General features: G+C 37.1%; 4 protein-coding genes across 5 annotated transcripts; 3 read left to right on the top strand and 1 right to left on the bottom strand.

The window, feature by feature from the left end:
• Nucleotides 1-827: 827 nt before the first annotated feature.
• Nucleotides 828-20,828, bottom strand: LOC139152486 (uncharacterized). Of its 2 annotated transcripts, XM_070725652.1 has the most exons (25): nt 20,776-20,828; nt 19,867-19,964; nt 18,541-18,660; nt 18,238-18,335; nt 17,292-17,438; nt 16,286-16,395; nt 15,789-16,031; nt 14,418-14,556; nt 13,949-14,174; nt 13,012-13,213; nt 12,508-12,683; nt 11,691-11,930; nt 10,936-11,135; nt 9,685-9,805; nt 8,837-9,028; nt 8,396-8,542; nt 7,761-7,826; nt 7,265-7,571; nt 6,700-6,816; nt 5,927-6,144; nt 5,151-5,270; nt 4,826-4,937; nt 4,319-4,415; nt 3,022-3,121; nt 828-2,416 (listed from the first exon to the last, which is right to left on the bottom strand). In XM_070725652.1, the coding sequence occupies exons 6-25, from the start codon at nt 16,320-16,322 to the stop codon at nt 2,378-2,380; spliced, it is 3,099 nt and encodes a 1,032-aa protein (XP_070581753.1). In that variant the 5' UTR covers nt 16,323-16,395; nt 17,292-17,438; nt 18,238-18,335; nt 18,541-18,660; nt 19,867-19,964; nt 20,776-20,828; the 3' UTR covers nt 828-2,377. The 2 variants fall into 2 exon arrangements, with proteins under 2 accessions (XP_070581753.1, XP_070581745.1); XM_070725644.1 differs by lacking the exon at nt 828-2,416 and having other exon boundaries at nt 2,862-3,121.
• Nucleotides 20,829-25,168: 4,340 nt separating this feature from the next.
• LOC139124116 (uncharacterized) lies at nt 25,169-36,441 on the top strand. The gene is made up of 7 exons (XM_070690264.1): nt 25,169-25,181; nt 27,891-27,906; nt 29,162-29,259; nt 31,230-31,376; nt 31,871-31,981; nt 32,483-32,725; nt 36,275-36,441. The coding sequence occupies exons 1-7, from the start codon at nt 25,169-25,171 to the stop codon at nt 36,439-36,441; spliced, it is 795 nt and encodes a 264-aa protein (XP_070546365.1).
• Nucleotides 36,442-43,169: 6,728 nt separating this feature from the next.
• LOC139124106 (uncharacterized) lies at nt 43,170-48,667 on the top strand. The gene is made up of 6 exons (XM_070690253.1): nt 43,170-43,255; nt 44,008-44,233; nt 44,863-45,061; nt 45,413-45,582; nt 47,496-47,741; nt 48,452-48,667. The coding sequence occupies exons 1-6, from the start codon at nt 43,170-43,172 to the stop codon at nt 48,665-48,667; spliced, it is 1,143 nt and encodes a 380-aa protein (XP_070546354.1).
• Nucleotides 48,668-48,957: 290 nt separating this feature from the next.
• LOC139152401 (tyrosine kinase receptor Cad96Ca-like) lies at nt 48,958-60,357 on the top strand. The gene is made up of 12 exons (XM_070725527.1): nt 48,958-49,105; nt 49,483-49,678; nt 50,967-51,115; nt 51,427-51,483; nt 53,523-53,958; nt 54,374-54,490; nt 55,072-55,247; nt 55,770-55,895; nt 56,413-56,524; nt 57,745-57,841; nt 58,286-58,385; nt 59,095-60,357. The coding sequence occupies exons 1-12, from the start codon at nt 49,067-49,069 to the stop codon at nt 59,143-59,145; spliced, it is 1,656 nt and encodes a 551-aa protein (XP_070581628.1). The 5' UTR covers nt 48,958-49,066; the 3' UTR covers nt 59,146-60,357.
• The last annotated feature ends 591 nt before the right edge of the window (nt 60,358-60,948 follow it).

The following is a 60,948-nucleotide window of genomic DNA, read 5'->3' as shown; positions in this document are numbered from 1 at the left end:
CAAGTTAATGTAGGGTTTATTTGCATATTTAATGAACTTTGTAATAAGTGACATTACTCTAAAATTACAGCATTAAATTAGATAAAACGTGCTACAAATGTTGATCTGATGGATATCTAATTGTCCCTTAAAGCATTCAGCAGTGTCAAGTTAATTGACAGCTCATTCGCATATTAAATAAAGTTTTGTAATTACTGATTAAACTCTGAGAGTACTGTGCGAAGTTTTAAAAAAACCTGCTACATATAGTGATAACATATATCTCATTGTTCTATGAAGCGTACTACTATTAATGAACCTGATGTAAAACACGTGAGCATATTCAGTTCATATCTGGTTCTACTCACGACATTTTGATGAAGAGAAACACAAGAATTTTGCTAGAATGCCGAATCGCAGAGATGTCGATGTACGTTGCATGTAAAACTTGTAAAAGCATATTATTCCTACTACTGTGAACGCCAGATGCTATAGAACAAAAATTAAATTACTAGAAACATAGACATGGGACGACGAGTACAAAACAAACAATTAGTGCCAGACAACCAAACAGAACGATAAATAGTTCATCAAAATTTGTTACATATCCAATTTTGGTGTAGATTCTTACTCTGTCACAAATTAAAAAGCGCCCTCACCGCCGCTGGATTGCATCCGACCAATAATTCGAGTCCTACTCAAGCATCATTTCAGAGTTGCATACATGTTTCTCTATCATAAATTCCAATGTATATAAGCTGAATGCGGCATTCGTTCAACAATTGTCCTGCAATTTTAGTTCAGTATTGATACACTTACATACAACAAGAAACAAACAACCAACGTGATAAGACAGTAAAATGGTGAGCAAACTTTATTTTCGCTTCTGATTTACAATTATTCGAGTACAGTAGTACTGTTTCATCCATGCACTCTAAAAAAATTATTTCTGCAATGCATGAATATTTTTCCAATGACAATTTGTTTGTATTTTTGAATTTGCTTACGTCAGATAAATCGAACCGAACACAGATTGAGCACGTGAACACAGACTGAGCACTACATGAGTTCGATATAAAGCTGTAAATGACATCATATGAGAATAGTATTCGATTTCGTGGTTATATTTACGCAGACGTTGTCACATGATTACCATATTGGATAAACTTACGTAAAACTAAGCAGGAATACTTAGCAATGTCGATGAATTTCTTATTTCCATAAGGTGATTTTTACCTTGTTACAGTTTTTTCATTTTGATGCAGATTTAAATCTGTTGTCATAGCATATTTGTACAGTTTCAATTAAATCGTGGAGGATTTTTTCTAGCCGAACTTTATAGATCGTTTTAGAGAAGTCAACCTTGACCTTCAGATTTCAAGGAATTTTGACCCCAGGAGCATCTTGAATAGAAATATTTTAAGCTATGTCAAAATGAAAATGACAGAATGACATGTCCTGGCTTTCATAAAAGTCAATGAAGTGGCAGATGTTGTACGGTGCTGAATATTCTTAAATCGATAAATAGCATTTTTGGATATTTCTGTCATAAAATTTTATGATATCTTAGCGTTCAAATTTCAAATTGATCTACGGTGAAATACACAATCACTTGGTCACTTTACCGGTCGTGGAGTGATATAAAGTCACCTGCAGGTTACCTTTCAACTGTGGAAGTTTCTAAGAATTTCATTCTAAATAGAGAGTAATCACACCTTTGTAAAAGTTAGACGCCAACAGTGAATTCTTCACTGTTTTTTCTGTATAATTGCACGTCATCCTGATTCTGCACAAACAGACAACGCCGGGCAAATACTCCTCTCTGTTTGGTAAAGTTCAACTTGGCAAAAAATCGATTGATTTTGACTGTAAACGAAAGTCGGAAAAAATATCTGAGTAGTGACAATTCAAGAAATTCAATTCAATCGGCTGGGAACTTTGAAGTACAATATGAGTGGTAGATTTTAAAGTTTTTTCACAATATATCATAGAAATTGATATTTGAAACTTTCAATAGTGTAATAATGTTTATCTTGGTTTTCTTATTCCTTAATTACAACAATTGTTTGTTGAATCTGTGACCATTGTTTAAAACATGATCGAAGTAAATGGTGGATATCTCACGAAACATTACGCTTACGGAATGAGTACTTTACTGAAATTTTGAAAACACTACCTGGGTCTAACTCTGCTGTTACACATAAAGTTCAATACAGATCAGAGCGTTGGGCAAATAATAAAGGACAGTGAGCGTAAAGACCATCATGATACAGCAAGGATTTTATGACATTGTGTCGTTATTTTGCTCCATCTTTTTGTCTGGCAATTAGAAGTATCATTCACTGAGTACTTCGTCAGTGGAGCATATCGACGAGGTGTATTTGCTTCAGTCGATACCTCAATTATGGCTGACCTTGGTCATGTTTTGATTGAAAACCTGAAAGTCAAAAAAAAAAACCAAATGAAATATCATCAATGGATATGTGGAGTTAAAGAGTCTGCTTATGTAAAGGTGTTCTATGGACGTGACAGCATGACGTCTTATATGTAGCCTAGACAACAAATCTACTGGGATTATAAAAAATTATTTCCACCTCCCAAGTATCTAAATTCTCCATAGTTATAATTCATTCATAACAACTGTGAAGCGATTTTGTTATGTATGGCGGTCTTCGCAACCTCATCGAGTCTTTACAAACATTTGCGAGTATTGTACTTGGCTACCTTCTTCTCACTGTGGTATCGTTTCAGTCCATACTAAGGTCTCGCGAGACTTTACAAGCATCATGAAAAAGCAGTCGACTTTTGAATGTTTACGTGGTATCATTATGGATTAATCGGTGTAGAGGAATCGTGCGAGTCTTACGCTGGTTATGAGATTCTGATCGGCCTAGGTGTCGTGAGAAAATATCATTAAATCCCACATCAACACAAGGTCTCGCTCACTTCAGAAAAAAACCCCGCCGCTCAGCTTTTTGATAGAATACTGTACCAAATATCGGGCATATGCTGAAGAAAGAAGGTTAAATGTTCTACACTAACATATCCATTCTTTGTAATGTAACGAAGTTCCCTCAAAGACACTGTCATCGAAGGTCGGTTTTTGGGATTACGGTCCCAGCACAGCAACATCAAGGAGTACCTGTAAGCCATACAAAGAATACAAATGGGTTATGTTTCTCAGAAAATTAGACAAACAAATAAGTTCTACTATCCATCGGGCACGATATACATGACAAGCGGGGGGGGGGGAGTGCGATGTACATATACATCGATAAGAAAGAAGGGATACAGATTTATGGGGATGAAGTTTTTTTCTCAAAACAAGGGGCTTAGTCCCATGCACATTGCGCGGTACATCAGTAACGATTCACGAAATTGGATCAGATGACATTCATCCGATGCGTATGGATGCTTTCTTAGATTCCGGTATAAAATACAATTTGTGAACAGCAGTCCTCGCATAAAATTTGCAAAAGTGTCAGCGGCGTGGAATGCATGTAAATATAAATCATATATGTTGATGTCCAAATTTCCTCCCGGATATCGATTTAGTCATGAAGATATTGAATTATATGTAAAAGAATTGGTGCTCTTAAGTCGACAAAAAGGGTGATTACAAATTCGTAGCTCTCCCAGAAATATCCATTTTGTTGTTAATATTAATCTTCTGTTATCTGATATGATTCAGTTTAAACATCTCTAGAATGTTGCCATGTACGACTAATTGAACACAGCTCTTTTTCCTTGTACTAAGCTGTCAACTTTCTTGTTTAAGACAAATCCTCAGCTTTCTTACTGTCAACACTACACACACTACTTCGAGTGTTTTGCATGTTTGAAAACAAGAAATACAAAACGTATAACATAGAGCATATATCCTTTCTGTTACTAGTCTTACACATGACACACACTTCCAGAACATTATATTTGCAAATGTGAGGTTCTGGGGGTGAGGGGAATGACATTTGAGGTAGTATGCGCCTAGAAAGTGAAAGACTTAAACTTTTCCTCAAATTTTCCTTCATGAAACTTTTAACCATTCTTGTACCAAATCGCCAATAAAGATCATAGGTATCACCGGGCAAATTTTGGTACAATGAAAAAATTACTTAATATTTACCGATATTTGAAATTCAAAATGACCACCATCCCGGTGTTAACGTTATGACGAAAAATATAATTGTCGAAAAAGTAAAACGGTGAAAGTTTTCTTACTCAAAGAGCTTTAAATGGACCCCTGAAAGTTGTAGGTACGAAAACAAACATTTGAGAGTCCCAGTCTAAATATCTGTCCCTAAGCCACTCTCAACCCTAAGTATGGTGCCTTTAGACTTACAATTCTTCAGTACATTGCTGTGGTTTCTCCATACGACGTCCACATATTATCTGATTTGATATGTCTCGATTTGACACACCTGGGTAAGGCGTTTCACCTGGAATCGAAAGAAATGGATATTAGTACAATGGTTATCTATCAGAGGCAAGATCCCCTACTTTTCTAGCCTATACGTATTGTAGTACAAGATATAGAAACCCTACTGCGAGGAAATTTTTCCTAAGTGTTTATTCCTTTTCCCCTTCAAATTATATATAATAAATTAAATAAACCCAAGCAGAAATTGCATTGTAGTCAAAAACGCCAGAAGACCAGTACTCGCTGGCCTAGGTAAACGCAAATGATTATAAGAATATGGTATATTGCGTCATTTAGTTAAGCGAGTTAGTAGTTACGAGAGCAAATGGACAACTCTGTAAGAACAACTTCAACATATTTATGTGATGACTGCACTGTTGCTAAGTACTCAATACATATGGATTTACGATCTTCATAATTATTTCTTACCTAAGGTTATAATCTCCCACAGCATCACTCCAAAAGTCCAAACGTCAGATTTCAAAGAGTACAGTCCTTCTTCCAGTGATTCTGGGGCCATCCAACGAAGAGGCAGACGTCCCTAAAATAAAAACATCTCACTTATTGTAATTTCCCACAATCTTTCTCAATCTCTACACGCATTCCCCGGAACAAGTCAAAAAGAGCGTGCAGCCACGCGCTATTCTAGCACTTAACAATATCTCTCTGACCGTTCATTGGTCATACATGTAATCAGACAACTGTCCGTAATATGTAGCTAAAGCAGCGTGAAACCTCATAATTTTCGTCTCACCTCTAGACTGTCTCTTATTTCTTCTTTATCAGTTCTCACAGCATTGGAGAAAGATCCTATTTTGCAAACTTTCTCTTCGCCGACGAAAATATTCCGAATACCAAGTTTACGATGAATAATCTACATATATTTTAAGGGAAAGGTTAGGAACATGACAACCATCTCTGCAATTACATAATTGTATCCCTTTGCATCGGAACGAACCTCTCTTCTGATGCGAGTAGTGAGTCAAGCGTATTAATAGATTATTTGCAAAGATCAAGTCATTATTTCACACATTTATATGTATCATTTTCCTTTTTTGTAAAGTTCCTCAACGTTCAAAGTTCCAGCGTTGCAACTGTTAGTGAGTTTCTAACTGTTTTTGTGTTTGATATCATTTAAAGTACCTTGTTCTACTCCCCAGACCATATTGAAATACGCATGCAGTTTTCAGTTCATCAACTCAGCCTGAGCACACGTACACCGCATTTTTATTGTTGACAAGTGACTTCTGGTCCGAACTTGATTTCAAACGTACTGAAGAACAGTGTACTTTAGTCAAGACGCTGTGTTGAAAAGCTATAGTGGAAGTTCATACACATGCTCTTTGGGAGTAGAACAAGAAACGGTAGTTGACAACAAAACAATATAAGTGAAAAAGTCATTCAAGGTTACAGCTTCTATATCCATTATGACACGTTTTTCGCTAATTTATGGGAGAGGATGACGAGTCAGCCTCCATCAGCACACTTTGACATGACTGTGACAGGAAAACATAAAACCATTATTAATACCTTGAGAGAAGCTAAGTGCTCCAATCCACAGGCGATTTGATCAGCAAATGACATCAGTTCATCACCAGTCACAGAGTGACGTCTCATGTTAAAATCCAAATAGCTATAATCATCACAATCTTCTTGTTCGTCAGGTTGGCTTCTCTCCGTACCGATGGCACTCAACACGTCTTTAAGACTCCCGTAAGGTGCATACTCCAAGATAATACATGGCCTCGCTATGAATAAACACGTAGTTTTTTCTCATTTAGTTCCCTATGTGCCAATCCTGACATTGTGTGATTGCACACAGCAAAATATCACATCTTTTTAACTATTACAAAATACCCTAGTGATTGAGAATGTGATAGTGGAACTCAGGAGGTATATCATAAAAGTCTGCTTTTCATGGAAATGTCAAATTTAAGCTCCGGTTCTAAGTTTATTTGCATTTTCTCACTCATATCATGAATAATACTTTGCGATGCCAAAAATCTAATATTGTACACAGAAGAAACAAAGTGAGAATCCTTAACTTTCAGTACACATCATTTCTAGAATAAACTCATGAGGTGTAAAGTTGGCGCGTGCGTGTTCAGTCTCATTTTGCTATGGCGCTAAATTTAGCGTAATTTTTATAATATGATTAATCACTGTACATTCATCTATGATGAACCGCTAGTTAAACTAAACGTTTTCTCTCAAAACTTAATCTTCAATTTAAAATAAAATTGTCAAAATTGGTACGCAATCTGCCATCTTTACAGAAAATGTTAAGATAACAGTTCACTCACGTGATCCTGTGCTGATAATACATCCTACCAGCTCGATGACGTTTACATGAGCAGTGATTGACAGCATGACGTCAAGTTCATTCAGCAGATGGTCTTTCTGTGTCCTTGATGAGGAATCTGTACATGTGGTAGATGATGTCATAATATTTAAAACAGATAAAGGAAAATGACACTAATATAGCGGCATAGGTACAGATTAGTGAAAAAAAACCCTTTACTGAAGGTACAATGCACCTTTGGGATATATATTCAGACTCTCAAACATTTATAATATGTTTTTGGTCTACAACTTAGTGGGAACTTATTTTGAAGCTCATGGAGTAAATAAATTTTTCCCGATTTTAGGATGTATAAAATCGGTCAATATTGATAAATTTATATCTCTCGTACCAAATGTTACACGCTAAAACTACTCCTGATTTTTATCCTTGTTTTCAAGCGGAATGTTTTAACGATTCCCAGGGGAGAGGTTTGGACAAACGTTTTATATTTTAAATTTCAAGGATACGGATTAACTTACTGGGTGGTGAAATTTTCTAATGTGAGTAAATATAAAAACCAATACCTTTCAAACATTTCACAACAACTGTTGAATATCCACCAGAGGCGGCTTTCTTTAGCATCTTTGCCTTTTGTATTCCAGGCTTCAGAAGCTCAAGCAGTGTCAGTTCTGTCGAAGAGATCTCTATTTCTTCACGCGTGCGCATTTTTCCGTCAGCGTGCGCAGTCGCTGCCGCAGATGTGGTACGGCTGTTATTCAGAACTTTTGGTGGTAGTTCGGGAGGTAAGTCAACTGTCATAATTCTTCTTTGCGTATCAAAATCAAGATTGCTTTCATACATGACATTATCAACACCAAACCACTGTTGGCTCTACATTTCATGTAAATGAAGAGTTGAAAATAAAAAAATTAAAATTACATCAAATGTAATCGGACCTCCTTTATTCATGATGTACTATAATGTATATATCAAACATCTTCGGTCAATGGACTTATTACAAAGTGTTCTTTCTCACAAATGTCTGCTAATATACTGCTACGAAATGAAAAAGACAGTTACCTGGGAAACAGCATTCAGTCCTGACGCGAGGTTCCTAAGGTTCGATGAGTCAGCACTCCCAGACGTCTATTAGCAAAATATTCACGGGTGAAATATGGCGGTTACTCGGAATGTTTTCGGAATCAATTAACTTTCGACAGCTTTACGATGATGACGGGTTATATATATATATATATATATATATATATATATACTCTGGGGAGTCCATATTTCAATCTTCAAGAATGTGTAACCGTACTCTCTGTGCCCAAGTTCAGAGGTTGCCATAAGAGCCATTATGGTGATAACCGGGAGGGCACATTGTATACATTTTGTGTATATATATATATATATATATATATATATATATATATATATATATATATATATATATATATATATATATATACTGGTATTTCTTGCTAGGTCTAGTTTGATTTGGTACAATGTCTTTTACACTATCAAAAGTGAGAAGACATTTGAAACTACGTTTGATCAACAAAATTGGCATGGAAGAAATTTACTACATATACCATTTTCTGTGTTTCGAAAATTACTGTGGGACACATTAGGCAATGGTTACAGCCTCGACTTTGAACGACATTAAAATTTTGTTTCAAGAAGTTATAATTGGATGATAACCCCTTGCCGTTTACCTGTTTTGCCCGTTGTCTTCTGTACAGAACTACAACAACAATAACAGCAGCAATGCCAAGAAGAAGGAGAACTGCCGTAATTGAACCAGCAACAACTGAGGCGGTGTTTTTTGATGTTTCCGAGATTGGTGTACTACCTATTTCGATCTATTAACGAAAAACAGTCACGTTCATTGCAAAGCCATCTCATTCATTAGATTATATCGCAATAAACATGGTGAATAAATTTTGAAATGATAAGATTCACCGAAACCAAAGAATGCGGTGAAAGCAAAGATATTGGTTTTATTCGGGATGATATGTCCGGAGATTTTACCTGGTTCGAGTTTCCCACTGACCGAATAATTGGACTTATAAGTGACCTGTATTTCTGTGGAAACCGGTGGCGAAAGCGCCGTTGAAATGAATCCATATATAGTATGTATAAGCTTGAAATCTCACCTCCATTTCAATAGTGTTCCCCTGCATAGCGTTGTTCACAACGGTTATAAAAACCGTGCATTCAGTTTTGCCATCTCGAAAGTCATCTAAGGCGCTGATATTAAAGACTACTAGATATTCCAGATAGGAACAAATGTTTAGGTTTGGAATGCAGGCACAAGTCAACGGTGAACATGATCTATCCGATGGATCCTGTGAAAAAAAACCAGTTGTAATATATTAAAATTAACATTCTACATTTAAATTGCAGTATTTATGTATCGCCAAACCCTAAAACTCTTTGAATCAAATTATCACTTTGTAGAAATATCTTTGCGTCATCCGTACATCAATTAAGGAATTTATTGTGTCAGCCAGGGGACTTTCTTAAGCCATAGGCTCCTCAACTGACCTCTAGTGTTTAGCACTCTGGTAAAAGTACCATTTCAGAAACTGTAGCTGTTCACTGACTCAAGAACATGATCACTTGGCTAGTTGGTTGTGGTTTGCGTAAGTGGTATTTCGAAATCTCTACTTGTCTGTATGACTTCATGTATCTTTTGTTCATGTCTCTATCTGGCTTCCTGTCTTTATCTGCCACACTCTACTCGTACCCCACGATTCGTGCACCGTTATGGTAGTTCTTGTGTTATGTCTAGGGGAATATAATTAGTGATTTTTACAAACTCAAGTCGGTGAGATCTTTACTTATTCCATAAGCTTCAAAATGAATTCCAACAAGTGGTAGGTCAAAAGAATGTTGTAAAAAATTTGAGAGTCGGAACATCTGTCCTTAAGGCTCATTAAACAGTAATATTATATAGCGAATTGCATGTTTATTTACATTCAGTACAAATTTCTTTACTCACAGTAGGCGATGTTTTATCAACAGTTCCCTCTCCATACAGCAACGAAGAATCTGTCCGGTCATAAAGCTTCCACCTGATTTCCAAAATACCACTTTCTTCGTCGTGTGTCTTCAGTATCACCCTGATTTAAGTAATCATCAAAAAGAGGCTAAGAAGCTTATTAAACCAGGAAGTTACGTACAACTGTAACTTTTCAAAAGATTATGGCATCTTTCAAGATATACATACAAATAGCTTATTCCCCCAGAAATAGATTCGTCTGGGAATACGGAGTTACATATTTATCGAGTTGGCAATTTTTGTCGTTTTTAAAAAGTGGAATGGTGTGCCCTATAAAGTGATACAATGCAAATTGACATATTATTATGCTTTGAAATAAAATTATGGACACTGCTAAGTTATGACGTTTGTATCGTCCGTGTACACACATAGTGTTGCGAATTGGTAATTTATTTCTCCTATACTTTCTGTATTATTTAGGATACGCAAAACCTAACACGCTTTAACAACCGTTCACTCCACATCGACTGATAATCAAACCGACGGTCAACCCTAGAAGTTAAAACACGAAGCTCTTAACTGGATGTTCAAATCAAACGGAGTGGATGTTTGAATGATATTAGGAACGAAAAGGGTACTTTGTTCCATTTTATTCTATTCATATAATTTTAATAATTAATAATAACATTATCCATATGAAGGCTATGAATAGCTACGTTGATACATGCACATGAACATATCAGTATGTATGTATGTATGTATGTATGTATGTATGTATGTATGTATGTATGTATGTATTATGTATGTATGTATGTATGTATGTATGTATGTATGTATGTATGTATGTATGTATGTATGTATGTATGTATGTATGTATGTATGTATGTATGTATGTATGTACGTACGTACGTATGTATGTATGTATGTATGTATGTATGTATGTATGTATGTATGTATGTATGTATGTATGTACGTACGTACATATTATGTATCTGTGTATCTTGAATGGATGCGTCTGGCAGCTTGTAATGTTGTACATAAAATTAGTTGCAGAGGACGGTTACATAGCTCTGCAAAGGCTAAACGAGTATTGCAAACGGCAAAAGTGAATTCAAACATCTTTCTCTCCTTTAATCAGAACAATGCTTTCGAGGGATTAAATACATAAAATATTTTGAAAACAAAGATTGATTCAGAATTGCTGGGAAAGAACAGTACATAACTAGCTGTTGATGATAGCACCATATTTACCCGGGGTTTGGATTTGACGTTTTGGCCATAGACACCACTTTGCTGTTTTCAACAAACTCCATTTCAGAGATGACAGGGTGTGTGCTATCGAAATAAAACACGACATTGTCGAATTTTGTATGACCCATGACGTCATGTGCCTTCAACCAAACCATCACGAATTTGTCATCTAAGTCCAGTGGAGGGACAGGTACCTCAGTCTGTAAATTCGATAAAAGTCAAAATACTCAGATTTATTTTAGGGGCCTTTAATATAATATTTTTATTGATAACACTTCATATTAGACTGTATTCATAAACTTAAATCATTGTTTGATGGTTTCAGAATAAACTTCATTAGCTGAACTTATAATGTATATTAGAGATTTTTGTTCTTTCTCTAAATACAGAATCGGTTCTCTTACATCCAAAATAATATTGAAATGCCGGGTAATCAATTGTTAAAACATCTATGTAATATCCAATTTTAATTGTGACGACTGAATTTTAGATCTGACAGTAATTCATTTGTCAACAAGAATACTGCATTTTGTACTTAGTACATTACGCTAGGAAAGGTATTATGAAATGAGAACAAAAATGTGTCTTTGCTTATTGAACAAGCTGATAAATAATTAAAAAAATTGTTGTTTAAAATCAACACCAGATGTCAGCTTTAAGAATGGTCACTGGATTTCGATGTGAAGGACTGAAATCAGTTTTAAGGCGATGTATTACAGGCGACAACTTGAAATATCTGAAAAAAATGAATTCACCTTGTCGCCGATATCTGTCCAGTTTTGAGGTTCTGTCCTGCCCGATGATGACATCGCATAGTCTATCTGAAAGAACACAATACCCTCGGAATTGGGTATCGCCTCTCTCGAACGTGAAGTTGGTGGCTGACCAGTAACTTCATCATACAAACGTGGCCACGGTTCGTGTTCTTCTATCCCGTTTAACAGATGTTCGTCTCGATAGAATGAGTTATAGAAATGTCCATCCCAAGATAACGTCTTTGGAGCAAGAAATATTGTAATGACAGGCTATATAAAACCATTAAGTTGATAAACAGACTTGAAGATCTTTCGCTCTTAATATCCCTTGGGCGAAAAACGCCCTCAAGCGACGGATCATCTCGACAGCCTAAACAGTGGTATCAAAGATGTAATGTTCAATACAGTTGCCGCAGGAAACATTGTTCGACCAAAAGTATCTCTCAATTAAAGTCCGATGTTATCAAACAAGTTACAACTAAAGGGTGTAGAGGTGTTAACACCCGCTCATGTATTTTGGGTTTCGCTCATTTAGTTTTTGCTGAGTCATCACAGTCAAAATTCGATTATTAGAGGAAAAGAATAAAAATATATTGCGACACGGGTACACCTACCAATAAGTCAAGTAATTATATCGTTTAAACGTTAATTTTACATTATTAATTCTCTTTTTAATCAAACTTTAATGTTAAATGCCTTAGCAAAACGTAAATGAGATAAACCAAAACTTCATTTTGTTGTATGTCAAACTTAGCACGCTGAAATATGCAAATTTAAGGTGGCTACTAAAAATTGTACATGAGCTTTTATGTCTCACCTGTTGTATCGACGGATTGACCCACAAAACACCCTTGTTATGCACTGCCTGGTCCGATTTGATCGGCTTTGTGACGTCGATAGATATAGCACTGATGTCATCAAACATGACAAAACGTCGAACTTTAGCGGAGTTTTTGGCTGTGTCATACACTCTCATTATTATTGCATACACGCCTGTGTGAGAAAATACGTTAGTGTCGCCATATTGGAGCTGTCAAAAGACTAAATATGGTTTGACCGAGAAGATATTTTGAACTAATTGTGGTTTGTTGTCGATATATCTAACTTTACCACATTGTTTTTAAATAATTTGTCTGAAATTATTAGAAACAATTGATGTAGACCTCTGAAAAATTCCAGTCTCCAACGTTGAGACAGTTGTTCAATACCTGTAAACTGATTAGAGCTGTTTAAATCTGTTTATGTATAGAACACCTCCACTATCATTAGTGCAGTCATTAATGATAATGTCGCATAGTTAAATTGCCTTTATATATAGTACCTGGGTCTGGCAAATGTAGTGTGGTCTCAGTTTCGGATGGATCGATGTTACGTTTTGTAGCATGGGGAGCTCTGGAGCGCATGTCAAGTAGATTGTCCTCACTCGTGTCATGGGTCAACCGGAACGCTTCGCAATCATAATGATCAATGCCAGATGGTTCATCGATCCAATCTTCTACCTGCCATCGTATGGTGATTTCTGCCTGTAAACGTCACGGAAAGTGCACATTGTAATATCCACTGTTTTGAAATTAAAAGTCAATTGAGCCAGCAAAAAGTGAAACAAATCGTGTGATGTTTGAAGGTCAATGCAATACATTTTTAAACTAATTTCAAACGCTCATGTATTCACAATGTATACGAAAGCTTTGTATCAACGACACAAATAACCTAACGTTAACGTTTACCGATGTTGAAATTAAAAATGACCTTTGACGAAGTGTCAAACCAAGGGAAGATTTTTACAAAACAGGACGATTAATGTTAAAGCTTATCTTTCAAATATGACTCAACACAGGCGACAGGCTGGCAAAGTATTGTAAAAATTTGACTGTTCGCAGGGCTGTAGCCTGGGGGAGCGGGGGGGGGGGGCGGGAGGCTATTCCCTGGAATTTTCCCACGCCGTCAATATGCACCGGGCTTCGGCCCTGTTTGAAAGTTTGTCCCCGAAGCGGCTAAGGGAAAACTGACGGTAAAATTGTAATAGATATAAGACACGCCCTCTATTAATTCGGTGCCGTTCGGTACAGTGCACAACTGTCGTCGCATTTCAAAATAGTGACGCTGCAGAATATGAAATTCAGACAACAACCTAAGAGTTTTAGGTATTCTTTGCTGTCTGTTTACTCTTTCGACCATTTTGCTCATAAATAACTTCACTGCCCCGTGAAAATCACGAGAAGGAAAACAGCTGAGGGATGAAAGTGTCATGTACTCACATTAGTTGTGTACGAATCACCAATATCCATGATATTAGTGCTGCAGTCGGTGACGTTTCCACAAACTGTGTGTAATGGAGGCAAGAAGTCAAAGGCAATGACGAGTGTCTTCTCTTCGCTGTTTTCATCATAAAACCTCGGGTCATCGACGGTCACGGAATTTTCTAGATCGAAGTTGTTCAGTTTGATGAAGCCACCATTCCTGACTTGAAACTGCACTGACAGCCTAGCGATAGAAGGATACTTCAGATTTACATACTAGGTCTTCATAACTTAACATTATTCCTTAAAAATATCGCAGTTGTAATGTCTGAAAGCATTCTCCGAACGAAAATAACACAAATCATGCTAAAGTCAGCAGTAAAATTTGTTATTGTATTGATAAATAGTGGGAACGAGTATATGCTAAAAGAGCGATAATCGTGTTCCATCAAACCCCCTTTCCGTGAAAGTGAACCATGGTACTAACCTGTCATTATGCTTGATGTCCCTATGGAGATTGATCACGTGATGGCAAGATCTTACAGGCAAGTCGTCAGCAGTCATGTTCCTGATGTCAGTTTTGTCTGATAGGCATGTACTTGTTCCATTGGCAAGAGAAAGATTGTCTGGAAGGAAAAACGGCGAAAAAAACTCAATAAACTTCAGTGTTTGCAAGCAGCGACATATGCTACAAGCGCTTATTTACATTTGAGACAGGCTAAGGCCTAATAAATACAAGACACTGGGCTCATGCTGGAGTTAAAATTCGTGTAACTTTAGGGGGTTTCCTTTTTATTTTTCAGTCACTGTTAGAGTTACTGTAAGACAAGCATTGGTTCTCTCACAAAGAGAATGTAATCCATTCTGCTTCAGGAGAGTCTCATTTTCCTTATTGAATGTTGACGCCTGAGAGGTGTCCTTACTGCACATTGCAACACGTTCGACTGACCAGTTCATGTCCTTGGCATGTCCACGTACCAAAATGCAATCAGCGTATTTGAGTTGTCAACTAATAGACAATAAAATCTGGTCTGGTCGGCACAGACTTTACAAACAATATCAATTAATCACCATTACTGTCAAAAACTGAGAACAACAAACGTTTTTGTCGCGACGAGAGCAAAGTTATATTCTATTCACGGGTATTTTTAGTGTGTATACGAATAATTCCTAGGAGTTTGGAAAATCGAGAGGGCCATACCCCTTAGTGTGGAAATCAATACTGATTTGAAATAGCTATCCAAAAGAATTGTGTATTAGTAACACTTTTCTACATTAGATGTACAAATTTAAGGTTTTAAACGTTAGGCTGTCCGTTGCGAATTCGTCATTTAACCTTCGTACCTTTCTTTGTAGTGCGAATGAGTGAGACCGACAACCTTATCTCTTAGTCACGTCATGGATATATTCTAATCACCTGCACACTGCCTTTGCGAAATCGGGGGCATTTGTTTAGATTAGGTTTTTTATTTGATCCAGTCAATACATTATCGCGCACACGCTCAATCGCCAGTCTGAAGCATTTGCTCACGTTGTTTTAATGTGTCTGTCATTCGAAACAATGGACCAACTGAAGTTAAGTTTCCTTTTATACCCAAGGAATGGCTTTAATCACCCAGCTAAGCGCAGGCTAGGCGTTGCGCCGCGTAGTAGTGCGCGCTTTGTATCATGCCAGATATTCAGGAATGTTTGATTCTGACTGCCGCAAGCTGTAACCATCCTTTCGTTCGATTCGTTTATATTTTCAGTGTCAAATACTGACTGTTGCCATCAAAATATTTTTCATTGTTTTGCAAAAACCACTCTATAATTTCTTTAGATGGTCAAAGTGATAAAATGTAATGTCTCATTGCCTTACCGTCTGTAAGATTCCATATAACAGCGGCGGATACGACACCAAAGGCTGTGTCGTTGATATAGTATGGTTTGTAGAGCGAGTCAAGTGATGGTTTATAACTTGATGTCCAGTCAACTTGAAATGAGTCCGCATTCAATTGACAATATCCGACTTTGTTACTAACACAGTCCACGGCGCAATTTTCGTCACTTCCAGTCACCTTGAGTTTTCCATAACAATTCTCTATCTTCGGTTTTTCGGTTACTTGTTAATAATAATCCAACCATAAATCATAAGTACGGTCATATGTATACTAGTGATCATAGTTTGTCATATTTACTACATTCACTATCGTTCTGGCAATAATATAAATTATGTGAAAAGAGAAATTGATGTAGACGCGATCTTATCATCAAGATGTTCGTTTGACTCCGGAATTTTGTTCTGAGAATTTACGATTATATAGAGTGGAATTCACAAACCTCAATTGGAGATTCAAAGTCACTTGAAATACCTACTTGAAAGACAGTTGTAACTTGGAAACCGTCCAGACATGAACACGTAGATGGGTGTCCCGGACAAGACCCTGGGTAGCAGAACTTACTATCTGGTCTCCAGGAGCAACGTTCTGTGAATACAATGAAATTAATTATGAATATTCCAAAGATATATTTGACTGACAGAGATCAGAATATTACTTCCTGCAGTTCAATGATCATACACCGCGATTTACTCTTTTAATTAAATACCGCACAAACAGGTGCAAGAATGCAGCACTCCTAGATTGGTAAAAATCCCATGAATTATTACAAAACAGCATTGTTCAAGGAGTCACCGTTTCTCTGTTTCCTTACTGTGATTTTTCAATTATTCACAATTTCGCCCTCGTTACAATGTCTATCTCATCCTATTTCCTGAAAGAATAATTACAAGGAAGTGTATCAAAATTATCCATATCTAAGCTTACTGACCATGCTGACACAAAGTAACTATAGTCGTTGTCAAAACACTCAGAGCGCCAGAAATTCCTAATTTCCCATATTAATTTCTTTGCAAATTATTGATTCTTTAAAAAACTGAATTAGTCTTGAGCGGTCACGCGTTCATAACTGGAGAATCAAACCCTATAGTGTCCTAGATAATGTATTTAAAAGCATATTTGCCTTCAATTTTTTCATACTGATACATTAGTTATACTCGAGATAATAAAACAACTCAATTTAACCCTTAGAGCGCCAAAGTCAAAATTTGTTGCCCTTATAAAATTTAATCCAGACAGTTTTTCAGGTCCAAACATTTTGTTATGATTTTTACAACAAATTTGGTCAAATCTTGAATTTATAATAAGGCACTGTCTACCTGGTCCAAAATTTTTAAAATACTTACAGAAAAAAATCATAAAAATTGGTACCATCCGTGAATATAATTCGGGAGGGAATGACTACAGCACTCAAGGGGTTAAAGAGTCTACATCAAATAATGGAAACGAATGTTACACTAACACGGATTGAATAAATTACTCACGTTCACATTTTCTGTTTTGGATTCCTTGGTCTTGAACCAAATCGTAAGCCTTCTTATATCCTCCTCTGTCAAACTGACACTTCAAGCAGTGTTGGTTACCACTAGAGGTACATCGTGTATCGATACAGTGATCTATATTTCGACAACCTATGACACATGTTGACAGAAAAAGTAACGAATAAATGTCAGAATTTAATCCAAGATTCGCCAGTGCTATGTAATGAAGACGAATCTCCTTGAACTTGAATGTGGAAATGAACTTTAATATAAAGGTGTCACAGAAAGTCAGGATATCCATTATATCATTGTATTTCGTGTTTTCTTTCACACAACAACAGGACTTTTATCTTTTAGCTCTATGATTGGACTAAATGAATGATAAACGAGTGTGAAATCTTTAGAACAGCCATCGGAAAAACATAACGACTTCTTTTAACATGTCTAATATAATATGATATGAAATAAGATTATATTAGATTACTTAATGACTAACAAGCAGAATCATCTGGTTTTGACTAGGTCTTAATTTTTTACTTCACTGCTTGCTGTTTCGTTCTACAGACTCTGATGCACTGTAACATAACCTGTCAGGTAGGTACACCCGGGATGTGGGTACAATGCTCGACGTACACCACGACCCGATTTGCGAGCGTTATATGGAGCGAACTAAGCTCCTTGAGTAAAAGTGAGAATTTTTGCCACTGTCTTAGTTTTATGGAAATCTGAAACTTTATTCCCCTTATAGAGATAACATAAGGGGATGGCCATTTTGAATTTCATATCTGTACATGTTGGGTAATGTGTTTCTGTGGTACCAACCTTTGACCGGTGACGCCTGAATTTTATTCTTTTATTGGTTGGGAGATTCATTGTATGAGGAATGTTTAACGAAAAGTTTAAGCCTTTCACTTTTGAGGTGCATACTACCTTTCGTGCCTGTACCTACCATAACATTGCCAGTTCGAGCAGTATCCAAGACAACTGCTAGTATATTCATTATAATAATATTGCGTGCTGTAGGTCACTTGGGATTTGTATCTCCGTCTGTTAAAAGTAAAAGAAAAAACATATGCTTCGTGATTATCGGGAAGCGCAAATTATACGATAAAAAGATTTTCGTAAATTACGACTAAAGGTTAGCTTGCATACCCATGATACATTTGGCTGTACAATCCTTTATTTTTGTAATATTGCATTTTGAAGCATACGTCAACCATTCATACACGAATTTCCCCATATTTTTACTCACACATATTTGGTACATGTGAAGATGAAAAAACAAGAGGTCGTCGTGCGATAAGAGTACGAAACACTGCGATACGAGGCAACACTTCGACTCCGTAGTGATCGAAATGGACAACTGTTTGGCCTGTAAAGAGAGACAGTAGACATTAGATACATTTTACGGGAGAAAGGTATGAAACCAACTCATGTCTTCAAAATATAATGAATGACAAACATTATTCACTCTTTTCTTTCTTTTTTTTGCCGTTTTGTATCTTGTCGTGCAGAATGGCACTACAACTATCTTCCCCATCCTGTGAGTGTCATCTTTCAGTGTGTGCGCCACCAACTTCTCTGTCTCGTTTCTAATCCCCTGTTCAACAACTCATACTCTGCTTCAAAATTTCCTGCGTCATAAAATGTAACATGCAAATGGCATTTTCAAATATTAAATTAACATGCATGTATTTTTTATCGATGACGTACGCATCATGTGTTAAACTACTTTATACTATTTACAAGTATTTGTGCTTTTCCATATACAAAACCATTTAGATCTTTATCTGTCAGGGATGTCACACATAGACATTTGTTCTATATTGAACAATTACGAATTGTAATGTATTACGCACATTGTTTGTTACAAACGAATACAATGTTTATGGAAGTAAACCCTATTAGTATTTAAATATAACCGCTGACGATAAAGTCTCTAAAGAATCGTCCAACAGTGATGGTTCCCATCCGATGAATAGTTTCTCCTAACCCAGCTTGTATTATGACGTACGCAACTATTAGACCGCGAAGACCGCCTCCCGGGGAAAGATATTCAGACTCTCAAACTTTTACAATTCTTTTCTGATCTACCACTTGTAGGGGTTCATTTTAAAGCTCTTGCTGTAAGAACACTTTTTACTTGCTTAGTTTTACGAAATTCGAAAATTTTATTTTTTCCAATAGACTTAACACAGGGATGGCGGCCATTTGGAATTTTAAATACCGCTAAATCTTGGATTATTTGTTTCTCTAGTACCAAAATTTGTACAGTGACCCTCGATTTTTATTCTTGAGTTTGAATAAGAGTGGATGAAAGATTCCTCAAGGAAAGGTTGAGCAAAATATTTTAAGTATTTCACTTTCGTTTTGCATACTACCTTAAATGTTTCTGAGATTGGCAGAAAAATACAATATTTCCAAAGCAATATAAGTGCCGCTGTAATACGCGTTATATCTGACCAGATGTAAATTATCATTACTGTACATTTCTGTCTGGATATCAAATAATAAGATTTGGTTCAGGTACCATAGTTTCTAGAAGCGCAAGTGATCTGAGTAATAGAAAAGCGCTTACCAGCATTTGACGGTAACAGTTGCTAAAGTACCGATGAGCAACCAGCTGACAACGAATTTCATCTTCGGCACAAGTAACAGCATCAATGAAGTGATAGGCTGAAAATTGATCGACAAAACGAAAGCTGAATAGTTTTCCTTCGTGTCAGTAATTTTACGAGTTTGCAATATATTCTCAATGTATCTAGTTTAAATCAAGGAAAACGATTTCAGTTTTACTATAGACGGTCTCTTGGTTGTGAAATAAACGCATGGGCTGACCTTTCCGGCAAGTTAAAGAGAATATAGTATTTCCGGTTTACCCCTGCCACATAATATTAAACAAACTGGGCATTAGTGTGCTATTTCAAATAATCTTGTTGGAGCGACTGAAATCAAACTCTTGACCTATTCTAAATCAAAGTGCCTGCAAGCTATTATTTATGTTTTAGATACCAAACCCGATTTAACACGCATGAACACGTTGCCATGAAACACTCGACCTATAGCTTGATTTACGGGTGTCCAATAAATTATGTAAACAGTAAACGACGCAATTCAGTCTGATTTGTATTGCAACTGTTTCCTTATAGAATTAAAAATTCTGACATTCTTATTTCGTCACACGAATCTGCAACAACTAAGCGTTTATGTGATTATAAAATGCTCTTAGACTATAGATAATTATATCCTTAACGAAACTAGAAAATTCACAAAATCTACGGACATTAACGTACACACTAATGTCAAGCAATGCGTATTGTCCTAAGCTGACACCCTAATGAATGTTATACATGGAAAAAAGTAAATAGAAACCTTTTTCAAACTACACCCGCCACCGTGAGTGTAACAAGTGAAATGTCGGTTTTTGATCCGACGAAGTGGCGTGATAATATTTCACAGTCGCTTGCTGAAGACAAAGATATTTTACCTGTTTATGTGCGCATTGAGAACCTGCCACTCCTTAAGTGATTAGCGAAGTGTGGCGAAATGTTGCTGGACTAATTGAACTCTGACCCATAGTGCATGGTTTATCGTTGTTAGAGTTATATAAATAGAAAAGGGAACACATCACTGGCGCCACTATGATAGGGGTACCGATGTTACTGGCTTTGTCGTTTGATACTGCTTTCGTAGTTTATCCGAAGTATACTTATATCGTCAGTTTGTAGACAAATGAAAATCGATAGGTTGAAGAAAAATGTATTTGCATATGCAGACATTTTCTCAAGACTAAGAATTTCCAAATATACTTGAGGGATTATTTTATACTTCCTCGATACCTTCTCAGTTGAGGAAAAGTTATTGCTCGACCACAAATATGATCTTTATATATAGGCATCTGGACATACAATTTTTAGCTCACGTGTGTAAACACGTGGGCTAATGTCATAGCGATGTCTGTCTGTCTGTCTGTCTGTCCGTGTGTGTGTGTGTGTGTGTGTGTGGTGTGTGTGTGTGTGTGTGTGTGTCTGTCTGTCTGTCTGTCTGTCTGTCTGTCTGTCTGTCTGTCTGTCTTTTTACACGATAACTCAAAAACGCCTGAACGGATTCAAGTCAGATTTGGTACACAGGTACCATATGCTCCTTGCAAGAACTGATTAGATTTTGGTTAGTGTGGCTTGCATATTAATGAAGTTATGCAATATTGTTTTTTTCCGTACAATGGTTTCCCTATGGAGACGGTAATGACAGTGTAGACATATATCAAGAAATACTGCACAAAATTTCATGAAAATTTTCACAGATGACAATCTAAGAACATTATGATGATACTGTGAGTGTCATGTCAATTATCTTCTCATTTGCATATTTAATGAACTTTTGTTATTAGTGAGATAACTCTGAAATTCCTGCACCAAACTTGATGATACTTGCAACAAATATTGATCTGATATATATCTAATTATACTTTGAAGCATTGGGCAGTGTCAATTTAATAAATAGCTCATTTGCATATTTTATGAAGTTTTGTAATTAGTCATATAACTCCGATATAACTTCACCAAATGTGATGAAATCTGCTGCAGATACTGATCCGACTGATATCTAACTGTAGTGAAAAGCATTTAGTAGTGTTAAATTAATTAAGGGTTCATTTGCATATTTAATGAACTTTGTAATTAGGTATATAACTCTGAAATTACGGCACCCAAGTCAGTGAAATTGGGTACAGATATTGTTTGATAAATATCTAATTGTACTGAGAAGCATTTGGCAGTGTCAAGTTAACAAATAGGTCATTTGCATATTTTATGAAGTTTTGTAATTAGTGATATAACTCAAAAATAACTGCACCAAATGTGATGAAATCTGCTGCAGATACTGATCCGACAGATATCTAATGGTGGTGTAGAGCATTTAGTTGTGTGAAGTTAATTAAGGGTTCATTTGCATATTTAATGAACTTTGTAATTAGTGATATTACTCCAAAATTACAGCATTAAATTTGATGAAACTTGCTACATATGTTGATCTGATAAATATCCAATTGTACTGAGAAGCATTGAGCAGTGTCAAGTTAATAATTAGCTCATTTGCATATTTCATGAAGTTTTATAATTAGTCATATAACTCCGAAAATACTGCATCAAATGTGATGAAAACTGCTGCATATACTGATCCGACAGATATCTAACTGTGTTGTAAAGCATTTAGTAGTGTAAAGTTAATTAAGGGTTCATTTGCATATTTAATAAGCTTTGTAATTAGGTATATAACTCTGAAATTACGGCACCAAATTTTGTGAAACGTGCTACAGATATTGATTTGATAAATATTTAATTGTGCTATGAATCATTGAACCGTGTCAAGTTAATTTAGAGTTTATTTGCATATTTAATGAACTTTCTAATTAGTGACATTACTCTAAAATTACAGCATTAAATTAAATAAAACGTGCTACAAATGTTGATCTGATGGATATCCAATTGTCCCATGAAGCATTGAGCAGTGTCAAGTTAATTAACAGCTAATTTGCATATTAAATAAAGTTTTGTAACTAGTGAAAACTCTGAGAGTACTGTGCGATGTTGAAAAAAACCTGCTACATATAGTGATAACATGTATCTTATTGTTCTGTGAAGTGTACTACTATTAATGAACCTTTTGTAAAACACGTGAGCATATTCAGTTCATATCTGGACATACAATTTTATTCTATCCGTTGGAAGCTTTGACATAGCATTTTCTGCATGTTATCTGTATACACCCCGGGAAAAATCACTTCAGTGATAGAGCTGTGATGGAAGGCTGTGCGTGCGAAGTCTGCAAAGGGCTCTAGCTTTGATGGAGGTATACTGCGTACATTCTGTATAGGGCTCTGTAGAGAACCACTATAGACCGTTCTGTGTATACAGATGTGCAACAGGTCATGAATGAATTTCATATGGGCAAAGCTTTTGAGGAGACATACATGCATGTAAGGTAATCTGAAAATTCCTTTTATTTAATTTTCTTACGCGTATGACTAGACTACTGGTCATCCAATAACATGAAATAAATCCGATCTCAGTAAAAAGGCCCGAAATTCAATGATCAGTATGGATACGGCAAGATATATGTTTTGTTTTTTAAAACAGAACTCCGTGTGTTTAAAATTGTCATAAGTTTTAAAAAACAACTTGACATAGTAGAGATTGAACCTCCTATATCGAGAAATATTTTAAGCAATAAAGCACCCAGCGACGGTATACCACTCGATTTTGACCAGTTCACGACATATATGCACGAGCGATAGCGAGTGCATATATGAAGTGAAATGGTCAAAATCGAGTGGTATACCGTCGCTGGGTTTGATTTATTGCTATTATATCATAACAGTATATTGAAATTCTGGCATGGAACGTCAAAACGGGTTTTTGCTCAAGCTGAGAGCTCGCGCGTATGCCAGCCGTGGTATATCGCCAATATACCACGGTTCTTTTCGCGTCTCGACCAATCAGATCGCTGCATTTATAAGCCATCAATATACCGGTGTGATATAATAAGAAATATAAGCAATGACATAAAAATCCAAATTTGACTTTATACACATATGTGATTGCATTCGAAGATTAAATTTCATATTTTGTCACACAGAGACATTCGGTTGTAAAGTCATAATCATGTGAAAATAATGGGAAATTTCAAACTTTTGTCACAAGTCATGCTTGTGTGCGCATAGTTGTATGATATCATGCATACAACAAGTCTTGATATACTCAGGCCCTGTTATACACGTATGCATACAAGACTGTACACGTCAGCTGTAGCACGATGTTGTTGAAGTCGGGTATTTTTTTTGACACAAATCTTTACAATAGCTCTGGTACAAAAATCTGTTTACTGCAATAATGTTTGCAATATCCTCACCTTCTTGACAAAATATAAAAAAGTGCAAAATGTATTCTTCTTCTGAAATAAATAACTTACGATGGATAATCATGTATTTGAACGGAAAGGTTGACAACATGATAGCTTACTCTGTGATTACATAATTCTATCCCTTCGCATCGAGACGAACCTCTCTTCTGATGTGAGTAGTGAGTCAAGGGAATAAACACATTATTTACAAGCAACTCATTATTTCACATATTTATTTAGATGACATTTTCATTTCTTGTTTAGTTCCTGAATGCTAAAGTGTCCAGTAGCTGTAAATTGCGTCGCGAATATGAGTTGATTTAGAAAACAAGCTGATAAATGATTAAAAATATTCTTTTGTTTTTATTACGAGGACAGCCTTATATTACTTTGAACTTTCTAAAAAAGACATCGTCAACATCTGCCCCAGTTTTGAGGTTCTGCCATGATCGACGATGACTTTGCATAGTCTATCTGAAACAACACAATACCATAGGCATTCTGTATCGCCTTTCTCGAGCGCGCAGTTGGCGGCCAACCAGTAATTCCATTATGCATCCGTCATTATAATTGAATACATGCCTCGTATGGTGATTTCTGCTTGGTAACGTCAGGAAAGTGCACATGTTATTATGCACTGTTTTGAAAGTCGACTGAGCAATCAAAACACGAAAACCAAATCCAAAGCAGAACACTTGGTCAATTAATTTCCAGTCGCGTATTCACACTGCTTGTATATGAAAGTTTTGTATCAGTGAAACAGATAGGCTGACATTTACCAATGTTGAGAAATTCATAATGACAGTTGACCAAGTGTTTAAATTTACAGAGAAGACTAAGTTTTACAGAACAAGATGGTTAATGTTAAAACTTCGCTTTCTCATTTGCTTTCAAGTGGCTTGACACAAGAGGCAGTCTGACAAAGTATATGTCAGAAATTGTTTGGGTGTTTAAAATTTGGTCCTGAAGTGGATTCAACAATGAGGAGAGATGGTAAGTATAATCATAATAAGGCACGCCTTCTGTTTGCACCGTACCATTAAGTAGATAACCGACTGTCGGCCCATTTCAAAAAAGCGACGCTGAAGAATATGAAATTCAGACAACGTGAGACTTCAGGAATTCTCCGCTATTGTTTTAACCTTGCGACCTTTTTGCTTGTAAATAGTCTTCACTTACTGGCTCGAATCAATAAAAGGAACCAAACTTAGAGGTATAATGGTCAATGACATGTACTCTCATATAGTTGTATACGAATCATCACCAATATCAATTTTCTTAGCGCTGACGTTTCTACAAACTGGTGTAATGGACGCAAGAAGTAAAAAAATTACCGAGACCGTTCTTTGCCAATAACTGCAGAGACAAACTTCGATAAAATAACCAAAATACACAAGTCTTCCATATTTACATATTGCACAACCCGTTAAAAGTTATCCCCGAAACATTGCAATAGTCAAGAAATATTATATCAAAGAAATCCACGTGAGGATTAAATGCCAAAAATAAATATCAGTAATTAATTCTCCCAATTAGAAGAATGATGATTAGGACTTATATAATCCCCTTCCTTGAACGTGAACTCTGATAGTTGCCTATCATTATGTTTAATGTCCTGATGAAGGTAAATCACGTGATTACAAGATCTCTCGGCCATCACTCAGTATCTTTATGATTCCTGTTTCTTCCGAGAGCCACGTGCTAAAAGAAGAACTGCCTTGAATTAAAAACTACAGAAAATGTCAATACAACGATCTTATTTTTTACCGTGCAATTGTCTTAGCTTTATGACTTTAATACAATAGGACATTGTTTGAACGTTTGTGCTGAACTCTACCCGATGCTATATGACGATAACAATGGTAACGTTTTATTTTTATGGTTTTTATTGGAGTTCTATAAAAAAAAACTTCCGCGTTCTGATTTCCGAAGAGAGTAATCCATACCTTCGGTCACAAATTCACTCTCAACTGAATTACTGCTGAAATAATTCCATAAAAATTCAGAGAAATATTTGCATTTTGCGGATATCTTAAGCATACTTAAACTTATAAAGTCAGTGGTCGAACGATTTATTCTGGAAACCACAATTACAAATCTTTGAAAGGATCCTTATTATTGGAAACGATCACGCCAAGTGTTTTCGAAAACAACGATACGCAAGGGAAGCTGCAAAGGGATTTTACGTTTGCGTAATAGCGATTGCCAATGCATTTTAAATACAGTCAGAGTAAAGATTTTGAGTTGGTCGACCCGACCAGAAACTGTGTTCAGGCTGCCTCCGTAAAATAAAACACTTTGTGAGGGGCGTAAGAATTCACTGGTACTTTCTCAAACCAAAAAAAGCATACTATCAGTGCAAATCATACGAAACTTCTCAAGCCATTGGCTTGCATTTGACATATTTGCTTACGTCCATACCATGTCCGTGTACTAGTTATTCGTAACTGTATTTGTGATGCCAACTTATGGTAGAACCCACAGAATGTCGGGGTCTGCCAGAGTTATAGACAATATACAATCAGTTATTTGAAATTCATAAAACACTTACGGGAAAATATCGATATGTGTTTCGTTGTCATGATGGAACAAAGGTCACTTTAATACATCATGAGAGCTACCGATCGTTATTAACCTTTCACATGCAATGTAATGACGTAAACAGGTCAGAGATCAACACAGGAGTACTGCAGAACGCAGACCAGCGGCAGATCTACTGCAAGCAAAGGTAGAAATGTTATTTTATGCGATTCGCTATTCATACAATATTTTGTCCTTAGCGCTAAGGAAGTAATGATCGATTAGTGTTCAATACGAATATTGTTTTTACAGAGATGAAAAGGTGGCGTTCTACACTGAAGTATTTTCCGACCTACATTTATATGTCGCCACAATCTTGGGGTGTATTTCCGGAAAACTGCCTCAATATTTCATCGTTGTCGACATTTGTTTTGCACTTGTTGAAGCAAAGGACGGTGAAGTACGGGTAAAAATTGTTTTACTTTTATTTCAGTCGTAACTTTACGATAAACAAAAATAGCCTTGAATCGGAAACAACTTTTCATGTCAATCTTATCAATATCCAGTATTAAAGGAATTCACGCTATTTGTTGACGGTCTAAGCTTTTGAGATAACCTATTATGGTTGGAACTTCAAGAATTCTAGCCAATGAATGTGTAGCGTTAGCGACGCAAAAATGTAGAAATATGTGATGAAGAGTAAATAGTAAATGTGTACAATCTGAATAATCTGAAGCGGGCAAAATAGTAACGGAAATGTACATTTTGTCTGCGTAGCAAACTGTCATTTCAAGTGTATTTATTGAATGTTCATTTCAGGAAGACTACTGTCGGTATTTTTCATTAGCAATGAGGAAGTCTGGTCTTGTCATTTCGTGTTTATTGATGATGTTGGTGTCGATAGGTGAATGCTGGTAAGCCTGTCATATTTCATGAAAAAATAAATAATATCTGAAACAGATCAGTCTCTTTTGAAATGAAAAATGTATAAAATGTCGATTTTAGAGTTAAAACTTCCTTATGCTGTTACAGGTGAGCCTCGTATCAATGTTTACGATACTAAAACTTATTAAAAAATGTGTGTATTTTTTCTGATTTATGCGCGCCCTTGGAAACAAAAGCAACTTGGATTTTGAGAAGAATTATAATCTTTTATGTTTCATTTTTGATTTGACTCTCTAGTGTCAAACTTTGCTAGGTGAGGCTGCCTGATTTTATTCTTGACTTGGTGAGAGACATCCATTGACGAAAGTTTTAGCAGAAGTTTGCGTGTTTCATTTTTGAGGTGCATACTACCTTAATATGCATCATGTTTTAATGCAGCTAAGTTGAAATAAGGAGTTTACGGGAATTGGAGCAACTGTAAGAGGTAAAAAAGTGGAGATATCAGCCAGAGATTTAGGTACGCATCCAAGATATTAAAATCGCATTAACCTCGGGAACTTATTTTCGAGCACTTAGACTGAACATTTTACCAACATTCGCTGGTTTGCTACACGTACCACGATTGGAACTAATCTGGGATAATTGGATGGTGAAGTAATGTCTATTTGATCTGCAAATGTTAGCTCATCTGCTTTCTTTTGAAGTTACACACTTGTTTTTATGAGTAATTTGTAATATTGCAACATTCAGCCATAGGGCTCCTAACATTTTTGATTTATTTGAAAAATATGAAAATCCAATTATCCCAAATTAGTTCCAATCGTGTTACGTGTAGACTTATGTTAAAGCTTTCAGTTCCACTGTGTTGTTTTTATAAAAATCGAAATTTTGATTTTGTTATAAAATCAAGAAGCAGACAATCGTAGTCATTTTCATAAAGAATGTTGACAATTTGCACATTGACACTTGATATTACGGTGAAAAAAATGATTTAAACTCTCCACTGAAAACGGCTGATCAAAACTGCGTTTAATAGCAAACTCCCGATATCGGGGAATATTTTACTTTAACGTGTATTTAGAGCGTGATTTTCCTGCATCCTTCTAGGCCAAATAGATGTACATTTCGCTCGTCGAGGACAAAACTTGTAACGCAAAGTACTATTATAACCTCCACCTATCGAACTTTGACCCGGTGTGCCGGTCCTTGGTGGACGGAGTGTTTAAGATATAGGTGAGTTCACATCACTAAGTTTATGGCATAGCTATTAATTTCGACCTTTATTAACTCACTGAAGGATAAATTAAAGCACATCATTCCAACCAAAGGTAATGTTTTCTCATTTGTATTCACAAACATTTCAATAAATGAAAACTTTCCAGGAGGATTGGTCGTCTGTTATTTTAGCTTCACTTATTTATGCCATTATCTGACGAACATATTTAATTAGACAGATTCAATTTTCCGTTTTCGGTACAGATAATATAACTGCATTGCTACATCTATCTCATTCTAATTTGTAATTGAGAACGGTAACATCATGATAATTTCTTTTATATTGTTTTCAGAGTAACATACAGAACTGTACTGAGATATGTTGTGGTACATGAGTATTACTACTATACAGGTGATTGTAGCGGACACTGCCATGACTACCAGTGCATAGGTACCTTGCTTTATATAATAATAATTACACTTTTAATCGATCTATAAATCGTCGGAAAAATAAAAGGACGAGGAATGCGAAAATAGAGACTATGTTGTCGAATGGTCAGTCCTTTTTTAAACCTGCTGTAAGACGTGGCCTTACTTTATGTTTAAGACAGGTCAACTCAAAGGAGTTTTCTTCTGTCCAATGCATCTGATTGTCAACATGGTAGAAACAACGCCTTCATTTCAAATGCCCATAGCGGAAAAAACTTTTTTTTTGTTCAGACACTTTCAATTTGCTTCAACAAAAATTGCATTGAAAAAGTGCATGAAAATCTTTGTAGCTATGACAATCGTAGTGTTATCATTTTAGCATCTGTCATCATCGTCATCACCATCAGCAGCAGCAGCAGCTGCAACAATATAATCATCATTATCATCATCATTAGCGGTGATACTTTCCACTCAATTGAACGCATACCTACCAGTACATAACAACAATTTGTTTGCTAAGAGTCAGTCTGCCTATAGGGCGGGTTACAGCACAGAAACTGCCCCCCATTAGAGTGCAGAATGACGTACTACGCTCTTTAGATAAACGTAAAGATGTAATTTTGATTTACTCGACCTTTCTTCTGCTTTCGATACGATTGACCATGTCATTCTGTTACACAGGCTGCGTCATCGGTTTGACATCAGAGGTGTTGTTTTTGACTGGTTAAATTTTTACATTACGGGACGTACACAGTCAGTTTGCGTCAAGTCAATCCTATCGGAAGAACAGTCGTTGTTTTGTGGTGTTCCTCAAGGTTCTGTCCTTGGACAATTCTTTTTAGTCTCTATATGTGGCACCCCTGGAGGACATTATTAACAAATATGATTTAGATTCCATGATGTATGCTGACGACACCCAATCCTATATTACATGCGATGGTAACCAGGTTCCCATTGCCACGATCGAGTCGTGTTTAGACGAGATTCGGGGATGTATGAGGGTCAATATGCTTGCACTCAATGACGGTAAGACAGAGGTTGTACATTTTTCCTCCACATTTGGGATTGAGAGAATTGTCCCTCGATGTAATTTTCGAATTGGTGATGTTAGTGTATATCCATCTGAATCAGTTCGCAATCTAGGTGTTACAATGGACTCTGCCTGCACCATGTCAGACCATGTTACAAATATTTGTGGATCAGCATCACATGCGATTTGGAGGTTAGAAAGGATTCGTGATCTTCTTGACCAACGTAAGCTTACCACGGAGAAACTTGTTCATGCCTTCATTACATCACGTTTAGATTACTGCAACAGTCTTCTTTTTGGTCTTCCGAACTTTGAAATACGTAAACTCCAGGCTATTCAAAATTCAGCCGCTCGGCTTGTTAGCAGAAAGAAGAAAAGGGACCACATAAGTCCAGTACTACATATTTACATTGGCTTCCTGTCCAGGAATAAATGATTTCAAAATTCTTTGTTTCACTTACAAATTATTACAGGCCAACCCCCGACTATCTAGCAGAAATGCTTACAGTACGTCATACTGGTCGTACACTTAGGTCCCAGTCTAGTGGTGCGATCATTTTGCATCAGCCTGTTTGCAACACGGCTTTTTATGGCAATAGAGCCCATTTGTGGAATGCTTTACCATTTGAGATAAGGCTTGCTAATTCTTATAACAATTTTAGAAGTCAGTTAAAAACTTATCTTTTTAGATAATGTTATTCCTATACATTTTTAAAATTTTATCTTTTTGCATTTTATCAGTCTTTTCTCGTAATTTTTATTTATAATTTACCTCTTTTTTAGTGTTGTGTAAAGCGCATTGAGATTTTAAAAATGTAATGCGCTCTAAAAGAAATAAATATTATTATCATTATATTATTAGCATCATCATCGTCACTAGTTATCGTCGTCGCCAATATTGTAAGAGACGATTTTTTATGGAGGTAGTTGCTCTTTTTATATTCACGTTTTCTCTTTCCCAGATTGTGAAGGTGTTGAAAACTGTGAAGACACACGCTGTGCTTCGAGTAATGATCAATATTGTGTCAAGTGCGAGTTCGATAGAGGTGGACTTAAGAAAGCTTACGACCTGGTAGAAGATCAAGGAATACAAAATCGAAAATGTGAACGTATGTTGATGCTCCAAAGATCTATGTTTGTCATGTAAAGGTTTATGTGTTTGAGTGTACCGTGGTGTTCGGTATCAACTCGAAGCATATTCTCATTTTTGAATGACCGTGAAATTCATTACACCTTTTTTTATTAATGTTGACAAAGTAAGGTACATTTAACAAAGTAAGAAAAGATGAGATGACAAGAAACCAAGATTGTCGAGTCAAATCAATAAATTCATCATAAAAAAGTCGGGGTCAAAAGTACAATCATTGCGTAAATAATGTTACCTCGTTACAAGTATGCTCAGCAAAGTTAAACATATATATACCGTCACGTGAGAATATCGTGCTCTAAACATTAACAATGAGAAAAAATATAATAACCAGAAATAATTTTAAAGAAACATATTGGATAGCGTATAATTTTCCTATTCCTCTGTTCCTATTTATTCAGTAGTTTTTGTTTTGTTTTGATTTGTTTTTTGTTTTTGTTTTTCTGTCAACGGCAGAACGCTGCTCCTGGAGACTAGACAGCAAGTTTTGTTATCCAGGAACGTGTCCAGGACTGCCGTCGACGTGCTCTTGTCTGCACGGTTTCTATGGCAACAACTGTCTTAAGTGTAGGTCACATTATCCATTATTCTTTAGAGTGTAATGCTGTTCAGGATTATGTTTCGTTTTGTTGTGCTTTAAACTTTGTTGACTATAGTGGTAGACTGAAACATTTAGTCGTATGCAGGCACTCTGGCGAACAGTAAAGGGTCGCGGAACGCGAGAGGGTCCACACACGGCAGAATGATTTCTGTCTACTACACATGTATTAGAAACGTTTAAAATATGAACATACTCATCAGATTCTATCCCAATCCAACTGCTGATAACAAGTTTTAATTGTACAAGCTCCAATGACGAAATAAGATAGATTAAATCAAACTTACGAAACTTTCCCCTCTTCGTTGAAATGGGGGAAAAATTCGCCCGGCCAAAGTGTCGCTTTTATAGAAGTCAAAATTTTATAACTTAAGACCGGTTGGAAGGAAAAAGCAAATTCAACTTCGGATTTGAAATGTGTGTTAGCACGAATAACAGTCGTGCCATGATATTCCTTCTTTATTAACCAGTGACTACAAACCCAGATGTGGAGAACTGTGCAGGAAAACTCAAGGTGATCGGAAGTGACATCACTTGTGACATTGACTGTGGTATTGATAATATTGGATATTGTCAGTCGGGTGCCGATTCAGTTAAGATCGACTGGACTTCAAGTTATAACCCCTCACTTGACTCGATCGTCAAACCATACTACGTCAACGACACAGGTTTTGGTGTGGTGTCTGCCTTTATGCAGTGGACTATTACACGCGGTAAGTGATAATACAAATAACACCTTTCTATCACTTGGGTAGAATGCGTCTCGGTAACAAATATTTTGACTTTCAAACTTTAACAGTACTCTTTAGGTCCACTAAATGAGGGAGCAAATTTTGACGCTTATAGAGTAAATAAAGTCGTCAATGTATGTTTTCCTCATCTTAATAGTCGCGCCAGCGGCTTACTGACTACGCATGCGCAGATTCATAATATACTATGCGAGTAACCGGAAGTGTACCCTACTTTCATGGGCGCCGCCATGTTTTTTGAGTACTCGTAAATAAACAAATACGAAACGTGCAAATTATTATTTTATAACATGCCATTTATAAAATATGTATCTTTTATTAGCCAGTAAGTGTTGTTATCCACCTTGTAGCTGGTACAAAAGATCGTTAATATCACACATAAAAAATAGAAAAAGGGAGAAAACTGTCGTGCATATGAACGGGAGGGGGGGGAGGCTGGTATACGCAAAGAATGCTGGGATTGAATTTTAGGAAAGCGCCCCTTGTGTCAATAACTAGATTCGAAAATTGCCAGTTTTAGACGGAAAGCTATAGTTTTCAGCTTGCAAGTTGAAGGTGGGCAGTGAGGTTACCATTGCAATGATAATGATGGCATAATACGTCCCTTGTTTAACACAATAGGCAGTTATCATGGTAAAAATTGCCAATTGTTGTTCAACATTTTTACCAATAATTATACAGAAAATCTATACCTGCACTGCTGCAAGGTTTGACGTCGTGTATGTACATGAACTGCTTTCATCAGAGGAAAACTGGGCATAGTTGTCATACAAACGTATAAGAAGTAACAATTAATTCTATTTTATCATGAATCAATACAAATAACACTGCCAATCTTAACCCCTGGCGCGACACCAAGGGCAGAGCCTTACATGATATTAGAGATGATGGCCGTTTCGAATTTCAGGTGTCGGTGAACATCTTAGGAATTTGTCTCTCTAGTTTTCAAATTTTGTATGATTACCCTTTATTCTCATTTCCTAAAAGGATTACTTTAAAGTTCCTTACGGAAACTTTTAACAACACCCTTTTTTACCATCAAATAACACATCATCTTTAATAATCCTTTAATATATGTTTCGCTATGATGTCCTTATTCACGTGAGATGGTGAATTGTTTTCAAGAGAAAAATATTCATCCTCGGATATCCAAAATATTGCTTCTTCTGAATGGAATTACATGTAGTCGTCATGTTTTTTTAATTTTGGTTATTCTTGATGCCTGTGAACAACCATTATCTATTGCTCCTCTCGAAAAGACCTTAATTATCAGTTGTCTCATCTCGACTCCCTCCTCCCTCTTTTGTTATATCAATGAATGCCCGGATGCCATAATTTATGGCACGTATATATACCTGAAATTATCTGCAGCATATATGTACTTGTTATGCGAATATAGACAAATGGTCTGAGTACAGTATGCGTAATGGTTGCTAATTCAACATGTTTCAGTAAACAGAACAACATAAATAATTTGTAAGTCTCAATAACCAATGAATTTGAGAAGAGAGAGGCTTATGTCTTAAATGAAAGCTGTTTATTTTGATCAATAAAACACATTAAATTCACGGAGCTTTCTTATAAAGGGGCATGTAGTTTTGTCGATATTCCAACCAGCGGGTATTTCGTCAAGTGGTTTCATTTTGATCAACTAGGGAGTTTCAACATCAGCTTCACTGTACTCGTTTGATCAAAACAATGCGATGGAACCATTTAATGACACGAATTCTCACCTACAATTTTTTTACAGTGCATACTGTATTTCACGCGTCATAAAAATAGGCTGAGCCCATTGTTTCCTCAAAATGTAAAATCGCCTCATTCGTGACTGTGTTAGGTAGCTTCTAAACTCAACAAAACCGAGTGCTTTTATTAAATGTATAATCACTATTAACGCAGAAGTCAGGCACTATACGATGATCCTTCTTTGGTTTCCAAAAGGATCATCGGTAGTGTTTCCAACGAGCTCGAGCAAATATGACTTGCCGATTGCCACTCTGCAGTAAAACGTGCTATTTTACGATGAATTGTCATTTTCTTTACAAACATAACTTCTGCCTTATTCTTGTCTCTACCGTTTTTCTTGGATCGGCAAATAGCTAATATTTGCCAAAACAACCTAATCCTACACAGTGACCAAAATAAACTAGCCAATCCTCTGTCGATAGACATCATACATCGAGGGTCAGGGATTGTAAATATTCGATGTCACCATTACTCTTAAATAATTTTAAAATAGCAACTTCCTTATTCTTTACTTCATCTTTTTGCGTTCTAATCATACATAGCAGCACATAAACAGGACATTCTACTGTTGATAGAGAGCATAAATCCGGGATCAGGGATTGTAAATATACGATGTGCGTCCAGTTCCTTTTTACTGATTATGTGTAAACAATGCAGGACATTATTTTTGTTTCCTCAACAAATCATTTCCGTGAGTGGAAACAAACCTGTTTCAGGCAGGACCATAGCGAGCAAGACAGCTTTGGGAAAGGCGGAGTGAACGAGATAGAAAACAAAAATTAGTGCTGAGCATTCGGACTCTTAGACCACTTTACGGATAGAAGGAGAGGGCGACCTAACTTTGTTCAACAAACCACAAGATTTGTTTTAAGAATCTTGATGGTTTTAAACAAAGGCCGAGATTTCAAGTTCTAGTCAGATGCTTAATGTTTTGATTCTGACGCCAGAAATAGAGAACCGACCCTTCTGAGTTTCGTCTCTGACATAAATGCCGCGGTCAGAATCTCCTAAAGCTTACGTGTAAACATATTGCGAGTCCAGAAAGACATTTCACCTGCAATTGAATAATTTTATTACAAGGTCTGATCACAGATTGATCACCAATAAGGTTCTTTCTATAGGTATGAATTTAAATTTTGATGTGTTATTCAGTAAAATGCACTACGGGAAGCACACCAAGACCTAAGGGGAAGCTGTTTCAAAGGTACGAGAGCTTTACTGAAACTCTCTGGAAAGAGACAAGCGCCCCCAACGACAGTTAATCTTGTTGAAGGTTGTCGGTTTGTTTGTTTTTCTTTCTATGTGATTTGTAACTTTTGTTCTCTGTTTTGTAAATAACCAGCAAAAAGGTTGTAAATTAATAAATAAAGACAGAAAGGGTAATAAATCAGAAAGAAGGAGGGACAAAAATAAAGATCTAGAATTTTAAGAAAGAAAGACATATTTGTCTGGCAAAAGACAATTAAGTGTCGCGATAAATTACTGGAGGGTTGGGAAAGGCAACATATATGGACTTCAATCTTGCATTGCTGTCTCTCCAATCCTGATGCTGTGCGCCTTATTATGCACAGAATATATTTGTTTGTTTTGTATTCGTTATTTCCAAAATATGACTTCAATGTTACATTGTCTGCCTTAAAATTCCAGCAGTTCGGATCACATGAGAGTAAGACAGGCAAGGGTTGAAAGTTTCCAAAAAACGCATTAAATGTGGCAGCTGAATAAATCTGAGATTCGTCTGACGTATTTTATTCCGGTAATTTCCAGACACAATTCCCCTGGACAGCGGTATCAGTGCCTGCCTATCAGACCAAACAGGGATCATCAACGTACCGGCCAATGAATTATCAAGAAGATCGTGCAGTCATCAAATTGATCTCGATCTTGACATTCAACACAATGACAGGTCGACGGACAAATTATTATTTAGATAGCTATGTCTTCATGGGTTAATGCTTCTTTCGTTTAAACTCGCTCCTCAATGCATTTTGTCTCAACACCATGGGATTTGGTTTTGTAAGTTGTTTTAGGAAGATATATATATATATATATATATATATATAATATATATATATATATATATATATATATATATATATATTATTGCCTGAATACATAGGTCAACACCATGGGATTTGGTTTTGTAAGTTGTTTTAGGAATATATATATATATATATATATATATATATATATATATATATATATATATATATATATATATATATATATATATATATATATATATATATATATATATATATATATATATATATATTTATCCCCTGCAAACGCTGTCAATGCTGGACAAGGCCCCACATCACTGGTAGTGATGCTGTGCCCCAGCCAGCTACAACACCAGCAAATTAAGGAATACCCAACTCATGTCTTTGTGGGAGAAATGGGCCACCAAATGGGCGACCATTAATGAGAAACTGTAACTGTAAAATACATCAAACAGGCCACTAATTGATGACACGCAAACATAATACAAAAACGTGTGACCTTACAATAACTAACCTACTTACACTTGTGATAAAATTAAAGTTGCAAAGATGAGATACATCAATTAGGCCACAAAATTGGTGACCAATAAACTGACACACAAACAAATTTCCTTACAATGATTAACATGCTGCTAACTGTGAAATACATAAAGTGGGCCACAAAATGGGTGACCAATTAACAGTCTAACAAAGAATCACCTACATAGGTAACTCATTTAATCTTGCCCCAATCTTGTGGGCCCAAACACAAATCCATACATGGTAAATGTGGTGGAAAGGGGAGGAGGAGGGCGTTGTTAAAGTTCAGATGAGGTCCAGCTGCCGAAATGGCAGTCTTGCCTGGAGGACGTCTCAGGGCAAAAGAGGATGGTACAAGCCCACACGATGACCTCTTGACCCCCGCCACAGGCGGCGCTGTATGAACGTTTGCAGGAGATAAATTCCTTACTTTTGTAACTTCTTTATCCCCTGCAAACGCTGTCAATGCTGGACAAGGCCCCACATCACTGGTAGTGATGCTGTGCCCCAGCCAGCTACAACACCAGCAAAATTAAGGAATACCCAACTCATGTCTTTGTGGGAGAAATGGGCCACCAAATGGGCGACCATTTAATGAGAAACTGTAACTGTAAAATACATCAAACAGGCCACTAATTGATGACACGCAAACATAATACAAAACGTGTGACCTTACAATAACTAACCTACTTACACTTGTGATAAAATTAAAGTTGCAAAGATGAGATACATCAATTAGGCCACAAAATTGGTGACCAATAAACTGACACACAAACAAATTTCCTTACAATGATTAACATGCTGCTAACTGTGAAATACATAAAGTGGGCCACAAAATGGGTGACCAATTAACAGTCTAACAAAGAATTCACCTACATAGGTAACTCATTTAATCTTGCCCCAATCTTGTGGGGCCCAAACACAAATCCATACATGGTAAAATGTGGTGGAAAGGGGAGGAGGAGGGCGTTGTTAAAGTTCAGATGAGGTCCAGCTGCCGAAATGGCAGTCTTGCCTGGAGGACGTCTCAGGGCAAAAGAGGATGGTACAAGCCCACACGATGACCTCTTGACCCCCGCCACAGGTGGCGCTGTATGAACGTTTGCAGGAGATAAAATTCCTTACTTTTGTAACTTCTTTTATCCCCTGCAAACGCTGTCAATGCTGGACAAGGCCCCACATCACTGGTAGTGATGCTGTGCCCCAGCCAGCTACAACACCAGCAAAATTAAGGAATACCCAACTCATGTCTTTGTGGGAGAAATGGGCCACCAAATGGGCGACCATTTAATGAGAAACTGTAACTGTAAAATACATCAAACAGGCCACTAATTGATGACACGCAAACATAATACAAAACGTGTGACCTTACAATAACTAACCTACTTACACTTGTGATAAAATTAAAGTTGCAAAGATGAGATACATCAATTAGGCCACAAAATTGGTAACCAATAAACTGACACACAAACAAATTTCCTTACAATGATTAACATGCTGCTAACTGTGACATACATAAAGTGGGCCACAAATGGGTGACCAATTAACAGTCTAACAAAGAATTCACCTACATAGGTAACTCATTTAATCTTGCCCCAATCTTGTGGGGCCCAAACACGCCACAAGACACACCTTGTGTCGGCCCCACAAGAAGAAAGTCCACGTCACTGCAGCCCCTGCGAACAGTGACTTGTCTTGATTGCTACGTTGACCCGTGCCGTGTTGAGAAACTGGCAAATGAACTGTGACTCATGCATGTTTCACAGATGTATGCAAAATTTATACTGGCACAGCACCAGTGTCTAACTAGCAATAACTTAGCCATCCTACTTATATACTGTGCTTGGCTACGCTACTTATTGCAGCAATAGAGGTAAATCCGTAACAATTGTAAAGTCTGTAAACTACGTTTTGTACTTTATCTACAAACGAGTCTTGTTGACCCCCCTCTTTGTATTACTACCTTGGGAAACAAGGAACAAAACTCGAAATGAGTAACTGTATTTCCTACTGTGGCTAAACACAAACCAAAGAGAGACTTGCTCTAAAAAACAGAGATTAAAAACCCTTTGAGGGAAAATTCTCTCTGAAAAAGCCTAGTCAATCATATGGAATCACAATGCGTGGAATGCAAAGATAGCAAAAATAATTGTTAGTAATGTGAAATGGAATCTGCTAGTCTGGAGGAAGCGCATAGTGTGAACCTAAAAACTTCCTGAACTTTATAAACATATTTCTAACCAGCTTCCTCCCCACCCTACAAAGCATACTTGCTCCTTATATGTTGTCACTTGAACATTTTTCGGGACATCAGATAATAAGCCAGAATGGCACAACTTACTGCAGCCCCTGCGAACAGTTACTATGCTAAACTTGGCCTTAAACTGATGACCTATATATATACTTACTGCAGCCCCTGCGAACAGTTACTATGCTAAACTTGGCCTTAAACTGATGACCTATATATATACTTGTTTCACAACTTAACTGATTGTACCCAACGACCATTTAGGCAAATAGACTTCATACGTCCAGAACCTCTGGATGATTGCTGGAGAGCCTGTTTTTAAAGTAGCAGTAATGCACTCATATTGATAAAGGAAGGTTAAAAAATTTGTCACACTGGCAAACCAGAAAACACAGCTGATTTCCCGTTAAATTGACTCTACTTGAAAGGGGAAGCTGGCTTACAACATTTGACTCTGTACCACGCACGGCGCACAGTTGCTGTACTAAAACTGGGTCTTCAACTGGCAAGTAGATTCCAAACATCTGAAACCTCTGATTGGTTATTGGAAGGCTTGCCTTTGTAAATATATGTGCAAGACATAGCAAGATAGATGAGCCATTACTATAACTTTGAAGTCTTATGAACAATAATCCAGCTTCATATTGATCTAGAGAGGATAAACTTATATATCCTAAAGAATGACTGAAAACAAAAATATATGTCCATTTTGTAAAGTTGATGTTGTTGATTGTTGCCTTGTAGCCCTACTGTCTGATGCAGGATTTGAATATGCTGAGTGGCAATGAGGTTAGCTGCCTTCTTCTTTTGTACAGTTTTTTTTCCATGAGCCATGCCTGTTGGTGAAAACAAAGGGAGAACTAGGCAGAAAAATAATTCGACAGAGTCTCAATAATGTGGTTGCATTATACCTATTACATAGCTAATAGGTTGAGTGGCAGACAGAATCAAACATGGGAAAACCAGTAAAGGAGCCCGGGCAGTAACATGCTGACACTGCCTCCCACATATGACAAGCGGATAAAATAACACTGCTGCTGACCCAGCCGATCCAACAATGTGGGGGAAAAACACAGCTGGGAAACAAATTCCACAAAGGGAAGACGCTGTACCCACAGCAACACCCTACATATTGGACCAGCACAGCCAAATCCAACCATGAGGGAAATTCCACAAGGGAAAAATGCAAAAGCTGAACATACAGCAACACCCAACATAGTGGACCAGCACAGCCGAATCCAACCATGAGGGGAAAACCCAGCTGAAAAACACACTAAATTCCACAATGGGAAAAAGTGAAAATGCTGTAAACACAGCAACACCCCACATTGAGAACCTGTAATGGGCTGTAAGCCCAGCAAAATCCAGCTTAATGGGAAGCAATAAGCAGGGCTGCCAAACATAAACCACATGACTCAGTCTGACGCCACTTTGTTGCAGCAAAAGCTCGACCACAGCAATGAAATGTACGGCAAGCAAACTTTATGAATGAAATGTACAGCAAGCAAACTTTATGAAGTACAATCTTGACAAATGTGAACTGGTTGATCTTGAACACATAACTAGTAATGGTAATGAAAAAGCACACTAGTTGTAACCCAATGTTGGGCGACAAGTCACTCGCGGACATGAAGTCCGCCGCGAATTTATATCTCTACTACTACTGCTCTCATAAATTTGAACTGACAGAAATTACTTTGCGTAGAATCCCTCAGACTGACAGCCTATGAATGCTCAAAAGAAGTGCATACGTCATTTGCCTTAACAAACTGTTTTTACCTGTAGGTGAAAACAGGTATCATATACTTACTTTAGCCCCATTTGTGGATAAGGTAATTGTTACCTACATGGAGTGATGTCAGCGTGACTCTACATCTGCCTTTTGATTAAAAGGACCGTGTTATGGATAGTGTTCTGCAGATATGCCTGTTGTTGATGCTGTGGTATCTCAAGTAGGCTGTTTTGACTGTGAAGATCTCAAGCTGAGTTGAAGCCCTTGCCACTGTTGTAGAAGCTGATGACAATGATGCTGTTAACTGTCTGCTGCTGAAGACAACTACCATTGGCAGGAACCATACCTGTAACTGCTCTTTTACTTGAGGCACTGGAGCTAGCTGCCTTCTCTGTGCTACCTTTTTGCTTAGAGCCATGGCTATGAGCTAAGAAAAGGAAAACTAGGCAGCAAAAGGAAATTACCTGAGTTCCACTGAATAGTTTACAATAAACCAAACCGTTCCAAACTTACGACAGCTGGTCACATGCTAAACTACTGCAAATCTAAGACAGAAAACTGAAATTGCAACGCTCCCTCAATTGGACATGTGCACGACTACAGGTGATGAGGAAAAGAAAAGCTCTGGTTGAGTGGCAGCAAGATCCAAGGCATGGAGAATCCATTCAGGGACGCTGCCCTGAAAATACATCCACCCCTTCCGCAGCCAAAATGTCAAAGTTGCATGCCCAGCCGGTCCCAACAATGAAGGGGCCCTACAACTGAGGGAAAAAACAAGCTGAATAACACAGCTGAACCCAACAATGTGGAAAAAAAAAAACAACAGCGCTACAAGAGCAGCTGACATTCCACCGAAGTGGAAAATGAACAAGCTGTAAAAACAGCAACAACCGACATTGGGGACCTGTAATGGGCTGTAAGCACAGCAACAACTTGAACAAGCCGCGTAGGGAGAAGTATGTAGCAAGATTCACACACATGATTCCCATGTCCTGGTTTGTTGCCACTCTGTCGAAACTTCGACCACAGCTAAAACTTTAAAAAAAATTAAAAAGATGCCAATGCTCGACAAGCGCGAAGTAAAGCACCTCGTACACTCGTACACTCCGATAATCCCGGCGCATACCCGGCGCGTTAAAGTGTACCCCGTCACTGTAGAATACTTGTAGCGATGACCGCCATAACCCGACATGTGACCAGAAAACACAAAGGGATTTCCCGCCAAAGCCTCCCTCAAGTTGTTGTACAGGGCGTCTACACGTGCATTGAAGTCCCGGATGTTTTCTGTACACGGGCCCCGGGCACGATGCAAAACTTAGCTTACAACTAATGAAAATATCCGAACGTTGAAATGCCGATGGAAATTCTGCATGAATAAAATAATCCTATGAGCAAAAGCCGCTTGTGAATCGTGCACACTGCAGAGATCGTTTGTACCGATGCCGAAAATACAAAATCTGGCGAAACGTCTCTCGCGTACGATGTCCTCCGAGGAAGCTACCTCCGCTGGTACCCCTCACAAACACGCTTCGAACAAACAGAAAAAAATGAGTGAGTTCCGGCGCGTATATTGTCCTAAACGGCGTATGAAAGAATGCCCCAAAAGTACTACACGGATAGGGGCATGGTTTCTTGTGAAGAAAGGAATGTTATAAATACCGTTACCGTTGTTAAAGTTCAGATGAGGTCCAGCTGCCGAAATGGCAGTCTTGCCTGGAGGACGTCTCAGGGCAAAAGAGGATGGTACAAGCCCACACGATGCCCTCTTGACCCCCGCCACAGGTGGCGCTGTATGAACGTTTGCAGGAGATAAAATTCCTTACTTTTGTAACTTCTTATATATATATATATATATATATATATATATATATATATATATATATATATATATATATATATATATATATATATTATTGCCTGAATACATAGGTTTATGTGCCCGAGAGCAGGTGACATTTGCCCGACGCCAGGAGGGCACATTGTCTCCTGCTGGGAGGGTACATAATAAAATGTATTCAGGCAATAATATTTTTATTACATGTCTCTTCACAGTTAATGCCATTAAACATTTAGTTATATGCAGGGCATTTTCAAACAATTTACCATTATCGACCTGCATCAAACAGATAGTAAAAAAAATCAAAAGAGTATAGTGCGCGCATGGATATTTTACATCTAGCATTCAGAGTCTACCTTGACGTCGTAAACGTCGAAGGGCTTCACTGGACGGGTAACCATGGAAACCGGTCAGTACATCGTTCACCGGCCCGCTAACTTCCGGGTGTTCCTATACAAATCAATGCACTGATTTGCAGTTACACCGAGGCCTGTAATATATATATATATATATATATATATATATATATATATATATATATATATATATATATATATATATATATATATATATATATATAATATATATATATATTGAAGTATACAGATGACCTTGTGGGAAATTAAAGTGCTCGATTCTTAAGCAGAGCGTTATAAATAATAACACATAAGTACTTCAAGTACTAAGAAATGATATCTGTTACTAAGCTTCATGCATCCTTCAATCTTCAGACAGAAGAGGTGAAATGATTCTTAGCTACACTCTCAATATATGTTCGGGACGTAACATACTATTTGTAGGTGGCGTTAAAATTTGATAAATAATATTTGTTTTGGTAGCGACATTTTGAAACCAACTCAGAGCGTTTGATTAACAGCGTAGATTATTTTGCATTAATAATTTGTAGTTTTTCTTATATACAAAGATTATATCGCTAGCTTATGTTAGAGTCTTGATGCTTATGTAAGAGTCCCGACCCTATTTAAAGGTTTAAAAACTGCAATGATTGCTGCATGGTGCTACAGCAAATATTGTACTGAAGCAAATTAAAGATTTATTTGCATGCTGATAAGACTACAGGAAAACGTTTTGAAACATGTACTTTTTCAAAATAAGCACGTCACTATACATGAACTAATGTCTGATATGGTTCTGTTACAGGCTGTCTTTGACGCTTAACGTGAAGAATGGTGGATTCATTTACATAAACAACTTTGATCAAGAAGACTCGACTGCCATCGATGGCCCATTTTTCTACGAAGGAAATACTGAAGAAAAGTCATCGGTTTATGTTTTCGACTTTTTACCACCTGTGCACTCAGTTTGTCGAAACGATACAGACTGTAGTGCCAAAGTTCTTAATATAAGCCATCCGTACACAAAAAACGTAAGTTTTGCAACTCTTCCGAAATCAATACCAAATAGAAATGTAATAAAAAAATACAAATTACAATTCCAAAGATAGGGCAACATTCATGTCTATGTAAATCTTTATGGCTATAGACGTACAGCTCGAAAGTGTATAGTCACCAAAAAAAGGATCTTCGTTCCACTCACAAGATCCACTATCGCAAATTGTAAATGTCATTTTCATTAATATTCAGCTTATCGACATTCTTCAATCGTCAACTGCTAGATACAGCACGGTAAACATTTTGTTTGGAAGTGTACTAGGTTTCTTCGCAACACAGTGGCCAATTCCCGAATAAGACGACAATCCGTCTGATTTTAGTGCTGCTGTACAATATTTGTTTCTTCTATCATGTTTTTTGTTAGTTTTTTGTTTTATTTTTTTGGGTTTTTTTGTTGTTGTTGTAGGGGGCCTCGGAAAAGTTCCCACTAGTTGTAATAATGAGCAATCGGAAATAATTTGAATGTTTGTTGTTTCTCTACTCAACCATTTTTAGGGGTTATAACAGCTGTAGTCTCTCTACTCCAACCATTTCAGTCTGAGTAATAACAGAGGAACATTGCACAGGTCTTTGCATTATAATTTTTCTCTTTCTAAATGTTAAGAAAAACGTCACCATACGATGGCTTCCAGAAGAATGGGTTGATGAACCCGCTGGTATCCATCATTACGATTGCGAAGCGTTCCAGCTCACCTCAAACACAAGTGAGGACAACCTTGACATGCACTCCAAAACCCCAGTTGCTTGGCAACTCAGCATCCGTCCATGGGACCTCGAAACAACCCTTCCTTTGCCTGACCCAGGTACAATATCCCATTTACAATTCTTTTACAAACAGGATCGTCAAATAATTATATGTCAGCACAATCTGCTTGAACTTTGCCATGGCAAGTTTCTGGGACATTCTCCATGTACGTTGTACAAGACCTGCTTAACCACTAAACGTTATGTTTGTTTTGTAATTAAGGGACTAATTGTTAGACGAAACTCATTGTTTAAAAATCTCCACATAGCAAGAAAATGTTGAAAGACATAAAAAGCATACTTGTGAATGTACTCACTTTGGAATATCAAACTCAAAATGAGTTTTAAGTTTCCATTTACATAATTGTCCATCACTGCTCATTAACCTTACTGATACATTTACTCTAAAGGTGTCTATGCTATTATAATGACACTCTACGACTCCGCCGGTAACTCCGCTAAAGTCAGACGTTTCGTTGTCTACGACGATGTCAGCGAAATTTCGATCACTGTCACGAGACCAATAACAGCGGCAGAAGCTGTCCAAAATGGCGGCGTGTTTTGGATTACCCAATCAAAGGTGAGTAGACGGTAACGGATAACAAGATATGCATTCTCTTTTCTCTTTCTTACTATCAATGCGCTCAACTGACTAAATTGCACCTATCGAGTACGGTGTTAATTAGGGGGCCTTCAGTAATTACAGGGGTAAGCCGGGGTATTGGGGGAGGGTCACCTTTTAGGAAACTGTATAAGAGGGAGGGTAATTTTTTATAAACTTGTCGTGGGGGGCTTCTTTTTAACAGAAGCTGATTTTACGGTCAAACCTTCAATTTTCCATGTGATATTTCCTCAATAGTTCCTGAATAGGAAATCACAGACGAAATACATTAATTCTTTTAAATACATACATATTATTATCGACAAGCTTCACAAGCAAAGAAGAAGCAGTTGTATCCTAAATTATACACCTTAAAACTGATGAAAGACAATAGACAAAAGCATATGGATCGGTTTGCAATGTTAGTATATATCAATCATCAAACATCTAGAAATGCCAGGATATTGTAAGTTTTATGTTTTATATTGGTGAAAGTCCATAGTTCTCTCATAGACTAACATGTGTAGTGAATTAACATTTCGGTGATATTCCAAAATCCAATTTCTGGCACACACATCCACTTGTTGCCACCGTAGTCTGATCAAGTACATCAATATCAATAATCAAGAGTATTTAAATACACATATTTACCTAGTTTTGTATTGTAAAAACATTATTTATAGTTTCCTCATAGACAGCCATGTATAGTAAATCAACATTTCGGTGAAATTTTTATCAAATGTACAGATATATCTTGTTTGCAGAAAAAAATTGTCAATAGTTTGCCTGATACACTCCCGTGTATTATGATTTGATATTTTTGGGTGAAGCACTATATCAGCCACAACTTGCCTTCTTTTAGTTGCGCAAAATATGGTGATCCTCCCGCAAATGTATGACCTTCAAAACCCTTGCATGATAAATTGCGACCCTCCCTCCCTAAACGCCAGCGCCCCCCCTTTAATTTCTGTCCGTAACTTACATAACGACCAATTGTTATGTAAATTGGCTAGAAATTGTTCAGTTATTCGTGGGTAAATACTGCAGTTATTGGGAGGAGGGTCAAGTTTAGAATGTCGCGGAAAAGAGGGACAAGAGGGAGTGTCACATTTGAGACAAGACAATAGAGGGGTAACATTTTACGGAACAGGTGTGCACGCAATTCCTCCGACCCACCCCTCTGTAAATACTGAAGGTTCCCTTACGGTTACATTTAGCATCTGTTCAGAAAATTCAATACTTCGAAGCTAGTATTCCTACATCTACTCCAATGTACAGTATAGTAATTCACTCATGATACCGTCTACACAAGCAATTACTGCTATATAATGTGAGTTGCATTTTCATAATGGCAAGGTCACTAGATCTTGAATATGGTCAGTATAAGGTTATGTATTTTTTCGGTTTCGAAAGTTTGTGATCTTTTTCTAGTAAGATCAGAGCAAATGTGATTTTTCAATTCTCGTTACTCCCTGTATTTATTACATTGAGTACAATCCATTAAAGGCACAGTCGAAATCGATTTGTGCGTGTCTTCAATTAAATGTTGGCAAATTATTGAATATGCAATCAAGTGCATATGTTTTTAATATTTTGCTTGCCTTGTCAAATTTAAAACCTTAAATAATTTTGCGATGATTGTACGAGATTAAATATTTACGTTTTTTATCTACTTTAAGCGATGAAAACGTTAAAATTGACTTGTTTTCGTCGTTTTTGTCCAAATACAATGAACTTGGTATGACGACAAAAAACAAGGAAAATGTAATCGTGTAGATATCCACAACCTTTCATGGGCGTACAACCGTACGATTTAGTTGAAATCGCGATATGTCTATTCTTTATTGGTTCTTGTATAGTACTTTATACAAGACTTCCCTTTTACCCTGTAGGTATCCTTGTCTTGGGACGGACTTTTCTACAACTCTCTGCATCGGGACAAATATATGCTAAACGGGATAGCGGAACTTGAGCCATGGCCAAGGATGTATGACGAAGTCACTGGTCAGCCCCCAACGTCACGCTCGAGAGAGGCGATACACAATACCGATGGTATTGTCTTTTTCCAGATAGATTATGCGATGTCATCGTCAGGCAGCGCTGAACCACACAACTGGACATTAATCAGAGACGCGAAGGTATAATACCAGGCTGCAAACTACCTAATTTATTCCCTGCCCGTCTTCTGCCGAGTCGCTTGGTCTTGAATTCTTTGATTTCGAATTCACAAGTAAAAAATAGAAAAGCCTAATGCTTTACGGCATGCAGCTGATGATGCATATATGTAAAAACCGGTGGATCGAATTTTCCAGTTTTCGCACTAAAATATAAATCATTATATTTCCATGTCCTGCCCATTGCGTTTTAATTGGTCGAGCTGACCCACGTGACTGCCCACAATTACACAGAAATGGGTTGTTTTCATGCCCGTGAATATGAATAATATTGTAAACACTGTAACTTTACGGCTAAAACGAATATTGTGATTTGTGCAAAGATCAGAATCAACCACAAAATGAAATTGAGCATTTGAGGGTCAAGTTTAGACGCTTTTTTTCAAAAAAATCTCCGGGTTTGCAAAATTTTTGCAGCGCGCGCACTACTCACTGACAGGTTGTAGGGCCCCGCTGTCGTTCGCACGGGAAATTTTCGTAAATTTTGACGAACCGAACCCGTTAATTTGGCTTTCCTCGAGCCCGCGCCCATAAATAAACGTTAATGGTCAGCGCGTCGTCCGTTATTTCTTTATTAATTTAACGCTGTTTGGATCGCTGTACCATCAACACTTAAATCCATCGTTCACGTCCACGGAAGAAATCGTATATTTAATGTCGTGCCTTCATTTCAGATTGAAATCTACATTCCGCCACCCGATCCGGAAAGCCAGTCCAGGAACGAACGCCTGACGGTTTGGCTCAGAGCGCATGACGTCATTGGTCATACAGCAAACGACAGTGTCGTGTTTTATATAGACAGAACAAACCCCGTCATCACCAATGTGACTTTCACCGAGGACAGCAAAAGGACACCTGGGGTCCAAAGGTCACATTCGAAACGAAGATAAACATTTTTCAAATGAATATGCATTCCATCAAAAGAGAGAGAGAGAGAGAGAGAGAGAGAGAGAGAGAGAGAATGAATGAATAAAGGACAAACAGACAGAGGAACAGACAGACAGGCAAACAGACAGACAGAGGAACAGAAAGATAGAGACTTCCATGGAACGCCGATTTTAAACACAATTTACTTCAATAAACTGATAATCAAAACCCCAAATCCGATTGCAATGTCTTTTTAGGATAAAATAACACCATTACTAAATGTTTGCGTATTTGCTCTATTCCTTGAAATGCATGATCATGGTTTGGTTTGTTGATTCAGGGTCGTAGTAAATGCACACGACGGAGAGAGTGGTATTTTGAAAATCCAATGGAAGCTGTTTGACAGAGTGAACTCATCGTTGATGTACGGGGAGAGAACTGTAAATGGAGGACCTTCCTCGGTGAGCAGTCAAATACAGCAAATATCTTTAGTACTACATACATAGATTAATAATTGTACTTGAACTCCTACTCAATACACGTAAATTAAACAACACAAATAAAAAATGACTCCCATGACTAACACTTATTTAAAGTATCAGGTCCACTGTCGGACGGCAATACAATACACTGCAAGGCACACAAACAAGGAGACAAACACCTTTATAGTATGTATTAACTTACTACTCATATACTAAGTTGCAAGTGAATTGGCACATCTGAAATTTATTTCTTTATTTTTACACGAGCTCATCTTATGTTATGTTATACAGTTTTGTTGTTTGTCAATCACTAACGGACATTCTAAAAGATTTGAGCATTTGCAACAACTTTACAGGAGCCATCAAATCCACCTTGCTCACCTGCAACATGTTCGTGCATTCCGACCCTTGACCTTTGTTCTTACCGGGAGCATCTGATAGACCTTAACATCAGTGCCTTTGAGGATTTTCCACCAAGTAAAACTGCATGTACATTTTTCATTACTGTTCTCAACAACGCTGAACTGAGAACGGAGGCGGAATTAGAGGTAGGTGTACCTTCTCTTAGTGACAATCTTGCTGTGAATTTTTTCTCTAGTTCTCACCGATAAACCAGTTATCTTCATGGTTACGCGTGCGCCATTATCAGTATTTGTGGTGTTGCCGGAAATTCAGCGCCACCAACAGCTTAAGGTTGCTCTAACTGCTGAAGTAAATGATCGCTGTCGCAAACATGCCTCGCGTAAGCAGGCCTAAGATAGCATATTTCTCTCTAAACTTGAACTTGCAAGTGATATAAAATAGTGTCGAAGAAACGAAGATGTAATAAAATATGATTACAAAAGACACAGGTATGTTGGTATATACCGAAATTTCTCCTCAAATTACGGATTTACTGAAGTTTCTCCCTTAAACGAAACACGCCTCGAGGACAGATATTCGGACTCACTCTTGTCTGCTCTTAGTAGTGTTTTTTGCGAAAATCGTAAAGTTAATTTGTGGTCGTAAAATGAATATAGGGATCTGCCGACAACCGTTTCAAATCGCTTATATCGGTCACTTTAGGTAAATGTGTTTCTCTACATTATAATTTGCAAGGTAATCTCTGATGTACATTCTTCATGATTTTGAAAAATGCTGCCTCGAAGCTTCCTTTAGGTGCAAAACGTGTAGAGCTTTCATTTTCAAAGCGTGTACCTCTTTAAGATCAGTCTTAACTTTACACACAATTGAAAGAAAGCTGATCCAAACACTGTCGATAAATAACATAGGTTAAGGTATAATCTTCGGCTGGAATGCGTTTGGATAAATTACGCCATGATGTCAAGTCGCTGTTGTATCTTTTCCATACGGGTTAGTATTAAAGTAGAACGCGCTGTCTTCTAGAGCTACGCGCCTCGAAATTGAAAGAAAAAAATTGCTTGAACTTTCTGTATTCAATGTTAACCAATTCTTTTCGAAATAAAGAATTAAAATAATGGGCCATCGTAGATAGCTGGTACCAGTGAAACATGAAATAACCCAATATTTCGGACACTTGAAATTCAAAATGACCACCTTTCCCGAACTACTGTAGGGGGGAAATTTAATTTTGTAAATAAAAGTTTCACATTTTTTAACCCTTCAGAGTTATAAAATAAAATGTTGAAAGTCCCAATATCTGTCCCAGAGCTACAAAATTTTACCAGAAAGTTTGACTTGTTGCCTAATGAGTCTTGTAGCCCTTAGACTTACACAATGAAAAGTGATGCACGATCAAGGGACTGGCTCTGCGTCCATAGGCAGCCAATTCTCCACTCTCAAATCATTTTAATATATTGTCTTCCCAATCAATAGGTAGAACTGAATGCGGAACCACCGGATATCAGCGTAACAGTTACTGCTGGTGAATCTTCAGCAATATTCATTTCTGTTCCTGCAGTTTCTGTTGTCATAGTCATAGTTGTTGTCATTATTGTTGTCATGCACAGAAGAGGGAAACTAACAAAGGTAATATATACATATATATATATACATATATATATATATATATATATATATATATATATATATATATATATATATATATATATATATATATACATATATATATATATTGCAAATGTTCAAATCTTTTAGAATGTCCGTTAATGATTGGCAAACAACAGTTAGTGTAGTGAAATTGTGACGTGAACTGGTGACGTAAGTCCAGATGAACAGTCGAATTTATATGTTAGGAAATGTTATATACTAGATTTCATCTATGTCTTGCCTTGTGTGTAAACTTTTTTCAATACTAACTAGTCTTGAACACTTTATAGAACACAGAATCTCCGAAGTCGGCGAACCTGAAAGATGAGTTTGCGTTGACGCCACAGGTTAGTAGCCCTCTCATGGATGAGTTAATAGATATTAACGACATAATTTTTAAATTTTCACTTTGCCTTTATACACGATATACAGGCTTAATCAATTTTACTCCATATCTTGTGAATCTTTATAGATTATTAACAGACCAAACTAATACCTCCTGAATCGAAAACAATCATAATATACTTACGCTCGGAAAAGCTTATCAATGGGGTGTAAAATGGGTGGGTAGATTGCGTTAGGGTTAAAATCTGAAGAAAGTGCGGTTTTTATTATGCCTTTGTTCAACTATAGCACATTATAAATGGCACGAATGATAACTCTTCCTGTGAAGAGGAAACGGGCCACCCATAATTAACGATCAACAACAACCATGCAGTAGTTCTATGATGCGATCAGTAAGTTTGAAATTTAGAATGATAGGCTTGTTTAAATGATTGTATTTTTGTGAGGACTAGAATATGCTCTCTGATTTCTTTTTAATTTTTAAAAGGGCTCGTTAATCGCATATCTACGACAAAGTAACACATAGCAAATCTTCGAGCCTACAACACACGCGGGATGGAATACTTATATATTATAACGCAATTCAAGCAGGTTGGAAAGAAGGAAATTTTTGTGTACGATTCTTGGCTTTTAATTTTTCGATTATATTGTCATTTCGAAACTTGCGTTTGTATGTAATCAGTGTGAGAAAATTTTCAAAACGACGAGATAGCTGAATAGAATTACTGAAAGAAAATCAAATAACTTCGGTCACTCTACAAACCAACCAGTTTTGATAGGACACACGACCAATTTAAACGAACTATACAAGCGCCAGAAAAAGAAACTGAACTCAAGATACCCAAAGAAGTAAAAGATTACCTTACGGACAAAAACGTAAAGACATTTTCTTTGTGCGCTAAGAACAAATAGCCATGAGAATGAAATAACTGACTAAAGAAACAAGGACTCAAAATGAACTAACAAAAATATAAAAAAACATTTTACTTTACCTTTTTTTTAAAGAACGTACTTTACAAAAACATTTTTACTTGCATTTTTTATAACTGTGACTTTTCTTAAGTGTTTTTATCAGCTGTTGAGTGACACATTGACATTTGCTGTGATTTTATTGTGTGAGATCTCGTAGTGTGCGGGGTAACGGCCGGCTCCATCATACTGCCTGATGTCACACCCCTAAGGAGCAAAATTCTGTGTTTCACGATTCAGTATGACATCGCAACAGGAATTTTATCTACATCATGTTGTATTGTATACTTTAATTTTTTAGTTACCGTTGTGTATTTTTTTACGTTGCCTCTCATTGTCAACTCGTGCCTTTAGTTATGCAAATTACCCTTTGTATGAAATTCAATTGTTTTACTTTCGCTGAATGCCCGGATTCTCCACCATGTCACGCGGGAGGGGTTTTGAGCGGGGGAATATAATGGGGGAATTTCACTCACTTGGTAGGGCTAACTCGCTTGGCTAAGGACTTGGCTGGGAGGTACCTTTACAGAATCGTGCTGACATCCGAATAGATCGTCACGAACACTGGGAATTTATGATGCAAAATGAAATGTGTAAAATTTAATTAAATAAGCTAACTCGAGCACTTACGCAAACTACTGCCTAAAATTGCCTAGTTAACAAAATAGTGCGGGGGTAGCGGAAAGCGAGATGTCTAAATCATGGAGGAGAGGAGCGTCCAGCAGTTGTCTTGTTCTGCGTGGTCTTCCGGTCGTCAGGATTCTCCTCCTCCGTCGATCCTCTCAAAACGTATCTTTTTAGTCCCTTTTATTCTTATTTTAACCTATTGTTTACACCCGCACGCTTGCGCCAGTCATGTTATGAATACTTAATTGTCAGCATTGTTTATCACCGTCATGGGGAATCTTATGTATGTGGAAGTTAGAAATTAGCTTGAATTTTGAAATACCCACAGCCCTTATCCAACGTCAGATTGATATCATAACATTCTATCGTCATACTCCGAATCGAATTTTTTAGTGCGAATGTGATGTTTTCTTATTTTGAACTCTTTTTAACAAACATATTACAGGGCCCCGAGTCATTAAGCCTTGGAGATATTGTGTATGAAGGGTTTGTAGATAATGAGCATGTCAATCATCAAAGCCTTGGTGACGTCGAAGAAGAAAGGTATCAGAGCCTTCCCAATTCCCGTGATGCAACATATCAAAGTCTCCAAGGTGTCGAAGACGTCAAGTATGAAAGCCTTAAGAAAGCTGATAAGTCAACAAGCGACTGCGATGGGACGGTTGATTTGCGATGCAAGCCACAAGTAAACTCTAGTAACACAAATAATGGAGGGCCATCGCTGGTGAACGCCAACAGATCAATGCGAACGCGTGAGCAAGCTGAGATATCATCGGCTGGATTGATCCTGATGGACCTTTTGAAGCCGGGCATACATAAGGCCAAGCTGTCGAATATGGCCACTTCGGGAACGTTCGTTGTAGTGGCGAAGTGTTTGAAAGGTGAGTAAGCTGACCAATATAAACACAGGATTCCTTGATGACATTAGCGCGAGTCATTTATTTATATGATGCATACTCAAAATTTAAGTTTCTTCGAAAACTTGTTTATATTCTTACAATTCCAGCTTTAGATGGCAAGTTAGATTTCCTCTGGCAATGGCGCTAACTTTCTACAACATACACTGACTTTGTTTCCTTGATATGAATAGACTTCCAGACGGTTGACATACAATTTCAGCTACCGATGGCCTCGCACTATCCCGTATCCAGGTGTAAAAACTTTTATATCTACCCATGTCATTTTACAGTGTGACCAAAAATATTCAATTAGATTGTTTTGATACAAAATATGAAATGAACAAACTAAATACAAAACTAAAAAATGCAAAAAAAAAAAAAAATTTTCTGCGTAAAGATTCCTCCTCCGTAGTACAGAAAGAACATCTGATGAATGAACTCGACGTCATGCTGTCAATCACTCCTCACGTAAACATCATTGAGCTGTTGGGATGCATTATCACTTCAGGATCACGTGAGTGAAATATTACCTTTGATGATCGTCAGAAACTCCCAGCAAACATGTATTGGTCAGAAGTTCATACAAGTTACCGCCGTTACTCCCTGTCATCTGAGTAAAGGTTTTGTCAAAATCAAAACGGTAGTAGCAATTTGCCGAAGGTTTGTATTAAAGCTGTGTACGCCTGGTGAAAATACCCCTTCTCATGAGTTGGTGTTTAAGATATCTTCGAAGTAATTTGAAACCTTGAAACTTATAATGGAAAGTTTAACGCGGCGTGACGCTGTAGTTTCCCTGTCTAACACATTACAGTGAACAGAAATGCCAGGCACACATTACATCTATAAACATAAAATTGTATCGAATAAATATATGGCGATTAACTATTGTGATTAGGAAGAGGTGTAAATCTGAATGTTGAATGTGATTAGGGCATTAAATTTTACAATTACTGTCATAAATGTTTCCACGCCTGTGTTACAAATGAATGATTTTGTGAATTCGTTAAAATTCGTCTCTTGACTTCCGCTGAAAGGAAGCTTAAGATTAAACGTCAAAGAAAGTAATTACAAGTGGTATGTGTTGTTGACTTGCAGCAAAGCCTTGTATTGTCCTGGAGTTTGCAACCCATGGAAGTTTAAAGGATCTATTGCATAGCGTCAAAGACGGGGAGAGCAACGTCGATAAAGGAACGCCATCAATGTCTGGTGATGAACTTCTTTCCTTTGCTGATCAAATAGCATGTGGAATGGAACATCTGGCGACTCTGAAGGTATTCATGTTGGTTTCATAGCGGAGATGACATAGCGGCTCAGCTATGAAGCTACCGTCAGGGTTATCAAATACAAAAATTCGTCAAAATCAAAGTGGATCTCTCATACATGGCTTGCTTTACCCGCTTTTATGTGGATTGTCAATAAGACAAAGGTCAACATACTTAAACAGGAAAGATAAGATGTGGCATCAACGTTCAGCTTAAAGTTTGAATTCAGAGGGGTCACTTGATAAGCGAAGCTCTCATGAAATATTATCATGTGAAGAGGATCCCGGGATAAGATCAACATCAGTCAGGTTATATTGGCATGGATATCATTCATGTATATTCATGTGTATTAATGTATCATTCATGGAATATTCAAACACACCAGTATTTGATCAATAGGAAAGTTAACATATATTACTGTGACAATGCTTTACCATTAAGGACAAGATACAGTTTGAAAATCAGCTTTGTTACATGAAAGTATGTAACAATTGACATTACAATTTTCTTTTTCCTGATCAAATATTAAAGATTATACACCGGAAACTTGGAATTAGAAACATTTTCCTTGGAAAAGGAAAGATTTGCAAGATTGGTTGCTTTTCACACGCAATGAAAACCGACAAGGAATTCGAAGAAATACGAGACTGCCAAAAGGTGAGTGTGACAGTATTTAAAATATTCAGTGTTTCGAAACATAGGGTCTATTAAAACCTACTGCAGCCTATAAGCATATTTTTTTTTTTAAATTTTTTATATTTATTAAATTCGTTATTTATTTGTTCATTATTATCTTCGTATCTGTTTCTTTATTGTTTTTGCTTATATCTGTCTCCCCCTATTTATCCATCTACCTAATATATTCTTCCCTCTCCCGAAAAAAAAACCCAACAACCCTTAACTTTGCTGCGGAATCACTTTAACTGTATGCATGATACAATGCGCCCTCCGTGTCCAGAAGGAAAACACATTTACTACATCTGTGAAATTTGGATTTAGCAACCTATTGTAAAGTTTTTGGTGACAATGATTAACTGGTAAACGTGACGTCAGTCGATCTTATGATATTTTTAATGTCATTTTAACAACGATTTTAAAGAAGTCATTAAACTTAGTCAGGTGTATGAGCAGACGTTTCGAACATACTTACCTGAACCGGATTAATATTTTATAGGGACGTCTGCCTCTTCGTTGGATGGCACCTGAATCACTGAAAGAGGGCGTCTTTTCATTGAAAACTGATGTTTGGACGTATGGAGTGATGCTGTGGGAGATTATTACACTTGGTAGGAAATCCAAATATTATCTAAGCGTCAGTTGATCAGTGCATCGTTCATACGTATTTCGAGCTCACAATGTCAGCAATTGTGAACTGATAATATAATGCTATTTAAATAAAGATATATATCTTCAGGTGCTGTTTTTCTGAAAACTGAAGCCAATACGAGGTCATTCATCAACTGTTTTACCAATGATACTGCAGGGCTCGAAATTAGCGGTAGTCCCGCGTCCACTGACTACCAACTTTTCCCTTGGGCTACCAAAAACCCATGAAATGGTAGCCCACAGGGACTACCAAAACCTGGGACATGAAATTACCTAGTGAGCGACATGATGTTGGTCGCTGTGAGATGACCGACGCTCATACAGTCAACCCAGTCAAAATTAAAAGGCGATATGCATTCGAATTTGTTAAGACAAACTTTCAATAAAATATCATTATGTTAACTGATGTACTTGGATGACAGGCTCGGGAAACGATAGCCAAAGAAAATTTATTTTTATATTTATTTAATCACAATGTATCAATCACAATTAAATACAAAATTATCCAAACTGCAAAGAAAAAGCTATCAGGCCATCCACAAATTACGCTTTCCGAAGTGTACGAGATCATCCCATGATAGTGTACTATGGTGGAGAAATATAGTCAAAATTGCCACGAAAGTATTGGGAACATGACTCTACCAAGTTGTCATCCTGAAATTCATAGCAAGCCTATTATAGCCATGTTATGTTTACATGTGTTGAGTGAAAAGCTGTTGCCATGTGAACATCAAAATTTGCACATAATGTCTGCGTATGTGTGAATAGGTCGTCAAACTTTGAGGCGTCACCGTTGTCCACTACATATGCTATAAACCGTTCTCCTAAGGCTATGATCTGCGGGTATTGATGTCAAATGACTAGAAAATTCACTTCCTGGATAGAATCATGAAAAATAAATATTTCATTGTCTAGATATAAATAAAAATATCCTTTACAAAACAATTCTTCCGTCATGCATGGGCTACCCTGACATTGTCACCGGGCTACCAACTTCAGAAAATGGTAGCCCAATGGGACTACCAGGGAAAAAAGTTAATTTCGACCCCTGTACTGGAAAGTATGCAAAGTCATTATAGTATGGGTGGACCTTTCTTTAAAACTTTTTGTCCTTACAGTACCTTTTATTCTGTTTGTCCTGGGGATAATAGAATTATGTAAAGTGTCCTTAAAATTTCAGGACAAACACCCTACCCTGGAGTGTCGAGTCGAGAAATAACAGAGTATGTATTGAAGGGACGTTGCATGGAAAAACCTGCTCAGTGTACTGGACAGCTGTAAGTCGAATATCTTAACATTTTGTATTCATATTAACATCAGTTTAGGGAAATATCTGTAATAATAAAGGATGGATGTGTTATTTAATATCGAGAATGAAAAGAAGAGAAAAGACGATGTTGGCTCCAGAGATATGTATTGTTGACTTCATTATATAATGCGATAGATTCTTGAAATGTCCTATGCTTACGGTATAAACCTGGCTGCAAGGCAAAGATTGGTCAACAACGCCAGTACAACATATTCGCAAACCTTGCCGTTATTGAGAACGGACCATGCCATAATCAACGAAGATGTTCTGGATTGCAGCTCTAGTCCTTCGAGTACCATTCATTCTTTGCAAATTTACTTCATAGCTAACGCTGCGAATTCCAGTCCTTTTTCTCTGACTTCTCTTGTCTTCCATTCTTATGTGGACTTTCCTTTCACTCCGCGCTTTGCAGGTACTCCCTTATGTTGCTATGCTGGGCACTTAATCCTCGAAATCGTCCTTCCATGTCAGTGTTAGGGCGGGAACTACGTTTAATAATACAGAACAGATATGTAAGTACCAAACCAAGTCTTTTGAGCTGTGAATGACCGCAATTTTAAATCAATATAAATATAATAAAACTGTTAGCCCTAGATCATCGATGTTTTAGTACCGCTGGGCTATGAGGGGTATTGAAAAGGGCGATCTGGCTCGAACATAGAAAACAATGTAATGTGTGTTGTACAACGTTATCGCTAAAAAGCAAGCTCAGCCAAGTACTGATAAGAACTTGACAGAATTAACAAAGTGTTTCGAAGTAGGATGCTCTTCCCTGTGTGTTGATGTAGAGGAACTTTTTATCAGTTCTAGTAAGTTTTAATGATGTTCCAAGTATTAGCAGGGATGTCAATTTATCTGTTGCAACGTTTGTTTACTTCGGCTGATTTTTCGAATTAGTTGCCAGTACACAGCGGCGCTTGCTTAACAGTGGTTATGATACGTCTTATTCTGGCACATGATGATGATCAGTGTTGCTAGAAACACACTGTTATCTAGTTTGGCTAAAATGACAATGTTTTTCTGATATCACATGACCTATATCGGTAATGAACGGATGCAATAGCCCTTGTGACCAGATAACCGGAGTTCATGTTGTCACGCATTACGTATAAAGCAAAATAGCCAATAACAGCGATCTGACATCGTGTTGAATACGCCATTTCTTCAGACTTTTTGTGATATGCAGTTATATGTATCCCTGAACCATCCTTTGACTTTCAGGTATTGGATGGTACAGCGTCAAACTTCAAACCATATGAGGACATTGACTGAACACAAAAGGTGACATATATGTCATATTCGCAGACATGGAACCATGATATTCGATGTGGTACAATTCCAAGTTCTTAACTATATCTAAAGTAACACCGCATCATGCAGTAACAGTGACCGACCGCTCTCCAGTAACTAGTCCATTTTTCGCTGATGAAATATAGGCAATTTAAAGAGTTACTTATCTCAGTAGATTCATACACACAGCAATCATCAGATATATTTCTGCCGAAATTCTGTTGTATTTTGACTTTGCCTCGTTTGTTAACTTTCTTAGGTGTCGGCAATATACTAGTTAGTAACTTTTTTACAATCTTTTACAACAGAAATGCACAGTTCTAATGTCATGATTGGCGCACTTACACGACGTACGCTGTACTTTTATCTGATACTAAAATACAGTAAAATAATACGATGGTTTCAAACGGGACTCGAACCCACAACGTACGGCACCAAATCACCTAGCGCAGAGGCCAACAGACAAACCGCTCGGCTAAAAATATCGGTAAACTCAGACAATTATGTATATCTTGTATAAACCGGTTTACTCGCTGATCTATATTCTCTTGGGAATGTCAGAATCTTGTTAAAATATGGGAGATTTCCCCAATAAGGAGTAGCCCTGATACGATACTGAGACATAAGACTTATTCTTATTAACATGATTCTATATGTTCTTAGTTCGTTTCACTCTGAGCTTAATATAACTTTCATTTAGAGCAACTTACCTACGTATACGTTTACTCTTCGTTTCTTTGTTTATGAACAAAATTTCTCGTTATCATTCAAAATAAATATCGTTAATTTTGTCTGTAAAGGAATGAGTGTCATTTTTATCAATTTAAAACGTGCAAGAAAATCACCAAAACTCTAAGTGCTTTTGATGACAAATTAATAATAGGTCTGTGTGATATAGCCATTCCGAGTTTATGAGGACACTGCATGAGTTTGCTTGCTCTTGCCATACGGGTTGCATATCATCAATTTCAACGGTGACAATTTCCGACAATTTTATTGACGATAAACAATGTAACACATACGCATATTAAGAACTACTATTGCATAGTACTTTCATTAGATTATTCACAAATGTACAATTACAGCTACCTGTCGATCGGATTGACTGTGTCATTATTTTCAAAGTTGTTGCTGTTGAATCAGTTTAGAGCGGTGATATCATTTGAAAAACACAAAGTACCATAAGCCAACCGCATGCACTTTTGTTTTGTTTTTGTATATCTTTGACATTTAGTTTAATAATTTCTCGTTCAACTTATTCAACAATAAATTGACTCCAATTGTTTGGTTCTTATCATTTATAACTAACAGCTCATATGTACGTGACAAATCACTGTTAGTAGGTCATAGGGTCATCCACTCCCACAATTATAATTGTGAGACAGACAAAACCCGTTCATGGTTGTCGAAGGGGAATTATATAGCTAAGCAAGCATATAGGAGAGAGATCATTGAAAAAAAAAACAAGGGCTAACCATCAACATTCTGCTTGTTGCATTTCCAAAACCATATTATAATAACATAATATGATGCTTTTTTTGTATATCCACACACTTTTCAGAACGGTTAGCACAATAATAAATTGAGCCAGAATTTACATGTTTATGTGGGCTGTATACAAACACATACTGTCAGACCTGATACAGGTGGGTAAATAGAATATAAATAAGCCTGTCAGACAGACACTGGTCTGTGTCATTATCTGGCACGCTCCGTAATTTGCCTTTGGGTTTTCTGTAAAAACGAATAGAATAGATATACGTGTCGTTTTCTTGTACAAATTCG

Source organism: Ptychodera flava, chromosome 2 (assembly GCF_041260155.1).
Source record: "Ptychodera flava strain L36383 chromosome 2, AS_Pfla_20210202, whole genome shotgun sequence".
NCBI classification, from domain to species: domain Eukaryota; kingdom Metazoa; phylum Hemichordata; class Enteropneusta; family Ptychoderidae; genus Ptychodera; species Ptychodera flava.
Note: the sequence above shows the minus strand (reverse complement) of the source record. Positions and strands in the feature narration are given on the sequence as shown.

Coding starts and splice junctions, on each gene's coding strand:
- LOC139152486 (XM_070725644.1), bottom strand. CDS start 16,322: ATGTCTGGACGGTTTCCAAGTTACAACTGTCTTTCAA. Junction 14,175..14,417: donor GACATCAAGCATAATGACAG/GTTAGTACCATG, acceptor TTCTATCGCTAG/GCTGTCAGTGCAGTTTCAAG. Junction 4,416..4,825: donor GTGGGAGATTATAACCTTAG/GTAAGAAATAAT, acceptor TTTCGATTCCAG/GTGAAACGCCTTACCCAGGT.
- LOC139124116 (XM_070690264.1), top strand. Junction 29,260..31,229: donor CCATGACTACCAGTGCATAG/GTACCTTGCTTT, acceptor TCTCTTTCCCAG/ATTGTGAAGGTGTTGAAAAC. Junction 31,377..31,870: donor ACAAAATCGAAAATGTGAAC/GTATGTTGATGC, acceptor TGTCAACGGCAG/AACGCTGCTCCTGGAGACTA.
- LOC139124106 (XM_070690253.1), top strand. CDS start 43,170: ATGGATATTTTACATCTAGCATTCAGAGTCTACCTTGACGTCGTAAAC. Junction 43,256..44,007: donor ACGGGTAACCATGGAAACCG/GTCAGTACATCG, acceptor GTTCTGTTACAG/GCTGTCTTTGACGCTTAACG. Junction 47,742..48,451: donor CATTAATCAGAGACGCGAAG/GTATAATACCAG, acceptor CCTTCATTTCAG/ATTGAAATCTACATTCCGCC.
- LOC139152401 (XM_070725527.1), top strand. CDS start 49,067: ATGTACGGGGAGAGAACTGTAAATGGAGGACCTTCCTCG. Junction 55,896..56,412: donor AAATACGAGACTGCCAAAAG/GTGAGTGTGACA, acceptor AATATTTTATAG/GGACGTCTGCCTCTTCGTTG. Junction 58,386..59,094: donor TAATAATACAGAACAGATAT/GTAAGTACCAAA, acceptor TTTGACTTTCAG/GTATTGGATGGTACAGCGTC.